Source organism: Saimiri boliviensis, chromosome 19, assembly GCF_048565385.1.
Source record: "Saimiri boliviensis isolate mSaiBol1 chromosome 19, mSaiBol1.pri, whole genome shotgun sequence".
Taxonomy (NCBI): domain Eukaryota; kingdom Metazoa; phylum Chordata; class Mammalia; order Primates; family Cebidae; genus Saimiri; species Saimiri boliviensis.
In genome coordinates, this window is record NC_133467.1 from 13,410,005 (window position 1) to 13,470,952 (window position 60,948).

Below are 60,948 nucleotides of genomic sequence, written 5' to 3' on the forward strand. Positions count from 1 at the left end.
TCTGCAGGGCAGAGGCACTGGCACGTAGGAAGTTCTAAAACTGATGCAAGTAAAACCAGGGAGTGCCTCCTTCCGTTGTCCTGGGTGGGCAGAGCATCCCAAAGAAGCACTAAGAAAGTATGTAGGGTCCCGGCCGGGCGCGGTGGCTCACGCCTGTAATCCCAGGACTTTGGGAGGCCTAGGCGGGCAGATCACCTGAGGTCGAGAGTTCGAGACCACGTTGACCAACATAGCGAAACCTTGTCTCTACTAGACAAAATGAGTGGGGCGTGGTGGCACATGCCTGTAGTCCCAGCTATTCGGGAGGCTGAGGCAGGAGAATCGTTTGAACCGGGGAGGTGGAGGTTGCAGAGAGCCGAGATCGCACCATTGCACTCCAGCCTGGGCAACAAGAGCGAAACTCCGTCTCAGAGAGACGGGAGGTAGGGAGGAAGGGGAAAAGAAAGCAGGGTCCTTTGAAAATGGGCCCAAATCAAACAAATGAAATATTAATACTTTGCATTTGTAAGTCCTTTCCTCTAAGAATGTTGTCTCATTCCATATATATTTTCTACTCCATAAAAGTCTAGGGCACAAAGAAAGGATCATATAGAAGCAAATAGAACAAGTAAAGACGGTCAGCTGTGGTCCCAGCGGAGGAACTAGAGTTAGACTTCACCAGCTCTCAGAGCCCTGTTTTCTTTGAAGTGGTTACAGCTGAGTACTTTGGTGTGGCCAAGAGTTTGGGGTATACGGTTAGAGGACCGGGAAGTAAGACTTGGGCTGGGCCACTGGGGCCTTGCTTTTCTCATCTGTGAGATGATAGTTGTAAAAGTGAGGGTAGACAATGTATGAAATATTCTGCATAAGCCAGAGATAATGTCATACAAATGCTTTAGTTATTGAAACATCTATAAATTGGTATATAAGTCATGATTAATATACTGTAGTTGCAATATGGAGTTGGGGGGGGGTGGGCACTCCAGATCTGCAAGCTGTGGGAGGTGGGGACAGGACTCAGGGCTATGTGCCAATAAATGTCCTTCAGTATTGCTGTGGAATGAATCTGCTTCCCCAACATTCATATGTGCGGAAGCTCTAACCCCTAATGTGGCTGTATCTGGAAATAGGGTCGTTAGGAGCCCTCTGTCTCCTCTGCCATGTGAGGGCACAGCAAGAAGGAGGCCATCTGCAAGCCAGAAACAAAGCCCTCAACAGGACCTGACCATGCTGGCACCCTGATCTCAGACATCCATGCTCCGGATCTGTGAGAAATGCATTTTTTTTGTTGTTGCCTAAGCTACTCTGTGGTATCATGTTATGGCAGCCAGAGCAGACTAAGGCAAATATGTCTTCGCTTGGAGCGAAGCGCCCCTCCTACCACCTCCACCACCTGGCGTTTTGTTCAGCACTTCCACAGTTGTCTCATTTTTAATTTGTAACCGTGTAAGTTGGAATTGGCAAGATTTATTTTAAAATGAAGAAGCTAAGACACAAAAAGTTGAAAAGGGCTGCTGAAAGTCACACAGATCATGAATGACTGAACCAGGACTTGAGTCTCCCCAGACAACATCTAGTCCCCAGCACCTGCCAGGTTCTGGGCTAGATAAGAGGGAGAGGAAGATGAATGTGGTTTAGAGGTGGGGAGAGCATCGTCTGGTCGAGAAAGGAAATGCAAACAAATCATTACATCAAGAAGAAAAGTCTGCCAGGATTCATTGGCCCAGCAGGTAGATGGGGAGGGTGGTCCCGGCAGGGGATGTTGACTGGGAAAACATGGCTTTGAGGCAGCCACAAGTGCTGCTCAGGATAGGCTACAGTACCGGGAAGGAAGGGGCAGAGATGTCCCAGATGCCTTCGGAGACTCAGCTCTGCTTCCGCTTGCTCAAGGATTCTGATGGCCTCCCTGGGGGCCTGAGCAAAGGGGAGACCTGAACTTAGAGATCAAGGCTAAGAGTCCTGAAGGACCTAATGTCCCTAAGGAAAAGCAATAATAAACTCTTCCATTAGTTTTGTGTTGACCCTTCTTCAGAAAATTTATCTTTGTTTTTTGACCTAGGGTCTCCTAAGGGTTAGTTTATTACAGCCCTAACCATTTGTAAATGAGTGATAATGTGCTTTAATTAGACGACATGAATTGCACACCTATAGCTTTTTCTAGCAAGGTCCTACCCCTAATAAATGTTTTCACAGAATCTCTGTCTCCAGAGGCACAGAGTCATACTTAAATGAATACATACATGATCGTCCCTCACCATAGAAAGGCAGATAAGGACCTTAACTAATGAAGAGGCTATTATCTGTCTCCTTTGGGGAACATTTCTACAAGCTCTTACCAGTTACAGTCAGATAAGAGGGTTTACTTATCTGTTGTTTTATTTATGGGTACAATATGCATATTTGTGTTTGTCATATGTCTTTACTCTGTCTTTTATTATTTATTAAATCACAGCACTCAGATTTGCTCTCTGGGGGAAGGGCTGTAGGTTAGGGACAAAAAAGGCCCAGGAGGGCTCTTGCACTTAGAGCCCCTCTCCCAGAAGCCAGGTTCCAGAAGCTTGCCCACCTCCCAGGGATATTCATTCTGAGCACCGGGCCAACGGCCAATTTGAGGGCTGGTTCTGGGATCTCAGCATCTATCTGCCTGGTACCAAATGAAGACTCTCACCTCTGCCTCACTGGAGACCTCATTAGGACTTGAACTCTGGTCTTTGTTTCTTCCCAGTAGGTTCTACACAGTGGAGAAGGCGCGGGGAGGAGGGGGGTCAGGTAAGCCCACAACTCCCAGAGCAGCTGGAGTCCAACAGCCTCAGAACCGAGAAGTGAATAAACAAGCAATTACCAGAAAGACAACCAAGAGCCCGGTAACCAGAGAAGTGGTTCAAATGATTTGATTCCACTCCCTGCCTTCCTTCAAGCTCTCTTCTCCACACCTCCCACCCAGCTTCTCCAGGTTAATTTCACCACTCTCCAAGTGAAATTCCAGCCCAGTGGAAGCCAGGCCCCAGGGGTGAGAGGTGGACGTTATATTCTGGTCAGGGTCTTCCGTGCTTGGCCATGGTCAGCATCACTGCCTTTTGTCTATATGGCAAGAAGGGGAGAGAATGAGATGGTGCTGCCTGCTGTCCTTCCTACTGGGGACCCCTCCGGCCTTCAGATCCCTTTGAGGAAGAGGGGATTTTAGGAAGAAAGAGGTGACTCAGACCTTGCTTCTCAGAAACTAGAGCGGGAACCCAGCTGGGCTGCAGGCAGTATGGGGTCAGAGTGAAAAGAAACCTCAGCTTCCTTTCTCTCTCTTGGTTTGGGAGCTCCCTCTTGCCTACTGCCTACAGGCTAGTCCCCATTTTTTCACTCTCTGGTTCTGCTGATATCAGAGCAGATCCTGGCAGCAACGGCTTTGACATAGAAAAGATTAAGGTCCAGCACTTATCTTCAGAGAGTTTACAATTTCGTGAGAAAAAGAGAGGTAAGAAATTTCAGGTAGTTTGCAAATATGTACACAAATAGCAATACAAGGCAATGTACAATAGATGACCCAGGAGAGGTGCCACTGTCGCCATTGGCCCCAGTTGTTTGTCACCTGCAGTACTGACCGGCCCTCTAACCAGACCCTGCTTTCTTGCCCCGCTTAAAAGACTTCCTTGGCTCCCTCACATCTTTTAAGGTGAAACCAAACCCCCTACCATGGCATGCCCAGTCTTTTGCAGTCTGACCCCTCTTAATCCTCAGGGCCATTCTTCACTCCACACCCATGCTCCAACGGAAGGAAGCATTTGTGATGTCCAGCTGCTACCAGCTCTTGGAGCCACAGGGCCTTTGCACATGCAGGTCAATCTGCCTGGCATGATTTTCCCCTTATGCCCTACTTGGCTAAGTCCAATTTGCCTTTTGCAACTCAGCACAGACATAACCTCCTTTTCACAGGAACCCTTCCCTGACACTCTCTTCTAGGTTAAGTATTCCTCATCGATATCCCGGCTCTGGATTGTAGTGATCCGTTTTTCATCCCTCTTCCCTCTAGATATCAACTCCCTTACATACCTTTGTACCCAGTGCCTGGCACAGAGTAGACAATAAATAATGGTGGAATGAAAGGCTGGCTGGCAGGCAGAGGAGTTCATAGAGAATATGGGAAGTCATTAAAGGCTTTTGAGTCAGAAACCGGTAATACCACCAAAACTATACTGTCAGATGAGTAACCTATTAGTTACAAGGTAGGGCTGGGGCAGGGGCGAGGATGGGGTATTGAGGCAAAGTGGAGAACAGACTGAAGAAGCGTTTGGAAAAGTAAGATGGTACCAGTGGGAACTAGAAAGCAGGAATAGAAGTGAGCTACATTGTAAAGATAATGCTGTGAGCTTAACGAGTGTTTAGATGTGTTGGTAAGAGGGATGGGGGTGGGGAGGTGAGGCCATGATTTGCAACCCGGGTACCTGAGACGGAATGGGAGTGGAAGGATCAGACAGAAGTCAGGAGAAGGCACTAAATGCAGATAGCAGTGGGGCAATCTGTGAGAGGAGATGATCTGTTTGTTTTTAGAAATAGCTTCAGCTAATTAGGACAGAGAGCAAACCGAAGGGAGGAATTTTGAGCTCTGGGTTGCATTTTGTCTCTGGGTGGTCTAGGCATGCAAAGACTCACAAGTTAGAGCCTCACCCTATCTTTTCAGCAAAGTGTGACAAAGGTCCAGTAATGATGCTGGTTTGTAAATCACTTTCACAGCTTTAGCATGAAAGGATCCCACTACTGCGTGGAGCTATTAATTCTTTTACGTTCCCCCAGCCCCTGCTCCCACGTTCCAGAGGAGTTCGCTGGGGTATAGAGCTGTTTCTCCATCTGGACTGGGCTATGTTGTATTAAATACGCAGCAGTTCTCAGTCCGTTACCTTTTCCTACTTCTCACATTCTTCCTGTTTTCTGACTCTGAATTTATTTTAGCCTCGTGTTTCTCTTTAAATCATCACAGACATCTGTCTCTCTTGCCTTCCCATCCGTCCACTCCACTCTCCTCTCTTCCCATCCCTCTCCTCCACTCCTACTTTCTTCTCCAGATCCTCTTGTCAGTTGCCTTAAGAGACCTCAAACTGCTTGGCGTCCCTCCCTCCTCCCTCAGTATCCGCAGCCTCTTTGTTGGACATGTCTCAACCTGTTTTCAGTCTCGGGCTAATGCTCCATAACACTGAAAATGACAGATGAGGTCAGACTTGGTGGGGAGGGAAGAGAAAATTTTTTACCCAGGAAACGATGCTCATTCATAACTGCCTTTCCAAATGAGAACAGACTCCCAAGTGTGCATGTGCATGTGTGTGCATGTGTTTTCTGCTGGTAGAAATGACAAATCCTGCTTTCCTCATAGCACATGTTTGCATTCCAACATGTTTTAAACTCCTAATCTGTAAAGGGGATGAAGCATCAGAAATCTCTATCTTTAGCTTAGTTGCTGGCGGCACTAGGGTTTCAGGAGTGATCCTTTTATTCTCCAGGATCCGGTAGCAGTTTGTTACCTTGCCAACTGGCATGCTGGAGTTTCAGCTGCAGGGGTCTTCGTGAGCTGGGAGTGAGGAGGAGATTGCAGACTGCTGATACTAACAAGGTCCCTGGAGTGATTTATTAGTGTCTCTTGTCTCCTTTTATTTGATGGGAAAAGGAAAAGAAAGTGTTTATTGCTCCTGATAAGAGACTCATATTTAGGAGTTTATATATTCAAATCCCATTCACCCTCCCTCTAGCTGTTTCTGCACCCACTCGTTCTACCTTAAGATGTCTGCGGGCCCTTTCAACTGATCCCAGATTCTTTTCTAGCTGTCACCTAGTTCTTTTTTGCCTTTTATGCCAAATTTCTTGGGGAAGGAGCTACAGCCAGGGCCCCCACATCTTTCCACTCACATAGAATCTAGTTTTCTCTCCCATCTTCTGCAAACCTCTGTCAAAATTCACCAACGAAAACTTAGCTGAGCATGGAGGTGCGTGCGTGTAGTGCCAGCTAGTCCGGAGGCTGAAGCAGGAGGATCACTTCGGCCAAGGAATTCAAGGCTGCAATAAGCTATGATTGCACTCCAGCCTGGGTAACAAAGGCGCTGTCTCTAATCAAAAAGAAAAAAAAAATGGGGCTGGGCACGGTGTCCCACACCTATAATCCCAGTAGTTTGAGAGGCTGAGGGCAGGAAGATCCCTTCAGGCCAGGAGTTCAAGACCAACCTGGGTAGCATGGCGAAACCTTATATCTGCAAAAAATATCAACATTAGTTGGTGTGGTGGCGCGCTCCTGTAGTCCCAACTACTTTGGGAGGCTGAGGCTGCAGTGAGCAGTGATCGTGCCGCTGCACTGCAGCCTGGGAGACACAGCAAGACCCCGTCTCAAAAAATAGTAATTCATTAATGACCATCTTTAGTTCAATGACATTTTCTTTGTTTGCCCCGTCTCCCTTCGCAGCAGCTGGGCTCTACCTCTGCAAACTGTTCCTTTTCACAGAACCAGAGAGCCCTCTTCCTATTCCAGCCCCTACCTCCAGGCTTCCTCATCGCTAGGTCTTAGCTTTCTGCCCTTCTTTCTTCCCTGTAGAGTCTTTATTCTCACAGTTAAGCCGTAAATTTGACCATGCCTCTCTGGGAAGGAGCATGTGAAGAGGCCCAGACGCCTGCAAAAAAGTTACCTCAATTGCCGATAATTCCATATGGCTGGAGGCAGCATGTGAGAGAAGAAATAACAATACACAGGTAGACTGTCAGCGACCTAAAGCTGGGAAATTCACACCTGATTCTGTGATCAGCGGAAATACCTGCTTTTTAAACTTTAATGTGCATATTGATCACCTGGGGATCTTGTTAAACTGCAGATTCAGTAGGTCTGGAGTAGGGCCTGAGATTCTCTCCATTTCTTGTAAGCTCTCAGATGATACCCATGCTGCTGGTCCCTGGCCCACACTTTGAGAAGCAAGCAGTTAGTCCACAGTTATTTACCTACTGTCAGGTTTGGGGAGGGGGAGGGTGGGTGCGGTTCTGTGGTGGTCTGTCTCTCAACTGGAATGTAATGGCCTCGAGGGCCAGGATCCTGTCGTTCATCTTTGTATTCCCTGTTCATGAGTTTCTTCGGGGTGTGCCTGTCAATGCTTAATTGATGGGATCCGGGACTCAGTTGTTTATCTCTTTGAGCTTTGCTGTACAAACATTTATCTTCTAATCACAATTGTGATTATCTTCTATTTATCTTCCAATCACAATTGTGAGGCAAATGGATACTTTATTTTAAAACTGTAAATAGAAACCAAGAAAGATGAACGACTTTCCAAATCGTGAGTCACATGTTCAGAAGTCAGGACCATAGTCCCTTGCCCAGAGGGGTTTCAAGGAATCAGTCCAGCGCTGATTCTAACACGGCCTCTGCTTGGGTCCTCACTTGGCCGTGATGACCTGCTTCTCACGCTCTGAAGCTCATTTAGTCTTTTCTGCCTGGTAAAGTCAGAGACTCTCCGCTTCATCTCCTGAGGGCATTCAGGAGCCTTAGCAAGCTGCCAGCTCCATGTTAGGCGGCCAGATGCCTGATGCCGAGGTGACTAGAAGGTTGGGAAGCAGACAGCTGGGCCAGCCCACACACCAGAATCGCCCCCACACTGCATCTTTATGGCTGCTCTCTGCAGTGCAGGCTAGGAGCGCCTTTCAAAATGCATTCTGAGGAGGGAGTGGGGTGCGGGGAGAAACCTGCAAGAACCACAGAGCAGCAGCCACCAAGCAGACCGCCCTATATACCTTACCTTCAGCTTCTGACACGGAATCTGTGCTTTTAGGGATTTCTCCCATGGCCCTAAAAAGAAAAGTCACTACACAGTCTCTTAAGTAGGTCACACAGTGATAGCTGATAAATGCAGATGCCAAGGCACTTTCACCCTTTTCCAAACCAAAAATAAAACTTGGAAATTGTCTGAAGAAAACAGGAGGTTGTGATGCAGTTTAAGAAAAGCCAAGGAGAAAAAAGTGGGTGGGGTGCTCCTGCCCTAAATTCACTCGGCCCTGAGCAGACCTTCTTGAGCAGAACTTGACTGAGTGGCAGTTCCTCCTCCACCGCCCCAGGTCACGTCACAACCCTGTAGCACCTTTCCTGCTGGCCACCCCTGCTGCACGCCCCCAGGGTTTATGAGGACTCCCCACTCCACTTTAGTGACTGTAAAAAGTCTCTATTAATCAATCAAAGCCTAGAAGGGGGAGATAAGGCAAAGAGGCACTTTTGGATTTCTCCATCTGAGCAGCTCTGTGATTCATTATCTGTTCTAGAAAGCAGCACACGCAGTTCCCGCAAAAAAAAAAGAAAAAAGAAAAAAAAAGTTGGGGTGGGGAGCGGAAATGCTGTGTAGCCCACGTTCGGGCTCCCCTGGCTTTGCCTCTCCTTTCCTGCATCTGGCCACAAGCCAAGCTGGGTTTCAGCTGCTGCTCCTGTTTCTAAGACGTATACTCCCCTACCCACCCGCTGCTATTATGATGGAATTGGCAGTCTGGTAAGACACAGTGAGAGGATGATTTCCAGCTAACACAGCTGTGGCTTGATCTCCAGGGCCCAGAGTCTCTGGAGTTGCTTTGCAAGTCTCATGGTCAAGAAATCCACATCTTTGCTCCTTCTTACCAGGCTATAGCATTCGCACTTAAGAGCTCTCCTTAACAGGCAGACTCTTCCTGGGGAAAATAATGAATGCAAGCGTCCTCAGGAGAGGGTGGAGGAAGGGGAGACAGAAGAAGACCCAGACAGAAATGGAAAGACAAAACAGCTACAGCAATGAAGGAAGTATCCGTGCCACAGAGGACAGGCAGATCCTGTGACTGGCTGGAAAGAAAGAACCAGATGTGGCTCAATGCAGAGAAAAGCTCATGGATGGTACCGTGGATTCTGGAAGAGGATCAAGTGTGGAGAGTACCAGTGGAAATCCTGCACTTCACAGACGTCAGTGTTTGGACGAGGGGGAACGCTGATTTGCACAGAGGGAACAAAATGGTTTTTCTTTTTCCTCACAGCATGCAAGTTTTCAACAGCTGCTCTGCCCCAAGATTTGAGAGCTGGAATGGGTTGAAGAACAAGCAGGTGGGAACACATGGCTTACTGAACATCTCTGAATTCTAGAACAACTGAAAAATGGAATGATTGGGCTGGGGCAACCATGCAGAGGCCCCATTCATACGGAAAAAGCAGAGGGCTGGGACCAGGGCTGCCTTGGTGCTAAATGGGTTGAAAGGGGGCAGCTGTCTCACCATCCTGTAAGTTAGGGATATGGCTTATCACACAGGCCTAGGGGCTACTTGTGACCTGGTCCCAGAAAACTTCATTGCATAAAAAGTGAATTTACTAGCTAATATCCGAGACGATAACATTCCCTCCCTCTATGTCCCCACCCAAATCTCATCTTAAATTGTAATCCCTACATGTCGAGGGAGGGAAGTGATTGGATTATGAGGGTGGTTCCCCCATGCTGTTCCCATGATAGTATTATAAATGGTGGCTTTTCCTGCGCTCACACCTGCTCTTACCTGCTGCCATGTAAGATGTGCCTGAAGCCGGCTACGGTGGCTCATGCCTGTAATCCCAGCACATTGGGAGGCCGAGGCGGGTGGATCATAAGGTCAGGAGTTCAAGACGAGCCTGGCCAACATGGAGAAACCCCGTCTCTACTAAAAATACAAAAGTAGCCAGGCATGGTGGCACATGCCTGTAACCGCAGCCACTTGGGAAGCTGAGGCAGGAGGATGGCTTGAACCCAGGAGGTGATGGTTGCAGTGAGCTGAGATCACGCCACTGAACTCCAGCCTGGGCAACAAGAGTGAAATTATGTCTCAAAAAAAAAAAAAAAAAAAAAAAAAAAAAAGCTGCCAGATTCCCCTTCTGCCATGATTGTAAGTTTCCAGAGGCTTCCCTAGACATGCAGAACTGTGAGCCAATTAAACCTCTTTTGTTTATAAGTTACCCAGTCTCAGGTATTTCTTATAGCAATGTAAAAACGGACTAATACAATGCACCAGGCCAGCTCTTGGCCAGTCTCCTAAAAAAAATCACCTGCTAGAGATACTCAGTGGCAGTGCTGGGTACCAACCCTTCTTCCTGCAGCTCCCAAAAGCTGATAGCCAATACTCTTTCTCACCTGCCCATAAGTGGGCAGCATCCAGTGGTAGGGCTGCTTTCTGTCTGGAGAGAAGAAAGGAGAGGCTGGGAGAGAGGAGAGACCCTTTCAGGAATGCAATCCCTGGAGGTTTCTCCTTCCATGCCTGAAGGATTCCAGAGACCTGAGATAAATCCCAGGCTGTGGTCCAGCAAAAATGCTTTGGGCTGTATTCCTCTGGGAGGGAGTAATTGCTAGAGAGAGATTTTCTGTTAAAACCCCCATTCTCACTGGGGGAGGAGGCAGTGGTAGCAGGCTTTGGGAAAAACTTTGACTCAGGAAGGAGGCATTCAGCTAGATGTGCGTATCCTTTCACACTTTCTGCTCGTCCATATTTGTCCCCTGTTGTTCCCTTAAGAATTGTTACTGAAAACCTCCAAAGGCATGTGTTAAGATCACAGTGATTCCTAACTCTGCTTCTGTGTTTTTCCTCCCAAGGCTTTCCACTGGGTTGAATTTTAAATTTGAACAATGGTTCAAAGGCTGAGAGACAAACTGCTCATTACTGGAAAGAGTGCCAGGAATCCTGGGAAGCAGGCCTCCCTCCCCACCGGAGCCCTGCACCTCATAGTAATGGCCTCTTTCATAGTCACGGAAAGGTTGGATCAGCGTTTCTTTTCATTCCTGTCTTCTTTCAGGGACTGCTGGGATAAAAGGAAGTCTAGAAGAATAAAAAATTCACAAACAGGACAAGAATAAAATATTTAGGGCAAGAGATCAGAAATCCTTTGGTTATTCAGTGAACTGAACTAACTCTACTTTAAAAAAAAAAGTGCAAGGAAATAAATGTCCATCAAACTCCATATCACAGTGGGATTAGCCTGTCGACCCCATCTCACAGGATCTGAGAAGCTAGGTTATCATGCCTAGTAAGTTGCAGTAAGAGAGACTCAGACTAACTCAGTGATAAGATGAAACAGTTTTCTAATTATTAATTTCATTCCCAATATTTCCTACATCTTTATTCTGAAAAGCTTTCCACCAAAGTTGTTAAACGACCCATTTTCTCTCTTTTCACACTCCCAAATCCAGTCAGTGATGAGTAGAAGGAATGGAAAGGTTATTTGGTGCCGTAGAGAAAACCCAGTCACTTCAGAGGAGTAATTCAGGCTTTCCATCATAAGTCCCTGTTGCCAAGAACAAATGATGGTTTCTGAAAGGGAAGACAGGGTTGAAGTGACATGGTCGAGAAATACATACTGGGCTGGGCGTGGTGGCTCATGCCTGTAATTTCAGCACTTTGGGAGGCTGAGGTGGGCTGATCACCTGAGGTCAGGAGTTAGAGACCAGCCTGGCCAACATGATGAAACCCCATCTCTACTAAAAATACAAAAATTAGCCAGGTGTGGTGGCAGGTACCTGTAATCCCAGCTATTCAGGAGGCTGAGGAAGGAGAATAGCTTGAACCAGGGAGGCAGAGGTTACAGTGAGCTGAGATTGCACCACTGCATTCCAGCCTGGGCAACAGAGTGAGACTCTGTCTAAAAAAAAAAAAAAAAAAAAAAAAAAAAGTACATTACTAACATTTATCACTTTTATTCCCTATTAATGTGATCTTCTTGGAGTAGTTGTCACAAAGCACTTTAAACATCCAGCTTTTACACCAGGTACGGTGGCTTACACCTGTAATCCCAGCACTCTGGGAGGCTGAAGCAAGCGGATCACGAGGTCAGGAAATGGAGACCATCCTGGCTAACCCTGTGAAACCCCATCCCTACCAAAAATACAAAAAATTAGCTGGGTGTGGTGGTGTGCACCTGTTGTCAGAGCTACTCGGGAGGCTGAGGCAGGAGAATCACTTGAACCTAGGAGGTGGAGGTTGCAGTGAGCCAAGATCACTGCACTGCAGCCTGGGCAACAGAGTGAGACTCTTGTCTCAAAAAAATAATAATAATAAAAAATTTAAAAATCTGGCTTTTACACGGCAGTCAGTTTTTTTTTTTTGTTTTGTTTTTTTTTTTTTTAACAGCCCAAAGCTAAGGTTAATTTGATTAAGAGACTAGGTCCCTCCCAGAGTGGTCAAGAAACAGGTACTAAAACCATGGCATTGCTTCTAGTCACACTGCATCTCATTTGGTTGTGTGGTAGCCCTAGGTTGGCATTGGGAAGGCTCTTGTCCAGGACCTATCAATGGGCATGGTTTAAACATTCCATGCCCAAGTAATTCAAGCTAAAAGTAACTTTATAGGCTTTTTCGTTTTTCTTTTTTTTTTTTTTTTTTTTTTGAGGAGTCGTGTTCTGTTTCCCAGACTGGAGTGCAATGGTGCGGTCTTGGCTCCCTGAAGCCTCGTCTCCTGGGTTCAAGTGATTCTCCTGCCTCATCCTCTCAAGTAGACCAGATTACAGGCCACCATGCCCAGCTAATTTTTATATTTTTAGTAGACGGGGGTTTCACCATGTTGGCCAGGCTGGTCTCGAACTGCTGACCTCGTGATCTGCCCGAAGTGCTGGGATTACAGGTGTGAGCCACCACGCCCAGCCTAGGCTACTTTTCTCTTTACTCATCCACAGAAAGCATTTGTATGTCAACAAGGACTTTGTTCCTTGTCTGTTTTCACTCAGGCTTACTCCTCCCTGAAAATAGTTGTTTGATACAATTGGAAAAATCACCAGGTTGGTGTGAGACATTCACAGCAACAGAACTATGTTGGTAGAACAAAGCTTCCTGACTATCAAGTGTCCACAGAAAAACAGAGGAATAAAAGAACCCAGCATTCATAGTTAGGATCACTTAAAAATAGATTCTCCATTCTCCTTCCTTTCTTACAAATATACACAAATCTTTGACCACAGTGTATTTAATTTATACACAGAATTCACTTCTACATTAACAATAATTAACAGTTGAGTGCTTATTATGTATGAGGTATTCTTTAAGAGCATTAACTTACTAATTTTCGCAACCCTGTAAGGTAGATCCGATTATCCCCATTTTACATTTGAAAAAAACTGAGGCACAGAAAGAGGAAGTAACTTGTCCAGGGTCCCACAGCCAAGCGGCAGAGCCAAGATAGAAAAACCCAAGCAGGCTGGGTGGGGTGGCTCACACCTGTAATCCCAGCACTCTGGGAGGCTGAGGCAGGAGGACTGCTTGAGGCTAGGAGTTCAAGATGAACCCAGCTAACATAGCTCACTTTGTATTTAGTTTTTATAATAAAATAAAGGAAGACATCAAGTAGCATGGCTCCTGGACCAGTGCTCTACCACACAATACTGCTTCTGCAGCAATTCTACAACAAAAAAAAAGAGAATGATCTTTTCTAATTCCTACAAAGCTTTACCTTCCTATCAAGTATGCCAATTTGTATCTTTAAGCAGACACATGGTCTCAGGTTCATCTTAATGTGAAACCAAGATCAACCTGTCTCATCCAAAACACATCAGCTCTCTTAAACACACCACGTGTTACCCCCTTTCAAACATAAAATACGCTGAGATGGCTGCTCAAGCATCATACTTTGTAGCAACAGGAAATGTTTGCAGAATTAAGGCCCTGGACACCTTCTTCAGTTTAAGCAGTCAGCACTTGATGGATCTTTCATAGCTTTAACAGAATTTAAGTAGCTACTTTCTCAAAGAAAAAGTCAATTTAACAAGACCCTACTTCGAGAATGTTAGTTCTATACATACATTATGCTGTTGACAGAGCATAAAGTAGAAAGTTCCCTATGCTTAAGGACCGCTAAGAGACTTGCAGAAATATCAAGGCACCAGGCACTGGCCTATTCAGCTAAGAAAGAAGTTCATATAATTCGGAGTTAAGTCCAAAGCACCATTCATGTTTCTTACGCTCGAAGGCGATGACCTTTAAAGCTTTGTCTCTTTCTTCAATCTCTCCTCTATCTTTTAAACACCCTATATACTCATAAATTGTTAGAAACCAGTACCATAAAAAGTCCTGGCAACTGTACCGTATTTTAATAAACATTCCCTAATTGGTTTGCTTCTGAAATAGATTGCTGAATACCTTTCAAACACTGAATATGAAGCAACAAAAAGCTCTCTTAATGGCAGTGATTTTAATAGTATCAATGAACGATTTGGCTGTCATCACCTAAGTTTCTACCATGACCCAAACACTGATGTCACCTTTTGAGTAACAAAAACAAATCAGGAAGTTTTGCTAAATGAGAATTAAATTTGCCCAGCCCTCCTTCCTTATCTAGTTTGATGCAATTTCCCTTTCACCTATACATTTCCTTTCTAGGTATGAGAAAAATTGAACATTTACATCCTGACACCCGTTGGGACGCAGAGGTGGACCTGAAAATTTGGCCAAGTCAGTCTCTTTCAGCTTCCCATGTCAGTTCCAACGGGCTTTTAAGGTATACTACTATCTAAATTTTTTTTTCAATAACAAAGCGAAAAGATGATCCATATAACAGGAAACTAAGTTTTGCTGAAAAGCATTTTTGTGGATGAGCAAGGCTTCAAAAGTTGGTGCTTAAATTACTTAATAAAATGGACACCCACGTATTTATCGGGTGACAGTCAAATTGGCCTCAACTGACCTTACAAAAGGCAGTTGTAGTGGCAGGTTTCAAGAACCTGGCAGGTCGCTGATATTAGTATCTAACAGCGGTCCTCTGATCTAGGAGAAAAAAATTAAACGTGTCTCTCTTGATACTTCGTGGAGTCAGTAAACAATGTCCTCAGTCTGCGAATGACTGATACCAAGAACCACTCCTTCAATTTTCTAGCACAGGCCGTGGTTTCCCTCCCCCCACTTCCCTCCCAACCCAGGCAGGTTATTACAGACAAGGAGGCAGTTACGTTGCTTCAAAATATTTAATACGTGTTAGACACGTAGAAGTTACATTTTTATACAAAAGTCAATACAACGAAGGAGAAAATACTGTACAAAAACCTTATCAGCTCCCCCAACCTTTATACAACAAAGAGTGGAGTCACCTTATCTACAAAACCATAAGGTCTTTTCACTTAGGGCTTCTGTCTGTAAACTTTCATTAAACACTTTTTAAAAGCACTGTGTAGTAGTTCTGACCTAGAGCTTTTAAAAATATATCTTTTCTCTATAAACGCCGTATTTCCAAGCTTGAACTCTTCTGTGAAGTTCGTCAAGCTTTTTCTCCCCTGCGGGGAAGCGAAGGGCCCTTAATATTCCCCTTTCTTAGAGTAATCACAGGACATAAGCGTTTCTTCATTGGGAAAGAAAAGTGGGGAGGGAGGGAGGGAGGGAAGGAGGGAAGGAATTCAAGTCGGTGCTCGTGGCTAAAATCCCTCTTCTCTTAGGAAATCCTGTGCGGAAACGCCACTCCTGGCCCTGAAGCGGGTCTAGCTTTCCGGTGAGGGGTGGGTGTAAAGTCCCTCCCTCTCCGGAGAACGAATGGGGAACTCCCCGGCCCAAACCTTTCAGCCGCTGCCTTCTCCACGCTGTAGGCAGAGGAAAGTCCCTGTCTGCCCCCAGTCTTGTAAGCCCCGGGGAAGGAGTGGTGCATTCCAGAAGGACAAAATAGTCTCAATGCCACAAGACAAACTTACACACACGGACACACACAAACACAAAAGTTAACGATCGTCCTCTTCCAATGAGCCTCAAGCTCCCTGGTCTCCGGATAAGCCTCGAGAGTCCCGGGCCGGCAGGGCCCCCGCGCCCGGAGGCAGTTTGCGATGCCCGGCGGCGACCAGTCTGCCCAACGCGCTCAGCGCCTGCGGTCTCTGGGCGTCCTCGCAGCCGGGAGGGTCCCGGCCCTCACTTCGGGGGCGCCCGCTGCTCAACCTCCTCCCCGCACGGAGGCCGGGGCTCAGAAGGCCACGATGGCTGTGCTCCAGGGGTTCATGTCTCTCAGCACCGGCTTATCGCAGCAGATCTGCCCGGGCTCGGCGGCTTCCGGACCGCTCTCCTCTCCCTCCTCTTCCTCCCGGCCGCCCCCGGGGCTTTTCCGTAGGAGTCCCGAGAAGCTGGAACCGAAGATGCTGATGAGGTTAGCCACGTTCCCGGTCTCCATCTCCTCCGCGTCGTCGTCCTCTCCCCCGCTCGGCGGCTGCTCCAGGTTCCGGCGGGGCTTCTTGAGCGGGGTCGAGCCGGGCGCCGGGCAGCTCGCCGGGCCGCCGCCCACCCCCGCCGCGCCGCGCTTCCTGGGGCACACGGCGGGCGGCGCGGGGGGCTCGTCCTCGGCGGGTCGCGGCGCACAGCCGCAGGCAGCGCGGGGGGTCGCGGCCGGTGTACCCGGCGGGTCCTCCGCGCCCAGGGGGCAGCCGCAGGGGCGGCGAGCGGCACGCGACCCCAAGGGGAAGACACCCCAGCCTCCGGCGGGACCCTCGGCTTCTCCGGCCGCCGCCTGGCGAGGCCCCTCCACGCGGCTCCAGGCAGCTTCCGCCGCGTCCGCCTCTCCGCCCTGAGGAACGTCCCCGACTCCGGTCACCGTGGCCGCCGGCACCGCGTCCCCTACCCGCGGCGCCTCTGCGACCGCGGAGCGCTCCGGCTGTGGCTCGGTCTCCGGCCAGGAGGCACCGGTGGCGGGCGGGGGCGGCTCTCCCCAGCCGGCGGGTGGCCCGGCCGCCGGCTCCCCGGGCTGCGGCGGCGGCGGCGCCGGGGTCCCCGCGGCACCCGCCAGGTAGAGGCCGGGGCACGGGTCGCTCAGGTAGACTTGGCGGGCGCTGCGCAGCACCAGCGAGACCAGGAGGTTCTTATGCAGCTTGATGCCGCCGCGCTGGACCCGCGAGTTGTAGATCTTGCCCAGGGAGATGCTGACGATGCGGTGAGCCTCCAGCTTGAACTCCATCCTGCCTCCCCTGCCCACGGCCGCCGGCGCCGGGGTGACGGGGTGCCACGCTCGGAAGCTGGGAGGGAACGGGAATCACAAACAAGTCCGCCCCTGGGCACACCCTCGATCGCCTAAGACTCCGAAGAGAAACGACTCCGGTGACGCGCGCGCTGCCCCACTGGCCTCTCCAAACCAGCCAGGCGCCAAGCTTCGGGTCCGGTCGCTCAACAGGGCAGCCCGGCCGCCCCGCGCCTTATATAGACTCCGCGACCGCCAATCACGAAGGGCCGCCAGCCGTTCCGGGGCTGGCCGGCGCGCCCGCGTGCGCCGCGCACGACCAATCGGAGCCCGAGGAGGGGCGCCAGGGCCCGTTCGAACGTTAGTCCCGCGGAGCAGGCTCTTAAAGGGGGCGACGGTGTGCGGCCGCAGACCAGGGGCGGGGGGCGTGCGGGGCGGGGGCTGTCCTCGTGGGCGCTGCTGTTTGGCGTTACAGACTCCAGCTTGTGGGATGGCTTGCCAGAAACAAAGCGAACAAAATCTTCGAACTTTCGTCCGAGCGTGGTGGTGGACTCTGCTCTGCCATAAAGTCCTGATCCTTCCGTGATCGACTCCGCCCTCTCCAGCCACGCCACGGTTTCCCGGCCAGCCACACCTGTAAGTCATCCCCCTCAAACCTAAAATAGACACGGTGGCTACACGCGGCGTAGGACACTTCTGGGAAACAGATAGCATTACTGCAAGGTATCTGGCAATTATCGTTTTTGGATGAGCCGCTTTCCCTGATAGAGTCACATACACTCTTAGCATTTTTTTTTTTTTTGAGACGGAGTTTCGCTCTCGTTACCCAGGCTGGAGTGCAATGGCGCGATCTCGGATCACCGCAACCTCCGCCTCCTGGGTTCAGGCAATTCTCCTGCCTCAGCCTCCTGAGTAGCTGGGATTACAGGCACGCGCCACCACGCCCAGCTAATTTTTTTGTATTTTTTTAGTAGAGACGGGGTTTCACCATGTTGACCAGGATGGTCTCGATCTCTTGACCTCGTGATCCACCCGCCTCGGCCTCCCAAAGTGCTGGGATTACAGGCTTGAGCCACCGCGCCCGGCCTAGCAGCTGTCAGTTCTAACCCTAAAGGAAAGGGGAATTCTAAACGTTTTTGGCTAAGTTTTCGGCTTATCAAGGAATTGTGTCTAGATACAAAGTTATTGGTTGTCGTCTAAAGCTGGCGTCTTTCACTTTGTTCTCCAGATTCTAGAACAAAGCCAGTTATCAAACAGGTTAGGTGAAAGATGTTACAGGTTCTCCACAATGATTTTTTTTTTTTTTTCCATTACTGACGGGTCTACCCTTGGAAAAAGCGAGCAAGTTCGGAAAATACAAAGAGAGAAGTTCTGTGTTCCCATGATGATGTCATAATTTCATTCAACTTAGTCCATCTGCTGGTCCTTATAAGTGTATTAGGGCACAGTTGCCACAGGGTTGCTCAGAGTCCTGGACTGGAAACATGGAGTCAGTTCCAGTTAGTTCCAGCAAACTCCACCGCAGACCTGCCTGAGGATCTCAGGCGGCTTCACTGCCTCCACCGCTGAAAGGGGAAGTCACATACACATCTGCTTTATTATACAGAAGATAAATGACAACTCTCAGCCACAATCTGAATGAGAAAACCGAGCACTGCTTTCTTGGAGTCCATGTGGAACCCTGGGCTTATCCTGCCCCAGGCGTTGACCAAGCAATGAATTTATTTGGGAAAAATACCAGTGAAGAGAGGGCTTGATCATGACCAATTCATAATCTTCAGGGGATGTGATGTGCCCACAATTGACGGTAACTGAGGCAGCAGGCTCTGAGACCCCAGAGTGCCCTCCCTCTAGGAATTTTCAGCTCACATAAAGAAAGAGATAAAAAAATGTCACAAATAATTACAAAACCAAGTAGCATATATTGAGTAAAAATGCAAGAATTTTTCTCTTCTCTTTTCTCTTCTTTGCAAGTTATTGGTCACCATGAAGCAATGGTTAAGAGCACAGACTGTGGAGGAGGCAGTCTCCCTGGGTTGGAATCCCAGCTTTGCCTTTCGCTTGCTGCATGACATCTGGAAAATTATTTCACTTCACTGTGTTACCGTCTTTTTTTATTAAAAAATAATCAGCTGTGCCTTGTGGCTCACGCCTGTAATCCTAACACTTTGGAAGGCTGAGGTGGGCGAATCACTTGAGGTCAGGAGTTTAAGACCAGCCTGGCCAATATGGTGAAACCCCATCTCTACTTAAAAAAAAAAAAGTACGAAAATTAGCCAGGTGTGGTGGCAGGCGACTATAATCCCAGCTACTCGGGAGGCTGAGGCTTGATCCCAGGAGGCAGAAGTTGCAGTGAGCCGAGATCGCGCCACTGTACTCCAGCTGGGCAACAGAGTGAGACTCTGACTCAAAAATAAATAAAATAAAATAAAGGTCAGGCGCGGTGGCTCGTGCCTGTAATCCCAGCACATTCGGAGGCCAAGGCAGGTGGATCACGAGGTTAGGGGATCGAGACCATACTTGCCAACATGGTGACACTCGGTCTTTACTAAAATACAGAAAATTAGCCCAGCTACTCGGGAGGCTGAGGCAGGAGAATTGCTTGAACCTGGGAGGCGGGGGTTGCAGTGAGCCAAGATTGTGCCACTGCACTTCTGCTTGGTGACAGAGCAAAACTGCCTCAAAAAAATAAATAAAATAAAAATAAAGATAATGATAATGCCTACCTCTTAGAGTTTTTGTGAGGATAGAACAAGGTGGCATATACAAAGCTCAAAGCTCACAGAACAGCACCTGGCATATCGTAAGCTATGTATGCTAGTTCTCAGAACGCACCACTCCACATACTGCCTCAGGGTGGGAGAAGAAAGGAATAAAGATGGGAGACAGTTTCACCAAAAATGTTGTATCTGAAGAGGGTGCTGAAAGCCTCTGAGGTAGGATCCACAAGTTCCAAGCAGCAGGAGCAACAGAGTCCAGTGCAGGAAACATCCTATTTTGCAGGTGTTCTGAGCACCTGCACACGAGCAAGTGGGAAAGGCTAGAAACAGAGGCCAGGGCTGCATGATAGTGGGTTGTGGGTGCCTCAGTGAGGAGACAGGACCACAGGGACCTCACTAAAGGTTGTTCACTAAGGGACCCACAGAATAGATTCTACAACAGTTGGTACATGGAAGAGCACATATAAAGCTCTTGTGGGAATTTAGGCAAAGGGTTGTAAAGACTTGAACTAGGTGGAGGCAACAAGAATAAAGAAACTGGCAGGGTGGGGTGGCTCACACCTGTAATCCCAGCACTTTGGGAGGCCGAGGCAGGCAGATCATGAGGTCAGGCTTTCAAGACCAGCCTGGCCAGCGTGGTAAAACCCCGTCTCTACTAAAAATACAAAAAATTAACCGGGCATGGTGGCACGCACCTGTAGTCCCAGCTACTCGTCGGGAGCCTGAGGCAGGAGAATTGCTAGAACCCAGCAGGTAGAGGATTCAGTGGGCCAAGATCGTGTCATTGCACTCCAGCCTGGCGAGAGAGCGAGGCTCCATCTCAAAAAAGAAAATAAGAGAATGAAAAAACTGAGAGACAAAAGAACTTTAATGATGATCTGGGATGCCCCCACTCACCCACCCGGTCAGGTTATTGCTCACGCCAGTCTCTTGCCTCCCATGAAGCCTTTCTGACCTGCCTAAGCTGAGCTGTTCCCTCATCCACCACTGTGCTCAGCACACTCCATCACTGTCCTCGTCACTTTCTCCTGTCATGCTCAGTGTCCCTCCCAGACTATGCCCTTATTGAAGGCAGGAGCCCAGCTCATATTTGTAGTCAGGATATGGTGAAAATACATAAAAACTGGTCCAACACAGGCACTAGCCATCAGAATGGGGTCCTGGAGGCCCTTACAATCCTAGGGGTTTGGAGGGCTTCTGCAAGAGGGGCTGCCTGGCCAGTAAGGGCGCTACTCACAGGCCTAGGGGCAGAGGTGCTATCAACTGACATGGAAACATTTCAGTATTTTACAACGATGGTGGCTGTACCAGTGCATACTGAGCGATTGTGCGCTTGGATTAATGTATTCCTAATAATGATGTTTACCAAGCACTGTGCTAGACGTAGCACATGGATCATTTAACAAATGTAAAAAGTTCTGAAAGTATATATCATTATCTTCATTTACATTTAACCTGTTTAAAGCTCCAGTGTGGGGTCATGGGGCTAGATTGCCTGGCTCCACTTTTCACTTGCTGTGTGACCTTTGGAAAGTCATCTCACCTCTAGGTGAAATGGGAAATCCTTATTCTAGTTTGTTTACATAGGCGAGTGATTTAACTTCTTTGTGCCTCAGTCTCCTGGGAAAATGGGAATAATAAAAATAGCTAAATTGCTTAGTACAGTTCCTAGCACCATATAAGCTCTTAACGTCTTAGTTATTGCTGTTGTTCTGGTTACTGTTATTATACCAGTACCTAGCAGAGTCCTGAACACGTAGTAGGTATATTCCTAGTACTTGAACTTTTAATGCTTTTCCTGCTGTACCACATACTAGGTGCTTAATAAATGTCTGATGACTTGAAGTGGCACGTTATCACTATCATTATGAGGATTTTCTTTGTTCCTGAGCCAACGAAATGGAAGCTTTAGAACTCATGTCTGGAGGGCCTGAGCTCTTACGATCAGGAAACTTCACCTCCACCTACCAAGAAAAGTGGGAAGACAGCATATTCTTGTAAGCTTTTGGCAAGCAAGTAATCGAGTTAGAATTTGCCATCATCAATCTTTGAGATTTTGTCAGTTGAAAAAGCAAGTTAGCACGATCAGAAACACGAGGGTTATCCAAGAAAGAGGAAGCAACTGCTCCAGAGGAAAAGGCCAGAGCACCTCCCGCAGGGCTGTTCTGTCTTTTCACCCCTCTGCTGGGCACAGGCAGGTTAGTACAAGGAGTGCTGGGCTCTGCTGTTCCCACAGCTGTCAGGCCACTCAGGCGCTAACTGGGCTCAGGCCTATGGATTGCTCTCAGCACTGGGCTGCTCTGCTCACTGCTGTTGACACTATTTACCCCCTTGTTTGCAGCACTAATTGAAGGCTAAGTATTATTGTCATATGATTAAAGAGCTTATCTGGCCTTAACTGAGTCTAGTCTGAATAAGAATAATGCAGGCCAGGCTCGGTGGCTCACACCCATAATCCCAGTGCTTTGGGAGGTAGAGGTGGGCAGATGGATCACAAGGTCAAGAGATCGAGACTGTCCTGGCCAACATGGTGAAACCCCATTTCTACCAAAAATACAAAAATTAGCTGGGCATGGTGGTGTGTGTCTGTAATCCCAGATAGCCAGGAGGCTGAGGCAGGAGAATGACTTGAATCTGGGAGGCAAAGGTGGCAGTGAGCTGAAATCTCGCCACCATACTCCAGCCTGGGCAACAGAGAGAGACTTCATCTCAAAAAAAAAAAAAAAAAAAAAGAAAGAAAGAAAAGAACAGTGCAAACCCACTATAAATTATGCAAACAGTAGTTATGTGAGAAGTAACACTTAGTAAGAAGGGAGTAGGTGAAAGAAAAATAAGTTATCTGCGCTGTCCCTACCTTTCAATATTAGGACATTTTCAATTGGTGGGGGTTAGGGAGCAGTGTCAAATTATTAGCGCTTTTTGTTAGTGATACTTCTTTCTTTTTCTGGGAACAGACAAATCCTTTTTTTTTTTTTTTTTTTTGAGACAATCTCACTCTGTTGCCCAGTCTGCAGTGCAGTGGTGCAGTCTTGGCTCACTGCAACTTCTGCCTCTCAGCCTCCCAAGTAGCTGGGATAACAGGGGTGTGCCACCATGCCTGGCTAATTTTTGTATTTTTAGTAGCAACAGGATTTCCCCATGTTGGCTAGGCTGGTCTTGAACTCCCGACCTCAATTGATTCACCTGCCTCAGCCTTTCAAAGTGCTGGGATTACAGGCATGAGCCACCGCGCCTGGCCCAAATCCACTTTTTAATTTGTTCCTTCTTTCTCTCACTATTCTGGATATTGTACATCTTTTTTTTTTTTTTTTTTCTCTTGGATGCTTGATTTTCTATATAAGTTTTAAATTTTCAAATAGGTTTGACTAGGAATGGGCACTAAAACCTCTCTTTTTCCCTCCTCACCATTTTCCTTCCTAAACTACTTACAACCCTGCCCACCTTCTGGTATTAAATTTTGAATCTTTGTTTAAAGAAACTGAAATTGTTGGATTTTTTTTTTTTTTTTCTGTTTCTTGGTTGTTTTTGTTTGTTTGTTTGTTTGTTTGAGGCAGTCTTGCTCTGTCGCCCAGGCTGGAGTACAGTTGTGGGATCTCGGCTCACTGCAAACTCCACATCCAGGGTTCAAGAGATTCTCGTGTCTCAGCCTCCCAAGTAGCTGGGATTACAGGTGTGTGCCACCATACCTGGCTAATTTTTTTGTATTTTTAGTAGAGATGGGGTAACACCATGTTGGCCAGGCTGGTCTTGAACTCCTGACCTCAAGTGATCTGCCCACTTCAGCCTCCCAAAATGCTGGGATTACAGGCGTGAGCCATTACGCTGGCCACTGGAGAACCTTAAATTGTTTTTATGATCAACTTTTTCAAATCCTACCTCCTTTCAGACTCCTAAGGAAAACAAATTCTTCAATAAGGGTAGAGCAATCAAACTCATTAAAATGAGCCTACGATGCTGTCAAGTTGCAGAATGAGAAAACACCACCATATAAAACCCTAGACCTGTGCTGTTCAGTACGTTGGCTACTAGCCACATGTGGCTGTTGAGCACATGAAATGAGGAACACTGAGGAACTGCAATTTACGTTTTGTGTAATTTTAATCCATTTAAATTTAAAAATTGAAGCAGAATACATACGTTTCCTGAAACCCAACCTTATTGTGTCATGTTTTTGAATTTTGAAAATCCAGCATCTTGATTGATATGTACTGTAACTGTAAAATATACAGCAGGTTTAAAAGACATAGGATGAAAAAGAGAATATAAAATATCTCATTTGTGTTTTTATAATGGCTATATGTAGAAATTATATAATTTTGGACATACTGGATTAAATAAAATATACTATTAATATTAATTTAACCTGTTTCTAAAATTTTACATTTGTGGCTCGAATTATATTTCTATTGGACAAGCCTGCCCTGGGGACAATAAGGGGAGAGGGAGGTGTAGACATATAAATATGCATGAGCATATTGTGGGCAATTAACAAATGTCCTTGATTGGAGAAGAGGGAAAGGACAGAAAAGATAAATTTTAAAAGAAGTTAAACATAAAGCACTTAAATGGTTGTAGAGTTAAGGAGAAAAATCAAAGAAAAATGCAAACAACAGAACTAATTGGCCAGAAGAAAGTTCTTTCTAAACAGACAGCCACAAAGTTAGAGAGCACAGCTCTTACTTGAATGCTATGGCATAGAAATTATCGCAATATTAGTTTTTGATTCAAAATATAAACGTGAAAACTTAAATTTCAGAGGAGGATTTACTTGGATCACGTGTGTCCCCTGGGTTGTTAGGGTGCATTTACTCCTTTCAATTCTGATGTCTTCCTAGAAGTTGCAGGACCATTTGTTTTTAATGTGCCATTTTCCTGCACAAAACCCCTCAATGGCTTCCCATGACCTTTATGGCAAAAATCCAATTCTCTGGCGTGGTCTCCAGAGTACTGCACAATACATTGTCGAAGACAAACAACCGAGAATGGTGAACAGAGCTGGGGCTCATTGGGTGTCCTGGCAGCTCTTACCAGCTGTGCCTGGGCAAATTTGAAGGTGGTCCTTTTCTCATAAAACTGGGGGTTGGACTAAATCAGTGGTCCTCAGGCTGAGGCTGTACATTGGAATCACCTGGGGAGCTTTTATACCTCCAGACGCCCAGGCCTCAACCAGATCACTTAAATCAGAGTCTCTGGGGTGAAACTCAGCATTGGAATTTTAAAAAGCTCCGTGGGTAATTATGACGCGCATCCACATTTGAGAACTAGTGTCCTAGCTGATTGATTTCGAATCATCTTAGATGCAAAATTCTATAATTCTATGAATCTAGGCAAATCTTTCCAACCTTTCTACTCTCCTGAACAACATCAATGTCCTCTCTGGTAGCTAGACAGATCTAATCAAAAGTATGTATCTCAGCTGGGAGTGGTGGCACACACCTGTAATCCCAGCCCTTTGGGAGGCTGAGATGGGTGGATCACCTGAGGTCAGGAGTTCTAGACCAGCCTGATCCACGTGGTGAAACCCCTCTCTACTAAATATACAAAAATTAGCTGGGTGGGGTGGCACATGCCTGTAAGCCCAGCTACTCCTGAGGCAAATTGCTTGAACCTGGGAGACAGAGGTTGCAGTGAGCTGAGATCGTGCCATTGCACTCTAGCCTGGGCAACAAGAGTGACACTCTGTCTCCAAAAAAAAAAAAAAAAAAAAAAGTACATATCTCATCTAGTTTCTTAACAAGACATCACCTTCCCTCCCGCCCAAATTCTGCACATCACTTCCTCCAGGAAGTCTTCTGTGCCCACTGACGCTTATTGTGTGCTCACTCACACTCTCTCATAATCCAACAGTTGTTGGTCACTGAAAACCACAGTCGCACTCACTATTTTGTGATATCCCTTATATATTTTTCCATATATTGTTGACTCATATTATAGAACTTATGTGGATATAGTTCTCATTTCCCAATAGCCTTATAAAGTGCTGTCTACCACTTGGGAGGCCGAGGTGGACAGATCACCTGAGGTCAGGAGTTTGAGACCAGCCTGGCCAACATGGTGAAACTCCGTCTCTACTAAAAATACAAAAATTAGCCCAGTGTGCTGACACATGCCCGTAATCCCAGCTCCTCGGGGGCTGAGGCACAAGAATTGCTTGAAGCCGGGAGGTGGAGGTTGCAGTGAATCAAGATCGTATCACTGCACTCCGGCCTGGGTGACAGAGGGCGACTCTGTCTCAAAAAATGAATAAACAAAGTGCTGGGAGATGCTCCATTATACTTTTTTGCATCCTGCCCTCCCTGTAACCAGCACTCTGAATATTGCTATGTTTGTATCAGGGGATGAATGACTATTGGATAAACAGATTGATTAATGGGTTCCTAAAATTTGAGGAGAGAATATTTAAATACAGCCAACTAGAGGGTAAAAAAGAGTCCTTGACATAAATTATTCTAGGGGCAGATAAACCAAATATTACCGTGAATACATTTTATCACGAAAAATTAGCTTATAATTTTTCATGACTCTACGTTATACCATTTCCGTATATAGCTATTTTTCACGTAAGTCCATTTTAAACAGACAGTTTCCTTTTCCTGCCATGCTATTTACAAATGTGTGATTTTTATCACTGAACTAATTGCTTGCCTACTCTGTTCTGATAAAACGTTTATTGTGGACTACTGATGCACTGAAAACCTTGCAGGGTATAAGCAGCTCATTTAGGGACCACCTATATATTTCTTTCAGTCAATAAGAAAGTCTTGCCCCTCTTCCCCCTCCTCCTGTTCTAATTGCAGTAGCTAATGGAACATATTCTAATTCATTAGTCAAGTTCACGTTAGGTCAACACAGCTGATCTAAATTCTAACATGAATGTTCTTTCAGTTCAGAAATCCTAAATCACTCACCCATCGTATGCTCATTTTGACTAAGCAAATTCTGAGTAAGTATTTATATAAACACATCCTCCAGTGCAAAAGAAAGTTTCAGATCTGCTGTCTAACCAGGAGCTAGTGTGTGGCGGATTAGTAGACTTATGTTTAGAAGGCAGTCTGAGCTCTTTTGAGGAAAAATGTAAAATAGGCATTCCCACATATCCTTTCCTTTATCATTATCACTTACACACAGTTCTCACAGTCCAATTCCTCTATTAATAAGAGATCATTCCTTTTGGAGTTCCCTGAAAATGCTGAAAGATCAACTGTATTTTTTTTAAAAAAAGGTGACTGGGCATAGTGGCTCATGCCTGTAATCCCAGCACTTTGGGAGGCTAAGGCGGGTGGATCACTTGAGGTCAGGAGTTCCAGACCAGCCTAGCCTACATGGTGAAACCCCATCTTTACTAAAAGCACAAAATTAGCTGGGCATGGTGGCACATGCCTGTAATCCCAGCTACTTGGGGAGGCTGAGGCAGGAGAATCCCTTGAACCTGGGAGGCAGAGGTTGCAGTGAGCCAAGAATACACCACTGCATGCCAGCTTGGGCAACAAGGGCAAAATTCTGTCTCCAAAAAAGAAAAAAAGTAGTCAAGTAAGATTAGCCATTAGTCATGCTTCCTTATGAGCACTGGTCTAGAAAGAAAACGAAAAACCAACTAGTTATAAAATGATTGGTGGTGTTGCCTTTTTTTTTCTTTTGAGACACAGTCTCACTCTGCTGCCCAGGCTGGAGTGCAGTGGTGTGATCTTGGCTCACTGCAAACTCCACCTTCTTCGTTCAAGTGATTCTCCTGCCTCAGCCTCCAAAGTAGTTGGGACTGCAGATATGCACCACCCTGCCCAGCTAATTTTTGTATTTTTAGTAGAGACGGGGTTTCGCCATGTTGGCCAGGATGGTCTTGATCTCTTGACCTCAGCCCCCCAAAGTGCTGGGATTACAGGCGTGAGCCACCGTGCCAGGCTTTTTTTTTTTTTTTCTTCTTCTTCTTTAGACAGAGCCTTGCTCTGTCACCCAGGCTGGAATGCAGTGACGTGATCTCAGCTCACTGCAACCTTCGCCTCCCGAGTTCAAGCAGTTCTCCTGCCTCAGCCTCCTGAGTAGCTGGGATTATGAGAGCACACCACCATGACCACCTAATTTTGTATTTTGTATTTAGCATGTTCACCATGTTGGAAAGGCTGGTCGGGAACTCCTGATCTCATGATCCATCCATCTTGGCCTCCCAAAGTGCTAGGATTACAGGTGTGAGCCACCCTGCCTTGATGGTGTTGCCCTTTAAGAAGCATAAGATTTTGGCATGTGTGGTGGCTCAGGCTTGTAATCCCAGCACTTTGGGAGGCCAAGGCAGGCAGATCACTTGAGCCCAGGAGTTTGAGATTAGCCTGGTCAACATGGTGAAACCCTGTCTCGACTAAAAATACAAAAATTAGCCAGGCATGGTGATGCACGCCTGTAATCCAGTTACTTCAGAGGCGGAATCCCAAGGATTGATTGAACCCAGGAGGCAGAGGTTGTAATGAGCTCAGATCACGCCAGTACATTCCAGCCTGGGTGACCAAGCGAGACCCTTCTCAAAAAAGAAAAAAAGCAGCATAAAATCGAAGATTTGGGTTCCCAGTCTTTGCTCCCTCCCACCCATTTGCTTGAGGGGTTCATCTAACTCTTGGAAAGTCTCAGAATCACATGGGGGCCTCTGAGGTCAGAGTCCTGAGTAGCTTCTTCCTGAGTTTGGGACTTTTTCTGTGTGATTTTGAACTTGTCCGTGCTGTGACGGAGTGAGTGCGTGTCACGGTGGATGCTCCCATTGGTGTGCCTGGCTAGAACTGTTTTCATGTGAGTCAGGGGGTGCTTGCCGGGCTTGGGGATCTGCTTAGTCAGTTTGGCTGCTGTGGGTTTGGTCAGGCGAAACCCCTGGTGTTTTGTTTTCTGTTATGAAGGGGCTTTTTTGGTTTGGTTGTTTTTGTTTTGTTTTTGAGCTTATACATGATTTTGAAACTATTTTGATTGGTTCTTGGGCCAATATTATGTTTGTTTATGTCTTTCCATTGGGTAAAAGAATAAAGTTTGTTTTTTTGAAATTAGTTTGGGTGCCTGTGCCTGAGAAGAACAAGGAGTCCTCCTTGCCCCTCCCTTCTCACAGATGCATCAGTGAAATAGAATGAAGGCAAGGGCACTGCTCTGCTCTTTTTTTTTTTTTTCCCCCATGGAAGGGTTTGACAAACAATTAACAACCCTCCCAACTCAGCTGCTGTTTCCCAAAATAGCAGCTCCTCGGCTGCCATGGTAGATGGAGGCCTTCAGGGGAGGAAGACACAAAGGTGCCCTCTTTATGAAACCTGAATGTCTGTGAGATCTTGAAGGCAGAGGGGGAAGCCCAGGGGATTAAATTAGCAGGCAGCCCAGGCTCCACCTGGAAGGGAAATAGATAATAGGCTTTAAAGACAGGAAACAGCTTGTGCTCCAAAATAATAATTTGCAAAAGCAACACATGATGGATCCTGAGAGAGTTTTCTTCCCCCTCTCCCCCCCCCAACTTCGTAATTTTGAAGCAAAGTTGTCCCTTAAGATGTCGCTCAGGGAATGAGTCAGGTCTTCGGTATTCCTGCAATTCTGCTCCGCCTCGCCCCCATATTTGGAAGGACTGTTACAGCCAGCCCTTCTAGAAGCCTGATTCTCAGTTGCAGGAATGGCTCAGCACCAGGTCCTGGAGGGCTCTGATGAGGGCCCGGCTGCTGCTGCTGCGCCCGCCTCTCCTTCATTCTCGCGTCATCCTTTCTCTCCTTGTTTCCTTCTCTCCTTCTTCTGCTCTCCTCGCCTGCCATTTTTACCTCTTCCTCTTCATTGTCTGCGAAAGACTCCCTCTCACACTCCCCCGTGTCAACTTGTGCTGCCAGCCCAGGCTCTGTGGGTCCTGAAACTTCTCCTGTCGTGAGACATGTGGATGGGAAGGGAAAGCACACGATGAGCAAAAACGAGGGGAACAGATCCGAGCTCGCCTCTGAGAAGGTCCAGAGCCTGAGGTGAGGGAGGACTCTGGAGAAGTGGAAGGACCAGACTGTGCCCTCAAAGTCTCCACAGATTGTACATACCAAGTTGGAATCTGGATTTTGCTGTTTCTAAATTTTATTGCAAATATACCTATAGGGAATTAAAGCAACCATCAAAAAAAAAAAAAAAAAAGAAAGAAAGAAAGAAACGTGTTTTATGAATGAATCTACATCAGCCTCAGCTGCTCAAAACTACGATCTTGATTCCTTAGCATTGTGTGCATACCTCTACTCTAGCAATGACATTCTAGTTCCTACATGAATCGTACAACGGTGTCTTGATCATACGGCTGTGTCCCTCTGGACTGGGACTTCCCTGGGGGCAGAGGGCAGGTCTTGCCCTGCGGATATCTTCAGTGCCTAGCATAGTACTTGGTCCAGTGGAAGCACTGATGGAGGAAGGGCTCTTTAAAGTGTTGGGGTAAGTGGATGGATGAATGCATGGAGGGATAGCTAGTGGAGGAAGACATTTGGAACACTCATAATTCATCTCCTTTTCACCCAGTAGCCAGAAAGGGAAGTATAAAATCGGTAAGCTGTCTTCTGACAGGTAGGCAAGATAGAGAAATCCTGTTAACTTCGATGTGCCCTCCAGACTTGCTCCTCACATATCCTCTTCAGCACTTAGCGCAATAGATGGAAAGCACAGGGTTACGCTCAGCCCACGTTCGTTGAACTAATGATTTAGAGGAGAAAACCAGCTATTGTCCTTGGAGAAGGAGGTTTCCAGAAAAGGGAATGGAGGAACTCTGGAGAGTGATGCACATATAAAACGTCTCACGACATTGTCTTCCCCAGTCTTGACTCTAAAACATCTTAGAGAAGAAAAAAAACCTCATGAAGAGATAGATATTTTTGGAGACCTTAGAAGGGCTCTTAAAATAAGGAGAGAGGAGTGGAAATATATATGTGGTGTGATATTTCCAAAAGATCCTCTTTTAAACGTGTCTGTGGCTGACTCAACTGTTTAATGTTTGGATCCAGAGATGCTTACATTCTTTTTACTTTGGCAAGAACTCTGCACGGTACAGGGATATTAATCAGGGAGGAAGGTCAGCGCCGGAACAGCTGGCAAAATAGAAGCCCAGCAAGCATGGCTTCTGCTCTGACCCAGACTGGGGTGGGGGAAACGCTGTGTGAATCCAGGAAGGAATGAGGTAATGCTAAGCAAATACATGATTGTGCAGATATATAACCAACATTTAGTATAATGACACAAGAACTCAATCTGGGATGTGTCACTCAGGTAGCTTTAAGGTTATTCATTTATCCAACCTGTCCCCTACACAAGTCAAGCCCAGGGGAAAAAAAAAAAAGTATATAGAAGCTGAGATTTACATAAGTCAGGAGCTGTACCAAGTTCTGAATGCAGAAATTTGCCTGGGAGGTATTAGAAAGGACAGTTAATTGGTTGGCTGCTGAATGTGCTAATCTTGAGCAAAGCTGTGTTTGTACCTCATTAGCACATTAATTCTACAGACTATTCTCTGCAGTTCTGTATCACTTAATATCCTGAGCGTTTCTGGAGGGTTTTGTTTTGTTTTGTTTTTTTACAAAATCAGGTTGTATTGCAAACTAAGAGTCTTGGCTCAAAAGCCCTTGTTCGGGAACATTTTAGATTAGAAGATAAGGTGGTAAATATGTGTCTGAAATGCTGAGCTTGGTGCCTTCTTTTCTGTTCAGAAAACCTGTGGCTGGTCTGGGAATTGTCATGGTTCCTCATCTCTCCTGGAAGCACATAATGAGAGGTGACCAGCGTTCCAACCCTGCCAGCTGTGCCAGAAATGGCATCCAGGGACGCTGAAGGATGCCATGTCCTCACCTCCACACACCCATACCTTCTCTCTCCAAGAAGAAGGGAGCGCTCACAGCTCTCTTTTCTTTTCTTTTCTTTTTTTTTTTTTTTGAGACAGTGTCTCACTTTGTTGCTCAGGTTGGTGTGAAGTGGCGCCATCATAGCTCACTGCAGCCTTGATCACTCCAGCTCAAGCGATCCTCCTGCCTTAGCCTCCTGGGTAGCTGGGACACAGGAACGTGCTACCATACCTGGCTAAATAAAAAGAAAAGTGTGGGGAGGCCAAGCACAATGGCTCATGGCTGTAATCCCAGCACTTTGGGAGGCCAAGCCGGGCAGATCATGAGGTCAGGAGTTCAAGACCAGCCTGGCCAACATGGTGAAACCCTGTCTCTACCAAAAATATAAAAATTAGCCGGCTGTGGCGGCACATGCCTGTGGTCCCAGCTACTCAGGAGGCTGAGGCATGAGAATCCCTCCAACCTGGGACGTAGAGGTTGCAGTGAGCCGAAATGGCACCATTGCACTCCAGCCTGGCAACAGAGTGAGACTCTGTCTCAAAAAAAAAAAAAAAAAAAAAAAATCTGATGAGAATGTATGATTTGTAGGGGATGACTCTCCAGGCCTCTTAGATAGGAATTTGGGCAAAATTTAAAAAAAAAAAAAATCATAGTTGAGTACTCGATAGCTTTGAGTGGAAGGTACCTCATAGTTTTGGTCAGGCATTGATGGAATGAGCCTTCTATGTGCAGACAGGACAGTGCCCTGGGAAGAGCACGTGCTCTTGTGTCCAAATCATGCCTCTGCCACTTATTAACTATGTGGCCTTGTCAAGAAATGCAATTTATCTGAACTTTAACAAAATAGTAATAATAATACCTGCTGGCAAAGTCGTTATGAGGAATAGAAATAATACATGTGAAGTACCTACCCAGTGCACAGTAACCATTCAACACACGGCCAGAGATTAGTGTTGTAATCAAACTATGTTTACGACCAAGGCACGCTGAGTGGCCTGATGGGTTTATCCTGCTGCACGGCAAGCTGCTCATGTGTGGGCTGTGCTCAGTGTGGCTGTGATTATATGGGGCATGGGAAGTAGTCCCTGGAGAATACGTAGAGGAAGACATCCCAGATGCCATTTCCTGTGCAATATGCTTATACACACACCTCTCCTTTAGTCCCCATGTTGACACTGGAAGGCAGGTATTGACTAGACCCAGTTTTTATAAAACTGAGGCTCAGAGAAGTTAAACAACTTAAGATCACCCTGATACTAAGTGAAGGACACAGAATTCACATTGTGTCCTTAAAGGGTTTATCGTCCAGCCAGGGAGATAAGCTATGCAGAAACAGATAAATACCAACACAGAATAGCTAAGTGTCAGTTGAGCGGCAGAGCTGAAAAGCACTTAGGAGTTTAGTAAGGGAATTATTTTCCTGAGGATAGGCTATCAGGAAGACAAAAGGGAGCTAGTGGATTCGAAGTTCCTCTGTCTCACTGAACATCTCTAAGTTCCTTGCTGTCGCCATCGCAACTGCCTATGGGTCCTCTCAGCGCAGCCCAGTGGCTTCAGGGAAGGAGGCAGTACTGAGCCCCTCGTCCACCCCGTCTCCTTTGTTTCATGACTTATTTATACGCAGGCCCTTGAAAGTTTTATTCAGCCTGTATCTTCAACATGACTATGAAAGCGTTATTCAATCTGTGTCTTCAACATCACTATGAACACTCATTGCAGAGTTGTCTGTCTTTATTTTTTTGAGATGGAGTCTTGCTCTGTCGCCCAGGTTGGAGTGCAGTGGCGGAATCTCAGCTCACTCCAACCTCTGCCTTCTGGGTTCAAGCGATTCTTCTGCCTCAGCCTCCCGAGTAGCTGGGATTACAGGTGTGTGCTACCATGCCCGGCTAATTTTTGTATTTTTTGTAGAGACGGGGTTTTACCCTATTGGCCAGGTTGGTCTCGAACTTCTTTTTTTTTTTTTTTTTTTTTTGTGGTGGGGTCTTGCTGTGTCGCCCAGGCTGGAGTGCAGTGGTGCAATCTCAGCTTGCTACAACCTCCGCCTCCCAGGTGCAAGTGTTTCTCCTGCCTCAGCCTCCTGAGTAGCTGGGATTATAGGCACCTGCCACCACACTCAGCTATTTTTTTTTGTATTTTTAGTAGAGATGCAGTTTCACCATGTTGGCCAGGCTGGTCTCAAACTCCTGACCTCAGGTGATCCACCCGCCTCGGCCTCCTAAAGAGCTGAGATTACAGGCGTGAGCCACCATGCCCCCGGCCAGAGTTGTATTTCTTCTGTTAGCAGAAAGCCCAGGGACTGTTGAAAGAAATACATTCCAGATTACATTCTCTAAAATTATGTTCTATGATGTGAGCTTGATTTGTCTATAAGCATATGTCTGGACCATTTTTGTTCTTGCTAATTTTCAGAACATCACTGGGCTCTGTTGCCTACAGAGTCTGGCTTGTAGGAGATATCACAGCAGTTCATTTCCTCAATATGCGTACGTACTGAGTGCCTACTATGTGCCAGGCTCTGGAGTCTCAGGCCTCGTGGCGCATATATTTCATGAAGGCTGATTAACTAATGAAGGCCATATGAATTTGATTTAATTATCAACATTTGTGGCAGGTTATTAATAAGAAATTGGGGTAAACAAACTCTGTGGCTTGAATGAAAATATGGTGTATACAGTGTCACAAAGAGAAACTAATAATTCCTTGTGGCAGAGGGCAATCTTTGAAAATTTCATCATTAGGCCTAGAAACACGTCATCTTCTAAACTAATTTCAAGTCTGTGATGCTACAGTAGTTTACAGATCTTTGAAATTTGATCTCAATTTCAGTTGCAAAGACCTAAATTGGATGAGAACAGCTTGTCTTTCTTCTTCAGGAATCCTCAGGGACCAGTGGCCATTCAGTCTTTTAACAGTAAGGTGGAGGGCAGCCCACGTGCTCAGCCTTGGTGGGTTACATCTGGTTTGGCAACTTCCTGTTGTGTATAACGCATAGACTGCATTCGTAGCTGTTTTGTGAGTAAAAGGCAGTGTGTGTGTGTTGGGTATTTTAAAGTGTGTGAGAAGATTGCGTTTCAGCGGCTGGTGGATGCCAAATGTTTGACTTTCTTATTCCTGCCCTTCAGATTCCCCCAGAATTGTCACCTTCTAGAGCGTGGGTCTTCCCAGTGTGTTCCGGGAATTCTCTGTTCATGCCACTGTCGTGTTGCTCAGAAAACAATAGAGCTTTCAGTCCGTTCAGGTAACCTTAGAATCTGTGCTGATGCCTCAGAAAGGAAGAAAGGCCAGCACGGCTCCAGCTTGGGCGGCAGTCTTACTTCTCCCTTGGTCTCACCTCCTTTCCCATGTTGGTGGCTTCCTACTTCATCCCGTAGCCTCCTCTCAGAGGCTGTGTTCTCCCAGGTTGTTCCCACTCTGTGGCCCGTTTGTGTCCTCGGAGGTCTGGCCGCTGCCACTGCACCTGCCCCAGACCCGGTGTGACCTCGCCAGGGCTTCAGCCAGCCTGGCCTTCCAGCTGCCACCCAGCAGCTCAGCTCAGTGACTCAGAACCTTCTGGGCCAGACCTTCACACCCGACTCCTGCCCAGGGGCAAATGCAGAAGCCTCTGCTGGTACAGCCAACGCGGAGTAGGGGGAAGGGGGAAGGGGGACCCTTACCAGCTCAGGGCATTGGTAAGAGTGGGTGGAATTCGCATGTTAAGAACGTTCATTAACCAAGTACCCAAATGGAGACAAAAGCAAATTCGGACTAGTTACATTTCTGGAAGATTTTAGATATTTGGGTTTCCAAGATGGCTGAGAACTGATTTCTCAGCACCTCTTCTCATAGCCTTCAAGAAAAACAGTGCCTCCTGTAAGAACCTCTGAATTCTGAGTTAGGTATGTGTTAGGTGGGGTGGGAGTATTGATGGAATGTTTCCAATCGATAATCTCACAGACATTACAATGACAAGATAAAGTTTAATAGATAAAGAACTTTTTTTTTTTTTAAAAGATGGAGTCTTGCTCTGTCACCCAGGCTTGAGTGCAGTGGCGTGATCTCAGCTCACTGCAACCTCCACCTCCCGGGTTCAAGCGATTCTCCTGCCTCAGCCTCCTGAGTAGCTGGGATTACAGGCGCATGCCACTATGCCCAGCCAATTTTGTTTTAGAATTTATTTTTAGTAGAGATGGGGTTTCACCATGTTAGCCAAGATCGTTTCTATCTCCTGACCTTGTGGTCTGCCTGCCTGAGCCTCCCAAAGTGCTGGGATTACAGGCATGAGCCACCTCACCCGGCCTAGATGAAGAATGTTAATGCAGCTGAAACCTTTGAAGAATTCAGACCAGTCCTTGGAACATTCATCCTGAGCACCTGGAATGTTACATAATCCTGAGTGGGCTATTTCCCCTCTATGACTTCAGCTGTAAGATGACACTGTTCTTTTGCACAAGTACATGAAGACTAGCTCATTAAAATACTGTACTAGTTCATTCAAGAGGTATTTACTGAGTTGCTACTATGTACAAGGCATCATGCAAACAGACTGTGCAACATTACATAAAATTTTAAAAATAGATTTCCATAAATAAACACTATGATAGGATTATGTAACATCTTTCAGGGAATTGTAACCATTTGGATACACTACACAGCGGTTCTGGTTCTACCAGTCTAAATGAAGTGACCTGTTTTTTCCACCATTACTCCTGCGTTTCAATTCAATTCATTCATTCTGGTGTGCAGCCCTTTTCTATGTTTTCTATTTTTATGACCAGAGAGCCACCATGTCAGCTTGTGCTCTGCACAGGATAGATAACCCACTGAGGAATAAACGGGGACCAAAATCCACTCTGGGTTCTGCTGGCCAAGCCGGGTGACCTGGCCTGGGCTGGCGACCTCCCAGAGGAAGGGTTCATTGTTCCAGTTTACACATGTGCTATATGTGGGTTAGCTGAGGCCTGCTCATGTCTTCAGTTGGTTCACAAACCAGAAACAGAACAAATGGCCAGAGATTGGTGTTGTAATCACACTAGATTTACAACCAAGGCACGCTGAGTGGCATGATGGGTTTATCCTGCTGCATGGCAAGCTGCTCATGCGTGGGCTGTGCTCAGTGTTGTTTTTACTCAGCCATGCCGGCCATGGGGAAGCAGGAGGGGAGCTGGCTAGAGAAGGCAGCCTCAGTCAGAGGCTTGGTGCATTCCCCTGGAGCCACAGTTTGGGGCTTCTCCCTCAGCAGGGATCCCCACAGTCTGAGTGTTTTCAGAAATCTTATATCTAGGGAACCCCAAATCTTACATGCAGACCCCAGACTCTGAACTCATATTTAACTACTGAAGGGCATCACCATTTCTCCTGTGGTTGAACTTGACCTTCTTACTGAGAACCAGCCAGGCAGACATCAGAAGCCTCAGGCTCCAGAGGAGAAGCTGGTGGGCAAATAGATCAGGAGCAACTGCTTTCACCATCAGGGATGAAAGCTGAAGGCCAAGAACACTTGCTCGTCCTGTGGTGCAGGGGTTGGGATGGAGGTGTGAGTCTTATAAATGGAAGAGAACTAAGTGTTGCGATTTAAAGGAAGAACGTCTGACCCCGCCCCCGAATGCCCCCAAACCCTCCAAAATTCCAGATTCCTTTGTCTTAACTCCTCTCACGGAAGTAAGCTAAGGTAGTCAGTCTCACTGTAATTGCGGTAAATTCAATGATCCTGGTTTTCTAACTGCTAGATGATACACTGAAGCCAAAGGAGCTTTGGTGGATTGAGGGAGCCCACAGAGGCTGGGTAGGGGTGTGTTAGGAGCTGAATTGTTTCCCCCACAAAAAAATCCTATTGAAGTCGTAACCCCCCCACACGTCTCAGAATGTGGCCTTCTTTGGAAATAGGGTTGCTGCTGATGTAATTTGGGGAGGTGAGGTCTTCCTGCAGTAGGGTGGACTCCTAATCCAGTATGACTAATGGTCTCATGAAGAAAGAAAATTTGGGCACAAAGCCATGCATGCAGGGAGAACACCAAATGAAGACTAGAGTGACGCAGCCAGAAGGCAAGGAACAACCAGAAGCTAGGAGGGAGGCTGCAGCCGATTCCCCCCCAGTCCCTTTAGAGGGAGCATGGCTCTGCCACACTTCATCTCGCACATCTGGCCTCCAGAACTGTGAGACAATAAATTTTGGTTTTTCCAAGTCACCCAGTTTTTGTGGTCCTTTTTTTTTTTTTTTTTTGAGATGGAGTCTCACTCTGTTGCCCAGGCTGGAGTGCAGTGGAGTGATTTTGGCTCACTGCAACCTCCGCCTGATTCTTCTGCAGTAGCTTCCAGAGTAGCTGGGACTACAGGTGCACACCACCACGCTTGGCTGATTGTGGTATTTTTAGTAGAGATGGTGTTGTATTAGAGTGAGTAAAGAAAATTAACATTAAGATAAAAGTAGGCCAAATTGCTTATACAGCGAGTGCTCGATTTACGACCATGATTGGATCCGACAGACTGGTCGTAACACAATTTGATCGTAAGTTGAGTAGGCTTTATGTACAGTACTGTGAAATGATGTTATAAAAATCTTTAAGTCATATTTTATCATAATTTTCTTTCATTGTTATATATCATAATTTTCTTTGTTCATTTTATGCCATTTGTATCATCTCTACACCATTTTGTTTCTTATTTTTACATTCGTCAGGTTTAAGTAAAACACTGCATTATCAGTACAACTGGTTTAATATTTGCAAAACATACAAAATTACAAAATACCGGTGTAAAAAATACCATAGGAAACATTTTCCCAATTGCAAAACATATCAAAATATATAAACATGTACGAAACATTTTATTGGCCGCTGGTGCTTGGCTGCGGATCGTTGATGTCGTCATCTGAGGCAGCAGTTGGGGTTACCGGAGTTGGTTTTTTCATAAACATGGTGAGCTTTGTCTGAATGGTATGTTTCTTTTTTTCTTCATAAATTTTATGATACGGACGAAACACATCACGTGCCATCCATTCAGTCCTTGCAAATCGTTCGATGTTTGGGTCCATTGCTTCGAAATGTATAAGAAGTTTATTCAGTAAAGATAAACCGTCTGATAATCCCTTAGTGGTGAACTTTCTTTCTGGCTCCTCCTCTTCTTTCTCTGCTTCTCTTCTTTCTTCTTCCACCACTCTTTCTTCTTCCAGTTCGATTAGCTCTTCATTTGTAAGTTCATCAACATTGAAAATCTGTTCTGCTAGATATCCCTCATCTGTAACTAATTCATCCAGACTATCAACAAACGTACGTGCTCCTTCCTCATCCGCACTCGCTGCTTCTCCAGTCACTCAAACACTATGCACTTGGAATCTTTTCTTGAATCTCTGGAACCAGCCAGTGCTTGCTACAAATTCTTGACTATAATCTTCTCCAGCACGCTCCTTCAGAGTCTGAAACAGACTTCTCGCCTTCATCTGCACAGTAAAAAGACTTAATGGCGTCCATTTTTGAATTTGATCTTCCATCCAAATATATAGCAATTTCTCCATTTCGTGGATGGGCCCGCTTCATTGCTTTGTTATAACTGTTGATCGCTTGGGTGCAGAACCTTTCACAGCTTCACGAATTCTTTCTTTATCTTTCAAAATCGTCGACACAGTCGAGTGTGATAACTTCGTATCATGTGCGATCACATTCACTTTCTTTCCTCCTTCGTACTGCCTAATTACCTTCATTTTCGTGTCCAGATCGATGGCCTTTCTTTCCTTCTTGGCAGGCTGAGGCGTAGACAAAGACAATTTCCTCTTGGTACACATCTTGGGACGGGTTTGATGAAAAATATCCAAGACACAAAACACAAATTGCTGTACCGAGTCTGGGATAACAGTTGAAATGGTGCACGTGGAGATGGGAGTGCTGCCGGAAGCTGGTCCGCACTGTCATATGCCCAGCTGGGCAACGTTTGCGCTGCCAGATGCGGAGCAGTCGTGGCTAGTGATTGTGGTTGTAAAGTCGAATGGTTGTAAGTTGCATAGGTCGTAAGTTGATCAATACCTGTAGTCCAGGGCCTGTTTCCTGTAGCAGGTCCCTATTGCTGGAGAAGCAGAAACGTGCCCAAGATCCTTTCAGGATATTTGGTTTTTTTGGGCGTGACACAAATCGAGGTGAGGGAAGAGAGGAAGATCCCCTGAATCCCTGCAGGATTACTTTATTCAAAAACGAAATAAAACACAAAAGTCTTGGGAAGAAAATGACATGCTAAAGGCCGAGGAATACCGCCCTCTGGAAGATGTACCACAGGAGGCAGAAGAAAATCCTCAACCTTCTGAAGAAAGTGTAAGCCAGGAAGCAGAAGGAAACCCCAGAGGAGGGCCGACTCAGCCTGGCCAGGGATTTAAAGAGAACACACCCGTTAGGCATTTGGACCCTGAAGAAATGGTAAGAGGAGTAGATGAGCTTGAAAGGCTTAGGGAAGAGATAAGAAGAGTGAGAAACAAGTTTGTGATGATGCATTGGAAGCAAAGACATTCACACAGCCGTCCTTATCCTGTGTGCTTTAGGCCTGGAATTCATTTTTGCCTAATATTAAAATCTGGCCCCAGCTTTCTTTCTGTTAGCATTTTTTGATGTATCTTTGACCTCCATCTTACTTTTAATCATCTGATGAAACTTTGTTTTAGGTAGTTTCCTTAGTGCCAGCATCTCAATGGATTTTGGATTTTGACCCATTTTCCAGGTCTATTTTTCAATTAGAAACTTTCACATATTTGCATGGAAATATATTCATTCCAAATTGTAAAGTAAAGCATAACAGATTATGGCAAAGCAGCATATTTAATATCAGCTCACATATGTAGGATAAAATTCCAAACTTTGTGTGTGTGTGTGTGTGTGTATGCATACATCCATATAACATATATCAAAAACTTAACCTTAAGTTTATTTCTGTGTGGTGTGAAGCTTTATTGGTTTTCTTTTTTTTCTTTTTGCTTATATGTATTTTTTAATGAACATGTGTCTCACACAAAAAGAATTAAGGTTTTTTTTTTTTTTACAAGTAAGAGTCAATCAGATAATTTGCAACCAGCTTATGAGGGCAATGGGGGCCCCTAAATTCTTGATGATAAAAGAAATGTAAACCTCACGTTACCTCTTGATCTCTTAGCCAGAGGAATAAACTGGCAATTATTACAGGAAAAAAAAAAGTATGCCAAATTGTAGGGTTTTTATTGCTGGTGGCCATGGAGGACTTAGTTTTTTTTGGGGTAGCCCGGGGAGTTTGTTACTATATTTTATGTAGTTTGGGTTATTTTGGGGTTATGTGTCCCAGTGTCTGGCCACCCCACCCCAAATGATGGCTATTTTAGTTTATAGAGGGTATGAAGTTTTCCCGGAGTTAACTTAACTTTGTACTGGTTAGAAAACTTTGTTTTGAAATTTGTTGTTATGCACTGGAAGGGGTGCAGGGCCGGGAGTTTGATGATCCTATTTGTGCTGGTTTTTTTGGGGCCTTTCGGTGACTACCTGGGTTTTTTTGTTTTTATGATGTAGTCAATTTTGGTAAGTGCTGAATTTAAATTTTGTTTGTTTTAGTATTGGTTTCAGTAATGTTTTTGTAGCTAAGTTTTGTAAAGAGGAGACAGCTAGGTTGATGGGCCTGTTTTTGGTTTGGGCCAGGCGAGCAGGTGGAAGGGGCCAAGTGAATGTGTATGATTTTCCGCTCCTATGACACAAAGAGCGGTAGTAAGTGTTGTAAAGATTTCATGCCGCTTGGGCATGGTCCTTTTTAGATATATTTTGGCATTTAGAGGCCTAGGGAATGTGGGGAAATGGCAGAAGAGGTGAACAAAGAGGTTTACCAGGTGTGAATTTTGAATTCAGTACGTTTTTAAGAGAGTGTAGAGGTTTTGTTAATCAGTCTTTATTAAACCTTGGCAGCTGGCTTTTTAGCAGTCGGGATGGTGTTAATATGCTGACCTGTGTTGAGCACTTGGGCAACACCCATAATAACACTGAATCTTTGTTTTGACAAAAGAGACAATTACTTTTTTTTTTTTTTTTTTTTACCTTAAACGGGCCAAGAGGGCTGGTAGTTTTTTATTTAAGGTTTGATTCCTTAAGACAGAGAAAAAACTACACCCAAGTTGTCGGGGGCAGAATTTTCTCTTGGACATGAAAAAGAGGAAGAAGGAGGCCTTAATGATAGAATAAGAAGAAGAAAAGGAAAGACAACAGAGTTATTTTTAGGGGTGTAAACTTAATTAGAGTTTTTTTGAAGTTAATGGTTATGTAGCCAATGGAGAATATTATTTACTTTAAGAGTAATAGGTCTAACCCACTGTATATTAGCTAGTAACTGCTTTAGGAAACTAGACGACTTCCAGTAAACACAGTACTACATGAGAGATAGACGGACAAAGGGTGGGTGTCCCTTGAGGGAGACTAGTTTGATGCTTGTCTGGCCACACTCCCAGAGAGATGTTTTAGAGTGTTTTGGCTAAGGTGTACCCATATAAACCCTGGGCCTGGTTACCGAAAGGGTGAATCACCGTTATGTCTTATGATGTCCCCGTGGAACCACGGGTGAAGGCCCTCACAAGCCCTGTAGCCTGCTGGCTGTGGGACTACACATATACACTTTTACTTTCACACTTACACAGAGGTTATGGAACACAACCCAAAACTGAATTACCCAAGCCTCCAGTGACATCTTACAGTAGGCTTGTCTAGTGAGAGATGAACGACCACGTTTGGTCTCCTGACCTAGGCTTTTGATGGACCAGTCCCCTGATGTCCAGAACTGACTGACCTCCGGAGCTTCCCGAGACCCTGATGAATTTTGGGTGAATGTCAGCCGAATAGTTGCCCTTCCGCTACGGGCCAAAACTTTGGGGCCCTGGAACGTTTTAGGGGGTGCCTCCCCCAGAGATTCCCGAGGCTGGAGCAGCCACCCGGGTGAGACTCTGAGAGGGCTTCTGTCTGGTGATGGATGAAAAATCTCGTTTGGGTCTCCAAATGTTGTATTAGAGCAAGCAAAGAAAATTGGCATCAAAGTAAAAGTCTGCCCAATTGCAGGGTTTTTATTGCCAGTGGCCACGGAGGACTTATGTCTCTCCAACCCGTGGCCCCACACTTAGTGAAAGCAAGGTATTTAAGCTGCAAAACTACATCCTTGTGGGGGCTATGCAAGCAAGCAGATTGTACAGAAGCCAAGGTCAGCGGTTGGTTGCAAGGGGCAATAGTGGAAACTTTTTTAACTTTACAAAATAACATTTTTGAGAATTACAATAACAGTTCTGAGAACTACATGTTTTAGGGTTTTTATTCTAAGATGACAGTGCCTAAATCACTATAAGATGGCGGTACTTAGGCCCTGTCTTAACGCCTATCTCAGTGGGACTTCACCATATTGGCCAGGCTGGTCTTGAACTCCTGACTTTGTGATCCACCCACCTCGGCCTCCCAAAGTCCTGGGATTACAGGAATGAGCCACCATGCCCGGCCTTTGTGTTACTTTTAAATGACTGCCCTTGGAAACCAGTACAAAGTGGGATAGGGAAATGATAGAGAGCATGACATTGTGACATGTTGCATCTTTCCCAAAACAGCCACAATGATATCTCCCTTCTACATGCTCTTTTTGAGATGGAGTCTCACTCTGTTGCCAGGCTGGAGTGCAGTGGAGCCATCTTGGCTCCCTGCAACCTACAATCTCCACCTCCTGGGTTCAAGCAATTCTCCTTCCTCAGCCTCCTGAGTGGCTGGGACTACTGGTACCCGGTGCCACGCCTGGCTAATTTTTTGTATTATTAGGAGAGACAGGGTTTCACCCAGTTCAACTCACTGGTGTCAAACTCCTGAGCTCAGGCAAACCACCTGCCTCGGCCTCCCAAAGTGCTGGGATTACAGCCATGAGCCGCTGTGCCCGGCCCTATGTGCTCTTCTTACAATGTAACTCTGACAATCTTCCTATCTAGTGTTGGGATCTATAGATCCTCTTTTTGAACCTGAGCAGGATTTTACGACTTCCTTGTCCAATGAGATTATCATAAAAATGATACCTTGTGACTTCCTAGGTTACATTATATAAATGCTACACACTTTGGCTGTGGTCTCTTGGGATCCTCACTCTGAGGGAAGCTAGCTGCCATGTAAGCAGTGACTGCCCTGAGGCCACCACGTTGTGAGGAAGCCCAGCTAACCCATACAGAGAGATCACATGGAGAGTTTCTGAGGCTACATGGAGGGGATGTCGGAGATGCCTGGCCACCACCCCTGGCTGCCCCATTTCTGTTGCAGCCACTACTTGCCTCCAACTCCACGAGAAGCCAGAACTGCCTTCCCAAGCCCGACCCAAATCCCTGACCCATAGAAACTGTGAAAGAAAAGAAAATGGATATTGTTTTAAATCAATAGGTTTGGGGTTTTGTTACACAGTCTGTGGGGTTTGGGGCAACCAAACCCATACCACTCGTGTATGTTGTGAGTGTGGTCAGGAGCTTCAAGCACTGGACTTGAGTCTATGGGAGACAGAGGATAACATGGCTCTCAGGGGAAGGAGAACTGGAAAAGAAGAATCTGCAGTCATCGATCTGGTGTTGGAAAGTAGACGGCTCCATTTTGCTCTGAAAGGAAAGAGGTTTTGAGTCAGATTACAAGAATGTTTCCTCACAGCTCAAAAATAAAGTATGCAGTGTTCAGCAAGATCTGAGAAACAGGCACTGACAGTTTTAGCCTGCTTTGTCAAGATTCTCTTAGTACTTGACAAACTTTAGCTCAAATTTGTAAACTCTGTAAGATAAAAAGCAGGAATTCACAAGCTCACAGTCTGTCTAATTCTTGAAAGAGGGATGGCATTTTAAAAAAAATTGTTTCACTAGCTATCATTTATTGAATTAGGATTCGTGCTGTGCTTTATAAAGAAAACATTAACGACCTGTTAACCCCTGAGTTGATTTTCCAATAAAGTGGTTGGTTTTACTTTAATCTAATGACACACTTTTGTACAGTTATCAACTGAATTGGGGTTGAGGTCTATGTTTTATGAAACATGTTTTAGGAAAACCAAGCTTCTGGTCCACTTTGGGTTTAAAGCATGATTCAGGTCTCCTCAGTACTATCCTCTGATCAATCTGAGTAACTAGTGAAGCCAGAGGCAAGGCTCTATTGTAAGCTCTATGACAACAGGCATCATGCCTGTCTTCTTCATTGTTATATCCCAGCAACCAGTGCAGTGCCTGGAGCACAGCAGCTTCTTCATGTATACGCAGTGAATGAATTTATGTTATTCCACGTTATCAAGAGCCTACACATCTCCTACTTCTCCTCCCCTTTTCCTTACTCTAAGTCCCATTCTCTGAAGGTCTCTACTCTTACCCATTTCGTGTTTTGAAAAATGAATTTAGAAGCAAAAGAACGTTCATTTGCTTGGGGAAAGAATGGTGGTCAAAATGGAAAATGATGGAAGTCTTGAAACGAAGGACATTGTCTCAGAGTCAACAGTAATTAATAATACAAAGATGGTTTGGAAAAAGACAAATCAAGATCCCCATATCTTCTCTGACCCAACTTCTAGGGGGACAGTTTCCCTGGACAGATGTTGTACTATTTTGTTGATGTCACGCATCACCTATGAAAAGAGACCGCTCCCCCACAAGCACCATCCATGCTACGTGTCCTCTACGTGGTGTGAGGGTTGTCCCGGGTCCTTCTGTGATCCCATTGTGAGAGCCAAGCCATCTCTGAATGGAGCTCGAAGCAGCAGGTGCAGAAAATAAGACTCTGGAGAGACGCAGGAGAGTCCGAAGCCCCCTGGTCCCCTTCCACGTGCCTCTCACCTCGGGGCCTTCTTCTCCAGACTAGAACACCAACTCCAGCCAGCACAATGACAAGGACAATGGACCCAGAGACAGCTTCGATCACGAGAGGGATAGTTTCTGATTCTGAAAGCAAGCAAACGAGGATAAATACACAAGTCTCCTTTCCCTTCTGTATTAACTTTCCAGGACTTTTGTCCCTGTGATCATTAGGAAACCCAACACAATTTTCCTTATCATTGCTTCTCACTCATCAATCTGACTACTAATGGAATATGTGCTTGTGTTTTCTTGCGTTTAACTTTTTTTTTTTTTTTTTTTTTTTTTGAGACAGGGTCTCACTCTGTCATCCAGGCAGAAGTGCGGTGGTGCCATTATAGCTCACTGCAGCCTCGACCTCCTGGGCTCAAGCGATCCACCCACCTTAACCTCCTGAGTAGCTGGGACTATAGGCACATCCAATCATGCCCAGCTAATTTTTGTCTTGTTTGTAAAGATGAGATCTCAGTATGCTGCCCAGGCTGGTCTTGAAATCCTGGACTCAAGCAATCTACCCACCTCAGCCTCCCTAAGTCCTAAGCGCTGGCATTACCGGCAGGAGCCACTGCACTTGGCTTATGTTTAATTTTTTTTTTTTTTTTTTTAGATGGGAGTCTCACTCCCGTCATGCAGACTGGTATGCAGTAGCACAATCTCTGCTCACTGCAACCTCCACCTCCCAGTTTCAAGTGATTCTCCTTCTTCCCAAGTAGCTGGAATTACAGGCATAAGCCACCATGCCTGGCTAATTTTTTTTTTTTCGTATTTTTAGTAGAGACGGGGTTTCACCATATTGGACATGCTGGTCTCAAACTCCTAACCTCAGATGATTGGCCCACCTCAGCCTCCCAAAGTGCTAGGATTACAGGTGTGAGCCACCACGGCCCAGCCTTTTTTAGGGGGAGATGGAGTCTCACTCTGTTGCCCAGGCTGTAGCACAGTGACATGACCCTGGCTCACTGCAATCTCTGCCTCCCAGGTTCAAGCAGTTCTTGTGCCTCAGCCTCCTGGGGAGCTGGGATTACAGGAACACACCACCATGCCCAGCTAATTTTTTTTGTATTTTAGTAGAGTCGGGATTTCACCATGTTGGCCAGGATGGTCTCAAATTCCTGACCTCAAGTGATCCGCCTGCCTCGGCCTCCCAAAGTGCTGGGATTATGGGCGTGAGCCACCATGCCTGGCTGTGTTTAATTTTTAAATCTTTAATTTATAATGCAGTAAATAGCAATAGATATAACCCACATCGACAAAAGCTCTTTGGGGGTCCTCAATAATTTTTTAATAGTATTAAGGAGTCCTGGTTCCAAAAAGGGTGAGAATGACTTATTTAAAAGCCCCATTCTAAGGCACACTGGGTGAGGCAGTGATCTATCCTCCCCTCCCTGGCAGGGAGCATGGCTTCCTGCCACCCATCTCTCCAGGCTCTCTCCCCAGACAGCCACAATCCCCATCCTTACCCTGGGGGACCTGAAGAACCATGTGGACACCGCAGTGCTCCACATGACAGGAGTAAAGGTCGCCGCTCTGAGGATCAAGTTCAACTGACGCCCACCTTTGATAGGTTCCATCCCCACTGGGAAGAATGTCTCCATAATCCATTTCTTGGACAATTTCTTCCCCGTTTTTCATCCATGTCATGTAAATTTCTGGGGGGTAAAAGCCATGAGCTTTGCAGAAGAGAGTTGTAACCCCTGGAAAAGTTTCTTTGCGATTTATGCTGACCAATGGGGGCTCTAGGAAGAAGAAGCTAAAGTTAAATTAAAGACTTACTCTACTGGGCATGTAATATTATAACCTGGCAACTGGCTTTTACAATTTTTCTTTATTGCAGAAAACTTCTAAAGCTAAGAATGACCCAGAACTCAGGTTCATCAACAACAGACATATTTATGCATACTTCCCACAATGGCAATGCTCCAAATAGTGAAGAATGCGGAGTTCGGCCATGCTCCATCCTCTACGGGAGGAAAGCCATCACGCTTTGAAGGTTTGGAAAGTATGCTGGGTTGTTTACTATTAACCTTTGAAATGCCTTTATGTGTCAAGGAAAACTGACCCACAAAACATATAAGTGACTGTTCTCTATAAGTAAGTCAGCAAGGGATTGGCGATGAGAACTCTTTGTTTTCAGTGCACGTAAATAACACAGCCATCTCTACTCAGTTTTGACTTGGAATTGCCTCGTGTACTCAGGCTGGCATTTTGATGACTACCATCAGGCACAAACATATGTAACAGATCATGACATGATTGTACCTTCAAAGAAACTGATATCATAAAAGGGCTCCAACAGTGACACCAAAGAAGTATCCATGTATGATTTTGCTTCCTTGTGACGCCTCTGTTAATTTTCCATTCAGTCCTGTCCTTAATGTTTCTTGCTGAAACTGGGTCATGTGGCCATACCGAAACCAAACGAACTGTCTGGAGGGACTGCTTCCCGCTCATCTCTGACCCCCACCTTATCACTGGCCAGCCCAAAACAGAGAAGAGCCTTCACTCCAACAACACTTTCGTTGTCTCTTTACCGAGGCATGACATTTGGAAGTAGAAAAAGGCTTTCTAACATTAAAAGTAAAATAAATGCTACTAGGAGAGATTGTGCTTTTTGACAGGACCTGTAAGAAATTAATCCAAGATCCTTTTTTTTTTTTTTTTTGGGGACAGAGTTTTGCTTTTGTTGCCCAGGCTGGAGTGCAATGGCACGATCTTGACTCACTGCAACCTCTGCCTCCTGGGTTCAAGTGATTCTCCTGCCTCAGCCTCCCAAATAGCTGGGATTATAAGCATGTGCCACCACACCTGGCTAATTTTGTATTCTTAGTAGAGACAGGGTTTCACCATGTTGGTCAGGCTGGTCTCAAACTTTCAACCTCAGGTGATTCACCCGGCTTGGCCTCCCAAAGTGCTGGGATTACAGGCTGAGCCACCATGTCTGACCCTGAGATCCTTTCATAGGAGTGTGTGTGTGTGTGTGTGTGTGTGTGTGCGCGTGTGTGTGTATGTGTGTGTTTTAGGACTGTGTTTTGACCCAAAGGTTGAGAATCCATTAGGACACTGAAGGTAGATAGAGGCCTGGAGAGAGTAGATAGACTCAAGTCAGACTTCCTATACTCTCCCACACACATTGTATCTAGGAGTTTCCTGTAGCATGATACAGACATGATTCATTTTGAATAATAAGATCATACTTGAAAAGTTCTGTATGAACTAAAAGTTGATCAACTGAATCATATCTTTAAGGTACCAGAGGAGCTCTTTACTGAAAGGAATCTTATCATTAATACTTTTTTTTTTTTTAAAATAGGGTCTCACAGGGCGCGGTGGCTCATGCCTGTATTCCTAGTACTTTGGGAGGCCGAAGCAGATGGATCACGAGGTCAGGAGTTCAAGACCAGCCCAACCAACATGGTGAGACCCTGTCTCTACTAAAAATTTAAAAAAAGGGCCGGGCGCGGTGGCTCAAGCCTGTAATCCCAGCACTTTGGGAGGCCGAGGCGGGTGGATCACAAGGTTGAGAGATCACCATCCTGGTCAACATGGTGAAACCCCGTCTCTACTAAAAATACAAAAAATTAGCTGGGCATGGTGGTGCGTGCCTGTAATCCCAGCTACTCAGGAGGCTGGGGCAGGAGAATTGCTTGAACCCAGGAGGCGGAGGTTGCAGTGAGCCGAGATCGCGCCATTGCACTCCAGCCTGGGTAACAAGAGCGAAACTCCGTCTCAAAAAAAAATAAATAAATAAATAAAATAAAAAAAAAGATAATAATTAGCCGGGCATGGTGGTGCATGCCACTCAGGAGGCTGAGGCAGGAAAACTGCTTGAACCTGGGAGGCAGAGGTTGTAGTGAGCCAAGATCGTGCCACTACACTCCAGCTTGGTGACAGAGTGAGACTCTGTCTCAATAAACAAACAAATAAATAAATAGGGTCTCACTCTGTCACCCAGGCTGATCATGATCATGGCTCACTGCAGCCTTGACCTTCCAGGCTCAAGAGATCCTCCACCCTCAGCCTCCTGACTACAGGCATGTACCACCATGGTCAGCTAATTTTTTTTAAACAGAGACAGGGTCTCAGTCTCATAATGTCACCCAGGCCAGTCTTAAACTCTTGGCCTCAGGTAATCCTCTTGCCTCAGCCTCCCAAAGTGCTAAGATTACAGGCGTGAGCCACAGTGCCCAGCCTCATTAATCCTTTAGTAAAGCAGAGACCCGCACTCTGTTTATCCTGGTAAATCCAGATTTTCACTCCTGCTGGTGGTATGTGAGCCCTTCATTAACTAAACAGTTTGTAAGAATTGTTCCACCTCCTAAAGAATTTCCAAGCTTATCATTGAAGGACTGGAAGAATTTGCCTCAATGGATCCCCAATAACAAGGTGCCCCACCTCTCTGTGTGCACATGTGGGCATGTACACACAGGCACACAAACACATACACACACACACACACACACCAGGCCACTCAGAACAAGAACCCTCCTATGAACTCAGGCTTCCTGAAAAAAACCGTTTTTTAAAAGCACAGTGCTTTTCCTAGTATGTCAAACCACCTCTGTTCAACATTTTCTTATTCTTTTTCTACTTTTTCTTCTTACTAATTTTTTTTTTTTTTTTTTTCTGAGACAGAGTCTCACTCTGTCGCTAGGCTGGAGTGCAGTGGCGTGATCTCCACTCTGTCAAGACAAGGAAGACTGCCAAATCTTGTCAAGATGCCGCTCAAAAGTAAGGAGGGAAAGTTTTCGAGGGGGCTCTAGCCATGAGATCACAATAGGCCAACCAAAGAGATGGCTTTAGGATAGGGTGGATGTAACCTAGATTGGAGTTGTGTACAGAAACAGTCGTTCAGGCAGTGCGGAGCGAGGCCGTCTCTCTCTCTGTACCTGTTCTTTGTAGGGTGTCTTTTCCATACTCCAGGAATCTCTTTAGCCAGGCAATACATTCTTCTTCCAGCCAATTCTTTTGATATTGCAACTCATGCTGATTGGCCTCCCAGGCCCGCTTGATGGTGTGAGCCACATTATCAACAGCCAGCCAGGACAGGGTGTCTTTATCAAAGATCATGAAATCCTGTCCGTCATATGCATACTGGAGAAATCCTGTGGTGCTTCCATCCTCCATCAGCTCACAGCCAATCATTCTCTGGTAAGTGTGAGACCCTGAAACACACATGCAAACCTAGTGGTTCACACAGGGATAGAGGTGGGCTCTCAGGTGCTGGGGCGGAGCATGGCTGGAAGCATCCTCTGGTCTACAGACCTATTGTGGCACCGCTCAGTCCCCAGGAGGTCCCTCTTATGGAAGCCCACCTGACAGCAGGTATCTGTGATGTACCTACTGCCTGTCCAAGGGGCATGATAATTCCTGCCTCAGGGAGTTGTCCTGTAATGGGAATGACGGATACAGTTTGTGGCTATTCTGAGTGCAGTGGAGGAGGGAGAGAGTTGCAGGAGCCAGAAATACCCCTGGGTAAGTTAATGTCGTTCGTTATGCACAAGCAAGCGAGTCACTAGGCCTGGCTACCGGGAAGTGAGACACGAAATGGGCAAATTTAGAATGGGAAAGGAGATGCATGTCAGAAGCCGGAGTGGAAATGGGAGGCGGATACGGCTACAGAGATGGGGAAGAGTGGGTGTGGCAAATGACAGAGCGCTCCTGCGGGAGACGGGGGCAGTCCGGAAGACGCACAGGCAGAGGGGGGGGCCCTGAACTCCACCAACCCGATTCCCAGGCTTTGCCAGAAGCCACAGCAGGTGCAAGTCAGCAGCGCTCACGGGAGGTCAGCCCGGGGGCCTCTGCGGGGCGGGGCCGAAGCGTCCATCTCTGCCGCCTGCACACCTGAGTGATTGTAGTGCCTCTGCAGGCGATTCAGTTCCACCTTGAACATCTGCTGCCAGCCCCTCAGCAGCTGAGTGTACCTCTCCCAGTGATCAGGCGCGAGGTTCTCTGCCATCCATGGGGCCCGCGGCTCCTTCTGCCGAGTGATGCTGTCGTATGTGGTGATAGGGTGCGAGTCCACATACCCAACCGAAATAAATTCAGGGACCCCATGGCCGGGATCTGAAACGCCCAGGCGAAAATATCTCAGAGAGTGCGTCCCTGGGAAGGAAGCGAAGAAGGAAGACATGTAGGGTCTCAGACAATGCAGATCCTTCAGCCGCATCCACTGAGCCCCACACGAGTGCTCCCTGCTCAGCTGCACCCAGGCCTCCAGGCCCCAGCTGCTGTTTCCTCTTACAGAACCACAGAACCAAAGAACCAAGGGCCTGGACGGGACTGTAGAGCTCCAGCCCAGCGACTTAGAGCCTTCTTGTTCAGGTTTGCAAATGCAGGGTGGAATTTTACAGGTAATCTCAACTCATAGACAAAATATAGAATGCTGCTGTGGTTGGAGAGGGAAGAGGGAAGATTACTCACTGGGGACACAGGGAGAGCTGTCTCTGCAGGAGCCCTCAAGAACTCTGAAGGTCTGAAAACCCTGATAATGCAGCCCGCTTCTTTTACCAAAGAAGCCTTTGGTGAAAAAATGAGGACCCCTCACTACCTCTCTGTGTGCACGTGTGGGTGTATACACACAGGCACACAAACACATGCACACACGCACCAGGTCACTCACAACAAGAACCCTCCTATGAACTTAGCCTTCCTGAAAAAAGTTTTTTTAAAGCACAGTGATTTTTCTATTATGTCCAACCACCTCTGTTAAACAATTTTCTTGTTCTTTTTCTACTTTTTCTTCTTACTACTTTTTTTTTGTTCTGAGACGGAGCCTCACTCCGTTGCTAGGCTGGAGTGCAGCGACACGATCTCAGCTCACTGCATGCAACCTTCACCTCCCGGGTTCAAGGGATTCTCCTGCCTCAGCCTCCTGAGTAGCCAGGACTACAGGCATGTGCCACCATGCCCAGCTAATTTTTGTATTTTTAGTAGAGACGGGGTTTCACCATGTTGGTTGGCCAGGATGGTCTTGATCTCTTGACCTCATGATCTGCCCGCCTCGCCCTCCCAAAGTGCTGAGATTACAGACGTGAGTCACTGCGCCCAGCACTAAATATTGTTATAAGGATTGTAATAAGGGTTAAAAGTAAACCAAAAGGAAACAAAACTGGCTCGCTCTTCTGCTCCCACACCAAACTTCTCTCACCTGTCCGAGAAGCTTAGGGCCTGATGGAGACAGACAAAGTGGTTTCAAAAGGTAGCATGATGGGTGGTGCTATGAGATCCAAGCTGGCGTGGGCCCTCAGGAGAGACTTCCAGAGAAGGTGATGTTCTAGGGAGATATCAGGGACAGGTGGGAGGAGCAGAGTGGACACCACGTGTGCAAGCTGGAAGCATGACAAGGCAGGGCGTGTGTGGAACCAGATGGCTGGGGATGGCTGGAGCACAGCGTCAGGTGTCACGGGGAGAGGTGATGCCTGGGGGGCGGAGCCCAGGCTGAGAAGGCCACGCACCCCATGCCATGCCCGAAAGCTGGCAAATAGAAGGCATGCAGCTGCGATGCCTTTCTTCGCCTACTCTGCCTGCCGGTGTCTGAAGACGCCCATGTCCAAGCCTTTTGTCCTATTATCTCCTGCCGATCTGACCCATCTACGTCCTTCCCAGTCCTCAAAGCGCATCTCCAAAATCATTCCCAGGACCATCCTGATATTTCACGGCCGAGTCGAGATGACAGATGGAGGCCCACATACCAGAGATCCAGATATTTAAAAGGAATAAATCAACCTAACAAACTGTGAAATATGTTTTATCCCCCCACCTTGAGAGATGAATAGCCCTTTGTGTGGCTTCGAAGTCCAAGTTCAAATGAAAAGATCTCACACTGTGTGAAGTTCTGGGCCTGAACGTGGTGGCACAGAGAAAGCTGGTGTCTCCCTCCAGTCCCCAGCCCTCAGCCTGAGACTCTTCTTTTCTTCCCGTTTCTTGCTCCATCCAGCACTGCCAAGGCCCTCCCACAATTCAACACAACCAAACCGGTCTTAGGCCAGGTGCAATGGCTACTTGTAAGTTCTAACTTATGTTCCCTTTAACCTGTACTTTTACGCATCGGGACATTCTTACAAAAGCCTGTGAAAATCACTGGATTGTAAAATAATTGATAACGTGTTTTCACATATTCATCCATGGGTGCAATTCTTATCTATTTAGTGTCTACTATGTACAAGGAACTAGAGGCCATGTTAGGAAGAGAAGAACAAATCAGATACCAGCTCTTTCTTCCAGGAACTTACAGTATTATTGGGGAGCTAAAGCACATAACAAAAAGATGCAATGCCACCACACACGGCAACAAGCAGCGAGTGCCCTGGAAGAGTACCAACGAAGTGCTCCAGCCACTCGGAGAAGACAGACTGGCCCCACGAGAAGGGATCCACTGGGAAATGTTCCAAGGAGAAGGTGGCAGATCAGATGGGCCTTCAACAAGGCATAAAGCAGCATCTTAACACAGTCATCACAACTGCATTTATTTATTGAGCAATTACTTTGTGTTACGTACCATTCTAAGCCCTTGATAAACATGGGTTTCACTTATTCTTCTAACAAACTTTTGAGGTAGGTCTTACAATTCCATTCCACAGACAGAAAATAGGTGCAGAGATATTAATTGCCCAAGATCATCTTCAGAATCCACAAGTGCAGGAACCAGGAATCACACTGTGATGTCTCTGCGGGAAGCTCCTCTACCTTAGACTACCCAACCCTACCTAGTGTAAGGGAAGTTTCCCAGGCCACGAAGTCTCAGGCTTCTGGCCCCTGGATTATCACTGCTCTCTCCTGCCCTCTTGTGTCAAGGATGACTCACTGCCTCTGATTTCCCAGTCCCTGGGGCCGCAGGCTCCAGGTGTCCCCAAACTTTTTACACAGGGGGCCAGTTCACTGTCCCTCAGACCGCTGGAGGGCCGCCACATACTGTGCTCCTCTCACTGACCACCAATGAAAGAGGTGCCCCTTCCTGAAGTGCAGCGGGGGGCCGCATGCAGCCACGGGCCGTCGTTTGGGGACGCCTGCTCCAGACCTTCCTACATACAGGTGGCAGTGAGTCCTGATTGGATAACCAGCTCAACACAGTCCGATTATTTGTTGGCTCTCTCAAGTAGCGTAATGCCTTAATAAAGTCAAAATGATTATGATTCCTTGGAATGACTCTTTGGAATTTCGAGCATCATGGGAATGAGGGGGAGAAGTAGGTGGCAATATTTTTAGTTAAGAGCACCGTCATGTTCATGGATGGTTCTATGTGCAGCAAGAACCGTTAGTCCCCTGTCCTAATGACTTGTCTAACTACAGGAACTTACTGAAAGCACAAAAGTGCTGAATGTGACAAGTTTGGCTTGTGAGCTACTTTTCTGAGGCTACCCTTTTGAAGGTTGCCAGTGTCTCACTTCATATAGGTTTATTCTTTTTTTTTGGGGATGGAGTTTCACTCTTGTTACCCAGGCTGGAGTGCAAGGGCGCAATCTCAGCTCACCACAACCTCTTCCTCCTGGGTTCAAGCAATTCTCCTGCCTCAGCCTCTTGAATAGATGGGACTGCAGGCATGTGCCACAATGCCTGGCCAATTTTGTATTTTTAGTAGAGACAGGGTTTCTCCATGTTGGCCAGGCTGGTCTGAAACTCCAGACCTCAGGTGATCTGCCCACCTTGGCCTCCCAAAGCGCTGAGATTACAGGCGTGAGCCATCGCACCTGGCCAAAAAAATGAATGAATGAGCTCTGGTGTCTTTTTTCCTTCAGTACACTCCCTATACAATGATAACTACGTGTCTCATGTTTCCCAGAAGAATCCCAACTTTATAAATTTTATTCTTTTAAAATGATCTTTTGAAGTTATAGCAAAATGTGACTTAATATGCATACTCTTGATAGATTTTCACCAATCAATTAAAATTCAGACATCAAAAAAACATACTTTGTCATTTGTGTCAATTTGGGTTCCCTAAACTAAGTGTTCAAAGAGTCATGTGTTTGATCTTTAACTTAGGCTACTTCCCTGTAGTTCTCGGCAGTACTGTGAGGTAAGAGGATTGAGGTCAAGTGAGAATAGACAGCTATTTCAACTAGTCAAAAGAACAATCTACAAATTCATTGAATTTCTCAAATTTAGATAGATTCAACACCAATTAAGAGGAGGGCCTTGGCTGGGTGCGGTGGTTCATGCCTTTGGGAGGCCAAGGCAGGAGGATCATGAGGTCAGAAGTTCAAGACCAGCCTGGCCAACATGCCAAAACCCCATTTCTACTAAAAATACAAAAATTAGCTGGGCATGGTGGCAGGTGCCTATAATCGCAGCTACTCGGGAGGCTGAGGCAGGAGAATCACCTGAATCCGGGAGGCGAAAGTTGCCATGAGCTGAGATCGTGCCATTGCACTCCAGTCTGGAAAACAAGAGCAAGACTCCACCTCAAGAAAAAAAATGAAGAAGAAGAAGAAGGCCTCAGTGGAGTGAAACATTGTCTTGGAGAAATTTCTATGGCATGTACCTTGGCAACAGCTCCATGGAAACAGACCGAAGTCTAATAAAGTCTTTAGAAAACGCCCATATTTTCTTATGTAAACTCTTTGAACTCAAGGTCACTTCTAAGCAGATAATATGCACGTATGTTTTTTAACACTAGCCCAGTTGGCAGCTTAGGGAACCTATCTATCATCAGGCCTCGTCTGTGAAGGACTCCACCATTCATGAAGTAGATTGATACAGCAGATTGAGACAGCCATAAAAGTTGGAGTAATATCAAGAGACTGACCTTGATTATGTCAAGATGAAACATACAAATCACATATGGCTATGCATGAGAAATCTCGTGCTGGCCCCCCGTTTGATGACACCTACCCATATCACCAATTCAGTTTCACACAGGCTGAAATGAAGAACAAGATGAGTTGTAAAAGCATGAAACACCTTTTTAACACAAATCCTGCAACTACAGTAAGCCACAGATTTTCATTTGCAATCATTATTACTGCCCAAGCTCTCTATGGCTCCCAGTCAAATAACTGTGATTTCTTAGGGACATTACCTCCGAACATAAATTCACCCAGGAAGTATTTACTAGTGTCTGTTGGGCACTAGATAGTGCCAGGGAAATAAGAAAAAATGAAGACATCTCTTTCTGTCTTTAAGGAGTGTCTCAAAGGGAAGATTTTTGTAAATGGAAAATTATAGAACTGTGAACAGGAGCTATGGGAGCACAAAGGAAGGAGGAGTCAACTGCAGGCTATGGAGTCAATGAAAGCAACACATTGGAAGTGATATTGGAGTTACGTTGACATTTCCTGGAGTAATGACGCACAGCACTGCAGAATCTCCTCTCTGTGTTTCCCCATCTATTAATGGTATATTGCAGCCATTCAGGGCTTGTACTAGGTATAAACATCAAGTACTCCCAAGTATTTATTCATCATCTCATATCCTTTCCCTGCCAATGTCCCTCAAAGCCCAGGAATGTTCAGTTAGGGTCCTAGCAGGAAACAGCCTTCAGCCCAGATGGTCACATGAGGAGACCTTAATGAGGACTCCTTGCAGAGATATGGTCAAGGTTAAGGGAACAAACAAAAATGATGGGCACCGGCAGGGTAACAACTATGGGAAGCCATCATCACCCCTAGGGCTTAAGAGATAAGAATAGCAAATAGTGCCGGGCGCAGTGGCTCAAGCCTGTAATCCCAGCACTTTGGGAGGCCGAGGCGGGTGGATCACGAGGTCGAGAGATCGAGACCATCCTGGTCAACATGGTGAAACCCCGTCTCTACTAAAAATACAAAAAATTAGCTGGGCATGGTGGCACGTGCCTGTAATCCCAGCTACTCAGGAGGCTGAGGCAGGAGAATTGCCTGAGCCCAGGAGGTGGAGGTTGCGGTGAGCCGAGATCGTGCCATTGCACTCCAGCCTGGGTAACAAGAGCGAAACTCCGTCTCAAAAAAAAAAAAAGAATAGCAAATAGTATTACTGAAGCCCAATGGGAGCTAGAACCATGAAGAAGGGGTTATTCAGGAAAGACCACCTCACAGAAGCACACAGCTACTGCCAGAAACATTATAGAAGGAGGGGAAAGCGTAAGAAGGACATTTCCCAGCCTCTCTTTCTGCCGTGCCCTCTGACCTCTCCCCCTTCAGCGTCTCCCATTGTGTAACCCAAGCAGAAATCAGCTTGCAAGAGAGTCTAGGTGGTGCAGTCCAGCAGTCAGCCTCAACGACACAAGACAGAACAGAGACGGATGCAGTCTGAGGAGTCAAAAGGAGAACAACCAGCGCCAAGTGACCTTCCCTGGCCTTTGTAACTTACTTGTCCTATTTCCTATCCCCCCAATAATCAAAGTGACAAGTCTTGACACCCACAGGCACAGTGACATTGTGAAACAGCCCCGGACAGAGGGCCGGAAGACCTACAGTCTCCTTCAGGCTGCTCCTTATGTGAGCCTGGTCACTCTCCAGGCCTAGAGAAAAAGCCAGGGCTCATCTTTCAATGGGGATATTTCCCTCACCTACCACAGTCACTGAGATTGCCAAGGGGATAATATGTTTAAGGAATTTTATTCCATATTATTGGAGAGTTCTTTGAGAATCACATGCAGGTAATAGATAGGTTTTTTACTTCCAAAATTATCACGCTTTGCCTCCGTCCTCTGTTCCTCTTTCATCTTCTGCCTCTCACCCTCAGCCCCAATCTTTCCCATAGATGGTGAGACTTTCTGGATTAAATTTTCATGGAAGCAGAGACTATGTCTATTTGTTCACTGCCATATCCCCCAAAGTGCCTGGTACATAGTAGCCCATCAATCAATATTTGAACAATTAATACATGGATGATTTTTAAATTTGTATTTGTATAAATGTATGATGTAACCTGCAATTTTGTTATATGCATAGATGGTCAAGTTGGGGCTTTAAACTATCTATCATCCAAGTAACATACATTGTACCCATTAAGTAATTTCTCATCATCCACCCCTCTCACCCTTCTGAATCTCCACTGTCACTCATTCCACTCTCTTCCTGCATGGATGATTTGAAAGAGCTCCTTCCTCTCCTGTCCGTCTACGGTGGTGGCCAAGCCTACATTCTGGACACACTAACAGTCCTCAGCCCAGAGAGCATGTGCCTAGAGCAGAGAAGCCTGGCGGTTCTAGCCCATGGGCCCTTACGCCTATTAGAGGCAACAGAAGGCATTTGCTTCCCCAGTGACAGGAGCTCCTAAAACAATGAAAAACCCTCCCTTCTACTTGATTAATACTTCTCACAGCCCGTAAACAAGCCCAGAGCCATGGTTTTATCTTTCTTGGCTCTTTTGTTACAGGTAGGGCTTGTGTTGAGTAGAGAAAACTAAATAAACCTGAACAATAGCTCTGCTTCACTGTTAATGCCCCTGAAGCTCTGACGTCCTCAAGCAACTCTGGAGGTTAGAGAAGAGGAGAAACAAAAGTAAAAGAAAAAATCTGAGCAGAAAAGAAGGGGGACCATACTCAGAGGGAAAGTGAGGAAGTTCCGGAGTCTACTTTCTAGAATGGCTCCCACTGCCTCAGAAGGTGGTGACATCAAAGTCCTACAAATATGAACTGGAAAACTGTTCAGGTAGTCCATTGCTCCTGGAGTCTTGATGTAAGACATACAGTTTTTTTTGCCCCTGGCTTCTACATTTTCCACCACAAGTTTTAGGAAGAAAGGCTGTTCCTTCTAGGCTGCCTCGACTCTAGAGTTAGGGGAGAAGAGAATGTGGGGTACTCACGGGCATCGCTCTGCTTGGCCGTTAGTACAATGATGAGAGGTAACAGGAACACCATCAGTTTCCCTGTAGTCCTTCTCTTTCTGGGTTCTTTTACCCAAAACTGGCAGGTCCCTTCCGTGAACCCCTTGGGTGATTTAGTGACGGAGTGACACACAGGGCCTTCTTCCAATGAGCACAGAGGAAAATATGTAGTGTCACCAGCTGCTAGGTAAAAAAAAAAAAGATGAAAGCTCTGAGCACTCTCTTGGTAACTTTTAACCCTTTGCTGGTTTCAGACACTGTTTACTTCTTTCGGTTATCTGTCTTCACCCTCTTCCCAACTTTTAAATATTTATGGAGCACAGTCATGTTCAAGACACAGAGAAACAAAGATTAATCATATCTGGTCAACCAGGGAGCTCAAGTTATTGCCTCTGTTCCCTGGAGCTTCGATTTTTGCTTAAGGGTCAATAAGAGTCACACGATTCCCAGGGCTTCGAACTCCCTGCTCTGGCTCCCTGTGATGCTGTAGTCTCTGCTTCTGAGATAGCAGGTGTCACTCAGATTTTCCTGTAATCTACAGCTTAGGTCTTCCCTGCTATTCCAGCACCCAGCACAATAAGCTCAAAACGCGTATTGAATAAAGGAAGGCAAGAGAAAGGCCTAAGAGAAGATTCTGAGGAGCAGCCACTCCGCTTGCTCAATCGTAATCCCCAGGATCAGGCTGTGTCTACACTGTCATCAGGAGCACATGACGAGCTGGAAAACAGCAGCTGAAGCTTGTCCAGGGAGCTGGGGAACAGGTCCAGACAGGAAAGAGGAAGTAGGCATGAAGCAGAGAGGGAAATGGAAGCAGGGCCATGAGGCGGGCAGGCTTGAGCCGGGTTCCGGAACCTGGGTTTGCCTCCCCGCTACTTGACCATGGTAGAATCCCAAATTGCTTGGGACCATTTGACCACTTGTTTGCCTCCCTGCTGTTTGACGGTGGGCAAATCCCAAAGGCTTGATTTCTTCAACTTTAAAAGCAAATCCTATCATATATTTCACAGACTTGTTGAAGAATCAGAAGTTCTGATTAAGACGCACTTAGTAGGTAGTAGAACCTTACCTACTGGTTTCCTTATATGGTAGGCTGAGAACTGTCTGCCCCAAAGATGTCTACATCCGACCCCCCAGAACCTGTGGATATGTTACCTTAAATGGCAAAAACAAAACAAAACCCTTGCCGGGCGTGGTGGCTCAGGCCTGTAATCCCAGCTCTTTGGGAGGCCCAGATGGGTGGATCAGCTGAGGTCCGGAGTTCGAGACTAGCCTCGCCAACTTGGTGAAACTCTCTCTCTACTAAAAATACAAAAATTTGCCGGGTGCGGTGGCACGCACTTGTAGTCCCAGCTACTTGGGAGGCTGAGGCAGGAGAATTGCCTGAACCTGGGAGGTGGAGGTTGCCGTGAGCTGAGATTGTGCCACTGCACTCCAACCTAGGCAACAGACTCCACCTCAAACAAAACAAAACCAAACCCTTGGCAGATATGATTAAATTAAGGATCTTGAGACAAAGAGGTCATCTGGATTATCTGCTGGGCCCAGTGTAATCAGAGGGGCTTTATTAGAGGGAGGCAAAAGGGTCAGGGGTGAGGAGATGTGACAGTGGAACAAAGGTCAGAGTGACGCCATTGCTGAAAGAAGGGCATGAGCCAAGGAACGTAGACAGCCTCCAGAACTAGAAAAGAGAAGGATAGATTCTCCCTAGAGCCTCCAACACTTTGATTTTAGCCAAGAAGACATATTTTTGGACTTCTGTCCTCCAGAATTTATTTGAGAGAATAAATTTGTGTCGTTCAAGGCCACTAAGTTGCCGGTAATTTGTTATAGCAGCTGGAAACTAATAGGTCTACCATTACCCAGAATAAAATAAGAAGCCAAATAACGAAATTAACATTTGGCAATCGCTCAGCAGCCGCCGGCACCTTCTCTTCTCAGATCTTTGTATTTCTCTCTTCCTTTCCTTTCTGTTCCCTTACTTTGGTTTTCCTTTTGTTATTCATTTAACAAATACAGGCACCTGAGTGC

General features: G+C 46.2%; 3 protein-coding genes and 1 long non-coding RNA gene across 7 annotated transcripts; 2 read left to right on the forward strand and 2 right to left on the reverse strand.

The window, feature by feature from the left end:
* Positions 1-14,884: 14,884 nt before the first annotated feature.
* On the reverse strand, positions 14,885-17,090 carry IER5 (immediate early response 5). Its single transcript, XM_039460014.2, has one exon. The coding sequence runs from the start codon at positions 16,859-16,861 to the stop codon at positions 15,881-15,883; it is 981 nt and encodes a 326-aa protein (XP_039315948.2). The 5' UTR covers positions 16,862-17,090; the 3' UTR covers positions 14,885-15,880.
* Positions 17,091-17,296: 206 nt separating this feature from the next.
* Positions 17,297-50,070, forward strand: LOC141582286 (uncharacterized). Of its 2 annotated transcripts, none has more exons than XR_012515123.1 (4): positions 17,297-17,497; positions 47,012-47,176; positions 48,488-48,591; positions 49,810-50,070. It is a non-coding gene; the product is annotated as an uncharacterized LOC141582286 (long non-coding RNA). The 2 variants fall into 2 exon arrangements; XR_012515122.1 differs by having other exon boundaries at positions 47,012-47,167.
* Positions 37,893-42,978, forward strand: LOC120360132 (transcription elongation factor A protein-like 8). Its single transcript, XM_074390151.1, has one exon. The coding sequence runs from the start codon at positions 39,578-39,580 to the stop codon at positions 39,947-39,949; it is 372 nt and encodes a 123-aa protein (XP_074246252.1). The 5' UTR covers positions 37,893-39,577; the 3' UTR covers positions 39,950-42,978.
* Positions 43,033-58,987, reverse strand: LOC101045764 (major histocompatibility complex class I-related gene protein). 3 transcript variants are annotated; one of them, XM_074390148.1, is made up of 6 exons: positions 58,900-58,987; positions 51,019-51,279; positions 50,064-50,339; positions 46,733-46,913; positions 45,160-45,264; positions 43,033-43,947 (listed from the first exon to the last, which is right to left on the reverse strand). In XM_074390148.1, exons 1-6 carry the CDS (start codon positions 58,952-58,954, stop codon positions 43,824-43,826), a joined length of 1,002 nt encoding a protein of 333 aa, XP_074246249.1. In that variant the 5' UTR covers positions 58,955-58,987; the 3' UTR covers positions 43,033-43,823. The 3 variants fall into 3 exon arrangements, with proteins under 3 accessions (XP_074246249.1, XP_010334368.3, XP_074246250.1); XM_010336066.3 differs by having other exon boundaries at positions 43,813-43,947; positions 46,638-46,913; XM_074390149.1 differs by lacking the exon at positions 58,900-58,987 and having other exon boundaries at positions 43,813-43,947; positions 46,638-46,913; positions 51,099-51,231.
* Positions 58,988-60,948: the final 1,961 nt, after the last annotated feature.

Excerpts from the sequence above, each read along its gene's own strand:
- IER5 (XM_039460014.2), bottom strand. The coding sequence starts at position 16,861 with ATGGAGTTCAAGCTGGAGGCTCACCGCATCGTCAGCATCTCCCTGGGC.
- LOC101045764 (XM_010336066.3), bottom strand. The coding sequence starts at position 58,954 with ATGGTGTTCCTGTTACCTCTCATCATTGTACTAACGGCCAAGCAGAGC. Across the intron at positions 46,914-50,063 it reads AGACACCCTACAAAGAACAG|AGCCCCCATTGGTCAGCATA; the intron begins GTACAGAGAGAG and ends TCTTCTTCCTAG. Across the intron at positions 43,948-45,159 it reads CTGGAGAAGAAGGCCCCGAG|AGCAAAATGGAGCCGTCTAC; the intron begins GTGAGAGGCACG and ends CTTTCCTTTCAG.
- LOC120360132 (XM_074390151.1), top strand. The coding sequence starts at position 39,578 with ATGCTAAAGGCCGAGGAATACCGCCCTCTGGAAGATGTACCACAGGAG.